The following is a 72,089-nucleotide window of genomic DNA, read 5'->3' on the forward strand; positions in this document are numbered from 1 at the left end:
AATTTTCTTTTTAACATTCGTGTACCTAGATTATATTTAGATTTTTTTCGATTCACGTAAAATTAGAATTTGTGTATTTTATGTGAGAGAGCATACTGAGTTGGTGTATATCCTCGAAAACAGTAGAATAAGGCATTGTATATTTTTTCCGACAGATTATATTCAGATCAATTTTGCTTTTAACATTCCGGTACATAGATAATATTTAGATTTTTTTTGATTCACGTAAGATTAGAATTTCGGTATTTTACATGGGAGAGCATATTGAGTTGGTATATATACTCCAAAACAGAGTAGAAAAGGGCATTGTATATTTTATTGACAGATTCTAATCAGAGCAATTTTGCTTTCAACATTCGGGTGCCTTGATAATATTTAGATTTTTTTCGATTAACGTAAAATTAGAATTTCGGTATTTTACATGAGAGAGCATACTGATTTTGTTTATATACTCCAAAACAGAGTAGAATAAGGCATTGTATAATTTTTTTTAACAGACTATATTCAGCGCCATTTTCTTTTAACTTTGGGGCGCCTTGATATTATTTAGGTTTTTTTCGATTTGCGTAAAATTATAATTTCTGTATTTTACATGAGAGAGCATAATGAATTCGTGTATATACTTTAAAACAGAGTAGAATCGGACATTGTATATTTTGTCTGACAGAGAGCAATTTTTTTTTAACATTGGGTTGCCTAGAAAATATTTAGATTTTCTTCGATTCACGTAAAATGAGAATTTCGGTATTTTACATGAGAGAGCATACTGAGTTGGTGTATATACTCCAAAACAAAGTAGAATAGGGCATTGTATATTTTTTCTCAAAGATAATATTCAAAGCAATTTTGTTTTTAATATTCGGGCGCCTAGATAATATTTAGATTTTTCGACTCGGCTAAAATTAGAATTTTTGTATTTTACATGAGAGAGCATATTGATTTGGTGTATATACTCCAAAACAGAGTAGAAAATGGCATTGTAAATTTTTTCTGACAGATTATATTTAGAGTAATTTTGCTTTTAACATTGTGGTACCTAGATAATATTTAGATTTTTTTCGATTTACTTAAATATAGAATTTCTGTATTTTACCTGAGAAAGCATATGGAGTTGGTGTATATACTTTAAAACAGAGTAGAATAGGGCATTGTATATTTTTTATGACAGATTACATTCATAGCAATTATGTTTTTAACATTGGGGTCCCTAGATTATATTTGGATTATATTCGATTCACGTAAAATAAGAATTTCAGTATTTTACATGAGAGAGCATACTGAGTTGGTGTATATATTCCAAAACAGGGTAGAATAAGGCATTGTATATTTTTTCTGACAGACTATATTCAGAGCTATTTTGTTTTAACTTTGGGGCGCCTACATATTATTTAGATTCTATTCGATTTGGGTAAAATTAGAATTTCGGTATAATACATGAGAGAGCTTATTGAGTTGGTGTATATACTCCAAAAAAGAGTTGAAAAGGGCAGTGTATATTTTTTCTGACAGATTATATTCAGCGCAATTTTGCTTTTTTCATTCGGGTGCCTAGATAATATTTAGAATTTTTCAATTCATGTAAAATTTGAGTTTCGGTATTCTACATGATAGAGTATTCTTAGTTGGTGTATATACTCCAAAACAAAGTAGAATAAGGCATTGTATATTTTTATTAACACACTACATTCAGAGCCATTTTTTTTAACTTTGGGGTGCCTAGATATTACTTAGATTTTTCTCGATTAGTGTAAAATTAGAATTTCACATTTATACATGAGAGAGCATATTGAGTTGGTGTATATACTATAGTACAGAGTAGAAAAGAGCATTGTATTTTTTTTCTGACAGATTATATTCAGAGCAATTTTGTTTTTATCACTGGGGTGCCTAGATAATATTTAGATTTATTTCGATTCTCGTAAAATTAGAATTTCGGTATTTTACATGAGAGAGCATACTGAGTTGCTGTATATGCTCCAAAACAGTGTAGACTAACGCATTGTATATCTTTTCTGACAGATTATATTCAGAGAAATTTTTCTTTTAACATTCGGGTGCTTAGATAATATTTAGATTTTTTTTGATTCTTGTAAAATTAGAATTTCAGTATTTTACGTGAGAGAGCATGTTTAGTTGGTGTCTATACACAAAAACAGAGTACAAAAGAACATTGTGTATTTTTTCTGACACAGTTTATTCAGAGCAATTTTGCTTTTAATATTCGGGTGCCTAGATAATATTTAGATTTTCTTTGATTCACGTAAAATTAGAATTTCTGTATTTTATATGAGAGAGCATACTGAGTTGGTGTATATACTCCAAAACAGAGTAGAATAATGCATTGTATATTTTTTCTAACACACTATATTCAGCGCCATTTTCTTATAACTTTCGGGCGCTTAGATATTATTTAGATTTTTTTCGATTCGCGTAAAAGTAGAATTTCGGTATTTTACATGAGAGAACATATGGAGTTGGTGTATATACTCCAAAACAGAGTAGAAGAGGGCATTGTATATTTTTTCTGATAGATTATGTTCAGAGCAATTTTGTTTTTAACATTGGGGTACCTAGATAATATTTAGATTTTTTCGATTTGGGTAGAATTAGAATTTCTGTATTTTACAAGAGAGAGCATATTGAGTTGGTGTATATAGTACAAACCAGAAAAGTAAAGGGCATTGTATATATTATCTGACAGACTATATTAAGAGCAATTTTGCTTTTCACATTGGGGTGCCTAGATAATATCTAGAAATTTCTCGATTTGTAGAAATACAAAATTTCGGTATTTAACATGAGAGAGCATACTGAGTTGGTGTATATACTCCAAGAAAGAGTAGAATAAGGCATTGAAAATTTTATCTAACAGACTACATTCAGAGCCATTATCTTTTATCTTTGGGGCATCTAGATATTATTTAGATTTGTTTCGATTTGCGTAAAATTAGAATTTTGGTTTTTTACATAAGAGAGCGTATTGAGTTGGTGTATATACTACAAAACAGAGTAGAAAAGGGCATTGTATATTTTTTCTGACAGAATACTATCAGAGCAATTTTTATTTTAACATTGGGGTGCCTAGATAATATTTAGATTTTTTTCGATTCGCTTAAATATAGAATTTCTTTATTTTACATGAGAGCATATGGAGTTGGTGTATATGCTCCAAAACAGAGTAGAATAGGGCATTGTATATTTTTTCTGACAGATTATATTCAGAGCGATTTTGTTTATAACTTTGGGGTGCCTAGATAATATTCAGATTTTTTCGATTCCAGTAAAATTAGAATTTCTGTATTTTACATGAGAGTGCAACAGGAGATGGTGTCTATACTCCGAAAAAGAGTAGAATAAGGCATTGTATATTTTTTCTAACAGACTATATTCAGAGCCATTTTCTTTTAACTTTGGGGCGCCTAGATATTTTGTAGATTTTTTTCGATTCACGTAAAATTAGAATTTCTGTATTTTACATGAGAGAGCATATTGAGTTGGTGTATATACTATAAAACTGTGTAGAAATGGGCATTGTATATTTTTTCTGACAGATTATATTCAGAGCAATTTTGCTGTGGAAATTGGGGTGCCTAGATAATATTTAGATTTTTTTCAATTCGCTTAAATATAGAATTTCTGTATTTTACAAAAGAGAGCATATGGTGTTGGGGTATAAACTTTAAAATAGATTAGAATAGGGCATTGTATATTTTTTCTGACAGATTATATTCAGAGCAATTTGGTATTTAACATTGATGTGCGTAGATAATATTTAGATTTTATTTGGTTCACGTAATATTAGAATTGCTGTATTTTACATAAGAGAGCATACTGAGTTGGTGTATATAGTCCAAAACAAAGTAGAAAAGGGCATTGTATATTTCGTCTGACATATTATATTCAGAGCAAGTTTTTTTTTTAACATTGGGGAGCCTAGACAATATTTAGATTTTTTCGATTTGGGTAGAAGTAGAATTTCTGTATTTTACATGAGAGAGCATATTGAGTTGGTGTATATACTAAAAAAAAGAGTAGAAAAGGGCATTGTATATTTTTTCCTGACAGATTTTATTCAGAGCAATTTTGTGTTTAACATTGGGGTGCCTAGATAATATTTAGATTTTTTTTGATTCGCTTAAATATAGAATTTTTGTATTTTACATGGGAGAGCTTATGGAGTTGTTGTATATACTCGAAAACAGTATATTAGGGCATTGTATATTTTTTCTGACATCTTATATTCAGAGTATTTTTGCTTTTAACATTCTGGTGTCTAGATAATATTAAGATTTTTTTTGATTCGCTTATATATAGAATTTCTGTATTTTACATGAGAGAGCATATGGAGTTGCTGTATATACTCCAAACCAGAGTAGAATACGGCATTGTATATGTTTTACGACAGATTATATACAGAGCAATTTTGTTTTTAACATTGGGGTGCCTAGATATTTTTTAGATTTTTTTCGATTCGCGTAAAATTTGAATTTGGTTATTTTACATTAGAGAACATAATGAGTTGGTGTATATACTGAACAACAGAGTAGAATAGGGCATTGTATATTTTTTTTGACAGATTATATTCAGAGCAATTTTGTTTTTAACATTGGGGTGCCTAGATAATATTTAGATTTTTTCGATTCGGGTGAAATTAGAATTTCTGTATTTCACATGAGACAGCATATTTAGTTGGTGTATATACTACAAAAGTGAGTTGAAAAGGGCATTGTATATTTTTTTGACAGATTATATTCTGAGCAATTTTGCTTTTAACATTAGGGTGCCTCGATACTATTTAGATTGTTTTCAATTCGCTTAAATATAAAATTTCTGTATTTTACATGAGAGAGCATATGGATTTGGTGTATATACTCCAAAACAGAGTAGAACAGGGCACTTTATATTTTACAGACAGATTATTTTCAGAGCAATTTTGTTTTTAACATTAAGGTTCCTAGATAATATTTAGATTTTTGTTAATTGATGTAAAATTAGAATTTCTGTATTTTATATGAGACAGCATACTGAGTTGGTGTATATACTCCAAAACAGAGTAGAATACGGCATTGCATATTTTCTCTAACAGACTATATTCAGAGCCATTTTCTTTTAACTTTGCGGCGCCTAGATATTATTTAGATTTTTTCGATTCACGTAAAATTAGAATTTTTGTATTTTACATGAGAGAGCATATTGAATTGGTGTATATACTCCAAAACAGAGTAGAAAAAAACATTGTATATTTTTTATGACAGATTATATTACGAGCAATTTTGCTTTTAACATTGGGGTGCCTAGATAATATTTAGATTTTTTCAATTCACGTAAAATTAAAATTTTTGTATTTTACATGAGAGAGCATACTGAGTTGATGTATATACTGCAAAAGAGAGTACAATAAGGCATTGTATATTTTTTCTAACAGACAATATTGAGAGCCAATTTCTTTTAACTTTGGGGCGCCTAGATATTATTTAGATTTTTTTCGATTCACGTAAAATTAGAATTTCGGTATTTTACATGAGAGACCATACTGAGTTGGTGTATATACTGAACAACAACGTAGAATAGGGTATTGTATATTTTTTCTAACAGATTATATTCAGTGCAATTTTGTTTTTAACATTGAAGTGCCTAGATAATATTTAGATTTTTTTCGATTCACGTAAAATTAGACTTTCGGTATTTTACATGAGAGAGCATATGGAGTTGATGTATATACTCCAAAACAGAGTAGAATAGGGCATTGTATATTTTTTCTGACAGATTATATTCAGAGCAATTTTGTTTTTAACATTGAAGTGCCTAGATAATATTTAGATTTTTTCGATTCACGTAAAATTAGAATTTCGGTATTTTACATGAGAGAGCATACTGAGTTGGTGTATATACTTTAAAACAGAGTAGAATAAGGAATTGAATATTTTTTCTGACAGATTTTATTCAGAGCAATTTTGTTTGTAACATTGGGTTGCCTACATAGTATTTTGATTTTTTCGATGCGGGTAAAACTTGAATTTCGGTAGTTTACATGAGAGAGCATACTGAGTTGGTGTACATACTCCAAAACAGGGTAGAATAGGGCATTGTATATTTTTTCTGAAAGATTATATTCAGAGAAATTTTGTTTTTAACATTGACGTGCCTACATAATATTTAGATTATTTCGATTCAAATAAAATTAGAATTTCTCTATTTTACATATCAGAGCATATTTAGTTGGTGTATATACTACAAAACAGAGTAGAAAATGGCATTGTGTATTTATTCTGACAGATTATATTCAGAGCAATATTGTTTTTAAAATTGGGGTGCCTAGTTTATATTTAGATTATTTCAATTCCGCTAAAATTATAATTTCTGCATTTTACATGAGCCAGCATATTGAGTTGGTGTATATATTCGAAAACAGAATAGAATTGGGCATTGTATTTTTTTTCTGGCAGATTATATTCAGAGCCATGTTTTTTAACATTGGGGTGCCTAGATAATATTTAGATTATTTTCGATTCACTTAAATTTAGAATTTCTCTATTTTACATGAGAGAGCATATGGAGTTGGTGTATATACTCCAGTACAGTGTAGATAAGGGCATTGTATAATTTCTATGACAGATTATATTCAGAGCAATTTTGCTTTTAACATTGGGGTGCCTAGATAATATTTAGATATTTTTCATTTCATGTAAAATTAGAATTTCGGTATTTTACATGAGAGAGTATACTGAGTTGGTGTATATAATATATTCCAAAACAGAGGAGAATAGGGCATTGTATATTTTTTTGACAGATTATATTCAGAGCAATTTTGTTTTTATCATTGGTGTGCCTAGATTATATTTAGATTTTTTCGATTCAGGTAAAATTAGAATTTCTGTATTTTACATGAGAGCATATTGAGTTGGTGTATATACTCCAAAACAGAGTAGAATAAGGCATTGTATATTTTTGCTCACAGACTATATTCAGAGCTATTTTCTTTTAACTTTGTGGCGCCTAGATAGTATTTAGATTTTTTCGATTCACGTAAATTTAGAATTTCGGTATTTTAAAAGAGAGAGCATTCTGAGTTGGTGTATATACTCCAAAACAGAGTAGAATAAGGCATTGTATATTTTTTGTGACAGATTATATTCAGAGCATTTTGGTTTTTAACATTGGGGTGCCTAGACAATATTTAGATTTTTTCAATTCGAGTAAAATTAAAATTTCTTTATTTTACATGAGAGAGCATATGGAGTTGGTGTACACATATCAAACAATAGTAGAATAGGACATTGTATATTTTTTCTGACAGATTATATTTAGAGAAATTTTGTTTTTAACATTGGGGTGCCTAGATAATATTTAGATTTTTTCGATTCGGGTAAAATTCGAATCTCTGTATTTTAAATGAGAGAGCATATGGAGTTGGTGTATATACTCCAAAAAAAAAGTAGAATACGGCATTGTATATTTTTTCTGACAGATTATATTCAGAGCAATTTTTTTTTTAGCATTGGGGTGCCTAGATAATATTTAGAATTATTCAATTCGGGTAAAATTTGAATTTCTGTATTTTACATGGGAGAGGATACTGAGTTAGTGTATATACTCCAAAACAAAACAGAATAAGGCATTGTATATTTTTTCTAACAGACTATATTTATAGCCATTTTCTTTTACCTTTGGGGCGCCTAGATATTATTTAGATTTTTTTCGATTCACGTAAAATTAGAATTTCGGTATTTTATAAGAGAGAGCATACTGAGTTGGTGTATATACACTAAAACACAGTAGAAAAGGGCATTGTATATTTTTTCTGACAAACTATATTTACAGCAATTTTGCTTTTAACATTGGGGTACCTAGATAATATTTCGATTTCTTTCGATTCGCTTAAATATAGAATTTCTGTATTTTACATGAGAGAGCATATGGAGTTGGTTTATATACTCCAAAACTGAGTCGAATAGGGTATTGGACATTTGTTCTGACAGATTATATTCGGAGCAATTTTGCTTTTAACCGTGGGGTGCCTAGATAATATTTTGATTTTTTTCGATTCACGTAAATTTAAAATTTCTGTATTTTACATGAGAGAGCATACTGAGTTGGTGTATATACTCCAAAACAGAGTAGAATAAGGCATTGTATATTTTTTCTAACAGACTATATTCAGAGCCATTTTCTTTTAACTTTGGGGCGCCTAGATATTATTTAGATTTTTTTTATTCGTTTAAAATTAGAATTTCGTTATTTTACATGAGAGAGCATATTGAGTTGGTATATATACTACAAAAGAGAGTAGAAAAGGGCATTGTATATTTTTTATTACACATTATATTCAGAGCAATTTTTCTATTAACATTGGGGAGCCTAGATAATATTTAGATTTTTTTTGATTCGGATAAAATTAGAATTTCTGTATTTCACATGAGAGAGCATATTGAGTTGTTGTATATACTCCAAAACACAGAAGAACAGGGCATTCTATATTATTTCTGACAGATTATATTCAGAGCAATTTTTTTTTTAACTTTGGGGTGCCTAGATAATATTTAGATTTTTTTCGATTCACGGAAAATTAGAATTTCTGTATTTTACATGAGAGAGCATACTGAATTGGTGTATATACTCCAATTCAGAGTAAAATAAGGCATTGTATATTTTTTCTAACAGACTATATTCAGAGCCATTTTCTTATAACTTTGGGGCGCCTAGATATTACTTAGATTATTTTGAGTGGCGTAAAATTAGAATTTCGGTATTTTACATGAGAGAGCATATTGAGTTGCTGTATATACTAAAAAACAGAGTAGAAAAAGGCATTGTATATTATTTGTGAGAGATTATATTCAGAGCGTTTTTGTTTTTAACATTGGGGTGCTTAGAAAATATTTAGATTTTTGCATTTCGAGTAAAATTAGAATTTCTTTATTTTACATGAGAGAGCATATCGAGTTGGTGTATGTACTCTAAAACAAAGTAGAAAAGTGCGTTGTATATTTTTTATGACAGATTATATTCAGAGCAATTTTGCTTTTAACATTGGGGTGCCTAGATAATATTTAGATTTTCTTTGATTCGCTTAAATATAGAATTTCTGTGTTTGATAAGAGAGCATATGGAGTTGGTTTATATACTCCAAAACAGAGTAGAAAAGGGCAGTGTATATTTATTCTGAGAGATTATATTCAGAGGAATTTGGTTTTTAACATTGGAATGCCTAGATAATATTTAGATTTTTTTGATTCCGGTTAATTTACAATTTCTTTTTTTTACAGGAAAGAGCATACTGAGTTGGTGTATATAATCCAAAACAGAGTAGAATAAGGCATTGTATATTTTTCTAACAGACTATATTCAGAGCCGTTTTCTTTATATTTGAGGCCCCTAGATATTATTTAGATTTTCTTCGATTCACATAAAATTAGATTTTCGGTATTTTACATGAGAGAGCATATTGAGTTGGTGTATATACTCCAAAAGGGAGTAGAAAAGGGCATTGTATATTTTTTCTGACAGATTATATTCAGAGCAATTTTGCTTTTAACATTGGTTGCCTAGATAATATTTAGATTTTTTTCGATTTGATTAAATATAGAAATTCTTCATTTTACATGAGAGAGCATATGGAATTGGTGTATGTACTCCAAAACAGAGTAGAATAGGGCATTGTGTATTTGTTCTGACAGATTATATTCAGAGCAATTTTCTTTTTAACATTGGGGTACCTAGATAATATTTAGATATTTTTGATTCGTGTAAAATTAGAATTTCTGTATTTTACATGAGAGAGCATACTGAGTTGGTGTATATATTCCAAAACAGAGTAGAATAGGGCATTGTATATTATTTCAGAAAGATTATATTCAGAGCAATTTTGTTTTTAACATTAGTGTTCCTAGATAATATTTAGATTTTTTCGATTCGGGTAAAATTTGAATTTCTGTATTTTACATGACAGAGCATACTGAGTTTGTGTATGTACTACAAAACAGAGTATAAAAGGGCATCTTATATTTTTTCTGACAGATTGTATTCAGAGCAAATTTGCTTTTAACATTGGGGTGCATAGATAATATTTAGATTTTATTCGATTCGCTTAAATATAGAATTTCTGTATTTTACATGAGAGAGCGTATGGAGTTTGTGTATATAGTCCAACACAGAGTAGAAATTGGCATTGTGTATTTTCTCTGACAGATTATATTCAGAGCAATTTTGCTTTCAACATTGGGGTGCCTAGATAATATTTAGATATTTTACGATTAGCTTAAATTTAAAATTTCTGTATTTTACATGAGAGAGCATATGCAGTTGGTGTATATACTTCAAAACAGAGTAGAATAGGGTATTGTATATTTTTTCTGACACATTATATTCAGAGCAATTTTGTTTTTAACAAGGGGTGCCTAGATAATATTTAGATTTTTTTTCAATAAGCTTAAATATAGAATATCTGTATTTTATATGAGAGAGCATATTGAATTGGTGTATATACTCCAAAACAAAGTACAATGGGGCATTGTATACTTTTTCTTACTGATTATATTCAGAGCAATGCTGCTTTTAACATTGGGTTGCCTAGATAATATTTAGATTTTTTCAATTCAGGTAAAATTAGAATTTCTCTATTTTACATGAGAGAGCATCCTGAGTTGGTATATATACTCCAAAACAGAGTAGAATAAGGCATTGTATATTTTTTCTAACAGACTATATTCAGAGCCATTTTCTTTGAACTTTGAGGCGCCTAGATATTATTTAGATTTTTTTCGATTCATGTAAAATTAGAATTTTGGTATTTTACATGAGAGAGCATATGGAGTTTGTGTATATACTCTAAAACAGAGTAGAATCGGGCATTGTATATTTTTTCTGACAGATTAAATCCAGAGCAATTTTGCTTTTAACATTCGGGTGCCTAGATAATATTTCAATTTTTTTCGATTCACGTAAATTTAGAATTTCTGTATTTTACATGACAGAGCATACTGAGTTGGTGTACATACTCCAAAACCGAGTAGAATAGGGCATTGAATATTTTTTCTGCCAGATTATATTCAGAGAAATTTTGTTTTTAACATTGGGGTGCCTAGATAATATTTACATTATTTCAATTCGGGTAGAATTAGAATTTCTGTATTTTACATGAGAGAGCATATGGAGTTGGTTTATATACTTTAAAACAGAATAGAATAGGGCATTGTATATTTTTTATGACAGATTATATTCAGAGCAATATTGCTTTTAACATTATGGTGCCTAGATAATATTTAGATTTTTTTGTATCTGGTGGAATTCGAATTTCTGTATTTTACATGACAGAGCATATTGTGTTGGTGTTTATACTACAAAACAGAGTAGAAAAGAACATTGTATATTGTTACTTACAGATTGTATTCAGAGCAATTTTGCAGTTAACATTGGGGTGCCTAGATAATATTTAGAATTTTTCGATTCAGGTAAAATTAGAATTTCTGTATTTAACATGAGAGAGCATATTGGGTTGGTGTATATACTACAATACAAAGTAGAAAAGCGCATTGTACATTTCTTCCGACACATTATATTCAGAGAAATTTTGCTTTTAACATTGGGGTGCCTTCATAATATTTAAATTATTTCCGATACACGTAAAATTAGAATTTTTGTATTTTACATGACATCGCATACTATGTTGGTGTATGTACTCCAAAACAGAGTAGAACAAGGCATTTTATATTTTTTCTAACAGACTATATTCAGAGCAATTTTCTTTTAACTTTGGGGTGCCTAGATATTATTTAGATTTTTTTCAATTCGCGTAAGATTAGAATTTCGGTATTTTACATGAGAGAGCATATTGAGTTGGTGTATATACTACAAAACAGAGTAGAAAAGGGCACTGTATATTCTTTCTGACAGATTATATTCAGAGCTATTTTTCTTTTAACATTGGGGTACCTAGATAATTTTTAGATTTTTTTTATTCGCTTAAATATAGAATTTCTGTATTTTACATGAGAGAGCATATGGAGTTGGGGTATATACTACAAAAAACAGAAGTTAAGGGCACTGTATATTTTTTCTGACAGATTATATTCAGAGCAATATTTCTTTTAACATTGGGGTGCCTAGATTATATTTAAATTTTTCTCGATTCGCTTAAATATAGAATTTCTCTATTTTACGTGAGAGAGCATATGGAATTGGTGTATATACTCCAAAACAGAGTAGAATACGGCATTGTATATTTTTTCTGACAGATTATATTCAGAGCAATTTCCTTTTTAACACTGAGGTGGCTAGATAATATTTAGATTTTTTCAAATCGGGTAAAATTAGAATTTCTATATTTTACATGAGAGAGCATCCTGAGATGGTGTATATACTCCAAAATAGAGTAGAATAAGGCATTGTATATTTTTTCTAACAGACTATAGTCAGAGCCATTTTCTTTTAACTTTGGGGTGCCTAGATAATATTTAGATTCTTATCGATTCGCATAAAATTAGAATTTCAGTATTTTACATTAGAGAGCATATGGAGGTGGTGTATATACTCCAAAACAGAGTAGAAGAGGGCATTGTATATTTTTTCTGACAGATTATTTTCAGAGCGATTTTATTTTTAGCATTGGGGTGCCTAAATAATATTGAGATTATTTTCGATTCGGTTAAATATAGAATTTCTGTATTTTACATGAGAGAGCATATGGATTTGGTGTATATGCTCCAAACAGACTAGAATATTGTATATTTTTTCTGACAGATTATATTCTGATTTTTTTTGATTTTCTTAAATATAGAATTTCTGTATTTGATAACAGAGCATATGGAGTTGGTTTATATACTCCAAAACCAAGTAGAAAAGGGCAGTGTATATTTTTTCTGACAGATTATATTCAGAGGAATTTGGTTTTTAACATTGGAATGCCTAGATAATATTTAGATTTTTTTGATTCCGGTTAACTTACAATTTCTGTATTTTACATGAAAGAGCATACTGAGTTGGTGAATATACTCCAAAACAGAGTAGAATAAGTCATTGTATATTTTTCTAACAGACTATATTCAGAGCCATTTTGTTTTAACTTTGAGGTCCCTACATATTGTTTAGATATTCTTCGATTTGCATAAAATAAGAATTTCGGTATTTTACATGAGAGAGCATATTGAATTGGTGTATATACTCCGAAAAAGAGTAGAAATGGGAATTGTATATTTATCATGACAGATTATATTCAGAGCAATTTTGCTTTTAACATTGGGGTGCCTAGATAATATTTAGATTTTCTTTCTATTCAAGTAAATTTAGAATTTAGATATTTTACATGAAAGAGCATAATGAGTTGGTGTATATTTTCCAAAACAGAGTAGAATAGGGCATTGTTTATTTTTTCTGACAAATTATATTCAGAAAATTTTTGATTTTAACTTTCAGGTGCCTAGATAATATATAGCTTTTTTTCGATTTGCTTAAATATGGAATTTCTGTATTTCACATTAGAGAGCATATGGAGTTGGTGTATATACTGCAAAACAGAGTAGAATAGGGCATTGTATATTTTTTCTGACAGATTATATTCATAGCAATTTTGTTTTTAACATTGGGGTGCCTACATAACATTTAGAGTTTTTCGATTCAGGTAAAATTAGAATTTCGGTATTTTACATGATAGAGCATAAGGAGTTTTTGTATATTCTCCAAAACAGAGTAGAATCGGGCAGTGTATATATTTTCTGACAGATTATATTCAGAGCAATTTTGCTTTTAACATTGGGGTGCCTAGATAATATTTAGATTTTTTCGATTCATGTAAAATTAGAATTTCTGTATTTTACATGACAGTGCACCCTGAAATGGTGTATATACTTTGAAACAGAGTAGAATAAGGCATTGTATATTTTTTCTAGCAGACTTTATTCACAGCCATTTTCTTTTAACTTTGGGGCAAGTAGATATTTTTTAGATTTTTTTTGATTCGCGTATAATTAGAATTTCTGTATTTTACATGAGAGAGCATATTGAGTTGGTGTATATACTACAAAACCGAGTAGAAATGGGCATTGTATATTTTTTCTGACAGATTATATTCAGAGCAATTTCGCTTTTAAAATTGGGGTGCCTAGATAATATTTATATTTTCTTCGATTCGCTTAAATATGGAATTTCTGTATTTTACATGAGAGAGCATATGGAGTTGGTGTATAAACTTTAAAACAGACTAGAATAGGGCATTGTATATTTTTTCTGACAGATTATATTCAGAGCAATTTTGTTTTTAACATTGGAGTGCCTAGATAATATTTAGATTTTGTTTGATTCACGTAAAATTAGAATTGCTGTATTTTACCTAAGAGAGCATACTGAGTTGGTGTATATACTCCAAAACAGAGTAGAATAAGGCATTGTATATTTTTGCTAACAGACTATATTCAGAGCCAATTTCTTTTAAATTTGGGGCGCCTAGATATTATTTAGCTATTTTTCGATTCGTGTAAATTTAGAATTTCTGTATTTTACATGAGAGAGCATATGGAGTTGGTGTATATACTCCAAAACAGAGTACAAAAGAGCATTGTATGTTTTTTCTGACAGATTATATTCAGAGCAAGTTTGCTTTTAACATTGGGGTGCCTAGATAATATTTAGATTTTTTTCGATTCGCATAAATATTGAATTTCTGTAATTTACATGAGAGAGCATAAGGAGTTTTTGTATATACACGAAAACAAAGTAGAATAGGGCATTGTATATTTTTTCTGACAGATTATATTCAGAGCGATTTTGTTTTTAACATTGAGGTGCCTAGATAATATTTAGATTTTTTCGATTCGGGTAAAATTAGAATTTCTGTATTTTATATGAGGGAACACCCTGAGTTGCTGTATATACTCCAAAACAGAGTAGAATAAGACATTGTATATATTTTCTAACAGACTATATTAAGAGCCATTTTTTTAACTTTGGAGCGCCCAGATATTATTTAGGTCTTTTTGATTCACCTAAAATTAGGCTTTTGGTATTTTACATCAGACAGCATATTGAGTTGGTGTATATAATCCAAAACAGAGTAGAAAAGGGCATTGTATAATTTTTCTGACAGATTATATTCAGAGCAATTTTTCTTTAACATTGGGGTGCCTAGATAATATTTACATTATTTTCGATTCATTTAAAATTAGAATTTCAGTATTTTACATGAGAGAGCATAATGAGTTGGTGTATATACTCCAAAAGAGAGAAGAACAGAACATTGTATATATTTTTACAGATTATATTCAGAGCAATTTTGTTTTTACCATGGGGGTTCCTAGATAATATTTAGATTATTTTTGATTCACGTAAAATTAGAATTTCTGTATTTTACATGAGAGAGCACACTGAGGTGGTGTATGTACTTCAAAAAAATAGTAGATTAAGGTGATGTATTTATTTTTCTTACAGACTATATTCAGAGCCATTTTCTTATATCTTTGGGGCGTCTAGATTTTATTTAGATTTTTCTCGATTTGCGTAAAATTAGAATTTCTATATTTTACATGAGAGAGCATACTGAGTTGGTGTATATACTCCAAAACAGAGTAGAATAGGGCATTGTATTTTTTTTCTGAAAGATTATATTCAGAGCAATTTTTTTAATACTGAGGTGCCTAGATAATATTTAGATTTTTTCGATTCACGTAAAATTATAATTTCCGTGGTTTACATGACAGTGCACTCTGTGATGGTTTATATACTCCGAAACAAAGTAGAATAAGGCATTGTATATTTTTTCTAACAACCTATATTCACAGACATTTTCTTTTAACTTTGGAGCACCTAGATATTTTTTAGATGTTTTTTAATTTGCGTAAAATTAGAATTTTTGTATTTTACATGAGAGAGCATATTGAGTTGGTGTATATACTACAAAACCGAGTAGAAATGGGCATTGTTTTTTTTTCTGACTAATTATATTCAGAGAAATTTTGCTTTTAACATTGAGGTGCCTAGATAATATTTAGATTTTTTTCGATTGGCTTAAATGTAGAATTTCTGTATTTTACATGAGAAAGCATATGGAGTTGGTGTATATACTCAAAAACAGAGTAGAATAGGGCATTGTATAGTTTCTCTGACAGATTATATTCAGAGCAATATTGTTTTTAACATTGGGGTGCGTAGATAATATTTAGATTTTTTTTCGATTCACGTAAAATTAGAATTTCGGTATTTTACATGAGAGAGCATACTGAGTTGGTCTATATACTCCAAAACAGAGTAGAATAGGGAATTGTATATTTTTTCTGACAGATTATATTCAGAGCAATTTTGTTTTTAACATTGGGTTGACTAAATAATATTTAGATTTTTCTGATTCGGGTAGAATTAGAATTTCTGTATTTTACATGACAGAGCATATTGTGTTGGCGTATATACTACAAAAGAAAGTAGAAAAGGGCATTGTATTTTTTTTCTTACATATTATATTTAGAGCAATTTTTCTTTTAACATTGGGGTGCCTAGATAATATTTAGATTTTTCTCGATTCGTGGAAAATTAGTATTTCTGTATTTTACATGAGAGAGCATATGGAGTTGGTGTATATATTACAAAACAGAGTAGAAAAGGGCATTGTACATTTTTTCTGACAGATTTTATTCAGAGAAATTTTGTTTTTAACATTGCGGTGCCTAGATAATATTTAGAAGTTTATCGATTCACTTAAAATTAGAATTTCGGTGTTTTACATGAGAGAGCATACTGAGTTGGTGTATATACTCCAAAACCGAGTAGAATAGGGCATTTTATAATTATTGTGACAGATTATATTCAGAGCAATTTTTTTTTTTAACATTGGGTTGCCTAGATAATATTTAGATTTTTTTCGATTCACGTAAAATTAGAATTTCTGTATTTTACATGAGAGAGCACACTAAGTTGGTGTATATACTCCAAAACAGAGTAGAATAAGGCATTGTATATTTTTTCTAACAGATTATATTCAGAGTCATTTTCTTTTAACTTTGGGGCGCCTAGATATTATTTAGATTATTTTGATTCACCTAAAATTAGAATTTTTGTATTTTACATGAGTGAGTATATTGAGTTGGTGTATATACTCCAAAACAGAGTAGAAAAGGGCATTGTATATTTTTTCTGCCAGACTATATTCAGAGCAATTTTACTTTTAAGATTGGGGTGCCTAGATAATATTTAGATTTTTTTTGATTCGGGTAGAATTAGAATTTCTGTATTTTACATGACAGAGCATATTGAGTTGGTGTTTATACTAGAAAACGGAATAGAGGAGGGCATTGTATATTTTTTCTGACAGATTATATTCAGAGCAATTTTTATTTTAACATTGCAGTGCCTAGATAATATTTGCATTTGTTCGGTTCAGGTAAATTTAGAATTTCTGTATTTTACATGAGAGAGCATATTTAGTTAGTATATATACTACAAAACAGAGTAGAAAAGAGCATTGTATATTTTTTTTGACAGATAATATTCTGAGCAATTTTGCTTTAAACATTGGGGTGCCTATATTATATTTAGATCTTTTTCGATTCACGTAAAATTAGAATTTCTGTATTATACATGAGAGAGCATACTGAGTTGGTGTATATACTCCAAAACAATTGTATATATTTTCTAACAGACTATATTCAGAGCCATTTTCTTTTAACTTTGGGGCGCCTAGATATTATTTAGATTATTTTTGATTCACCTAAAATTAGAATTTCGGTATTTTACATGAGAGAGCATATTGAGTTGGTGTATATACTTCAAAACAGACTCCAAAACATAGTAGAATATGGAATTGTATATTTTTTTTAACAGACTATATTCAGAGCAAATTCCTTTTAAATTTGGGGCACGTAGACATTATTTAGATATTTTTTGACTCGTGTAAAATTAGAATTTCTGTGTTTTACATGAGACAGCCTGTGGAGTTGGTGTATATACTCCAAAACAGAGTAGAAATGGGCATTGTATATTTTCTCTGACAGATTATATTCAGAGCAAGTTTGCTTTTAACATTGGGGTGTCTACATAATATTTAGATTTTTTTCGATTCGCTTAAATATAGAATTTCTTTATTGTACATGAGAGAGCATATTGAGGTGGTGTACATACTCCAAAACAGAGTAGAATAGGGCATTGTATATTTTTTCTGACGGATTGTATTCAGAGCAATTTTTTTTAACACTGGGGTGCCTAGATAATATTTAGATTTTATCCATTTGGGTAGAATTAGAATTTCTGTATTTTACAGAGAGAGAATTTTGAGTTGGTGTATATACTACAAGACAGAGAAGTAAAGGTCATTGTATATTTTATCTGACAGATTATATTAAGAGCAATTTTATTTTTCACATTGGGGTGCCTAGATAATATCTAGAATACTTTCGATTCACTTAAATATAGAATTTCTGTATTTTACTTGAGAGAGCATATTGAGTTGGTGTATATACTTCAAAACAGAGAAGAATAATGCATTGTAATTTTTTTCTTACAGACTATATTTAGAACCATTTTCTTTTAACTTTGGGGCGCCTAGATATTATTTAGATTTTGTTCGTTTCGCCTAAATTTAGAATTTCGGTAATTTATATGAGAGAGCATATTGAGGTGGTGTATGTACTATAAAACAGAGTAGAAAAGGGCATTGTATATTTTTTATGACAGATTTCATTCAGAGCAATTTTGTTTTTACCATTGGGGTGCCTAGATAATATTTAGATTTTTTTCGATTCGCTTAAATATAGATTTTCTGTATTTTACATGAGAGTGCATATGGAGTTGTTGTATATACTCAGAAACAGAGTAGAATAGGGCAGTGTATCTTTTTTCTGACAGATTATATTTAGAGCAATTTTGTTTTTAACATTGAGATGCCTGGATAATATTTAGATTTTTTCGATTCGGGTAAAATTAGAATTTTATAATTTACATGAGAGAACACCCTGAGTTGCTGTATATACTCCAAAACAGAGTAGAATAAGGCATTGTATGTTTTTTCTAACAGACTATATTCAGAGCCATTTTCTTTTAACTTTGGGGCGCCTAGATATTATTTAGATCTTTTTTGATTTGCCTAAAAATAGACTTTCGGTATTTTACATGAGACAGCATATTGAGTTGGTGTATATACTCCAAAACAGAGTAGAAAAGGGCATTGTATATTTTTTCTGACAGATTATATTCAGAGCAATTTTGCTTTAACATTTGGGTGCCTAGATAATATTTAGATTTTTTTCGATTCGCTTAAATATCGAATTTCTGTATTTTACATGAGAGTGCATTTGAAGTTGCTGTATATACGTTAAAACAGAGTAGAATAGGGCATTGTAAATTTTATGTGACAGATTATATTCAGAGCAATTTTGTTTTTAATATTGGGGTGCCTAGATAATATTTAGATTATTTTTGATTCATGTAAAATTAGAATTTCTGTATTTTACATGAGAGAGCACACTGAGTTGGTGTATGTACTTCAAAAAAGAGTAGAATAAGGCGATGTATTTTTTTTCTGACAGACTATATTCAGAGCCATTTTTTTTCATCTTTGGGGCGTCTAGAATTTGTTTAGATTTTTTTCGATTTGTGTAAATTTGAATTTCTGTATTTTACGTGAGTGAGCATATTGAGTTGGTGTATATACTACAAAACAGAGTAGAAAAGGGCATTGTATTTTTTTTCTGACAGATTTTATTCAGAGCAATTTTGTTTTTAACATTGGGGTGCCTAAATAATATTTAGATGTTTTTCGATTCTCGTAAAATTAGAATTTCTGTATTTTACATGAGAGAGCATACTGAGTTGGTGTATATAGTCCAAAACAGAGTAGAATAAGGCATTGTATATTTTCTATAATATACTATATTCCAAGACATTTTCTTTTAACTTTGTGGCGCCTAGATATTATTTAGAATTTTTTCAATTCACGTGAAATTAGTATTTCGGTATTTTACCTGAGAGAGCATTCTGAGTGGGTGTATATGCTCCAAAACAGAGTAGAATAAGGCATTGTATATTTTGTCTAACAGACTATATTCAGAGCCATTTTTTGTAACTTATAAGCGACTAGATATTATTTAGATTTTTTTCGATTTGCTTAAATACATAATTTCTGTATTTTACATAAGAGAGCATATGGAGTTGGTGTATGTACTCCAAAACAGAGTAGAATAAGGCATTCTATATTGTTTCTAAGAGACTGTATTCACAGCCATTTTCTTTTAACTTTTAAGCTTCTAGATATTATTTAGATTTTTTTTTTGATTCACGTACAATTAGAATTTCGGTATTTTAAATGAGAGAGCATTCAGAGTTGGTGTATATATTCCAAAACAACATAGAATACGGCATTGTATATTTTCTCTGACAGATTATATTCAGAGCAATTTTAATTTTAACATTGGGGTGCCTAGAAAATATTTAGATTTTTTTTTGATTGATGTAAATTTTGAATTTCGGTATTTAACCTGAGAGAGCATACTGAGTTTTTTATATATTTTAAGAAAGACTAGAATAAGGCATTGTATATTTTTTCTAACAGACTATATTCAGAGCCATTTTCTTTTAACTTTGAAGCGCCTAGATATTATTTATACTTTTTTCGATTCACGTAAAATTGGAATTTCACGATTTTACATGTCAGAGAATATTGAGTTGGTGTATATACACCAAAAAAATAAAATAGGGCATTGTAGTTTTTTTCTGAAAGATTACATTCAGAGAAATTTTACTTTTAACTTTGGGGTGCCTAGATAATATTTAGATTTTTTTTTATTCACGTAAATTTAAAATTTCAGTATTTTACATGAGAGAGCATACTGAGTTGGTGTATGTACTCCAAAACAGAGTAGAATAGGGCATTGTATATTTTTTCTGACAGAGTACATTCAGAGAAATTTTTCTTTATCATTGGTGTGCCTAGATAATATTTAGATTTTTTTGATTCGGGTAAAATTAGAATTTCTGTATTTTACATGTGAGAGCATACTGAGTTGGTGTATATACTCCAAAACAGAGTAGAATAAGGCATTGTATATTTTTTCTGACAGATTATATTCAGAGAATTTTTTTTTCTAACATTGGGGTGCCTAGACAATATTTAGATTTTTTCTATTCGGGTAAAATTATAATTTCTGTATTTTACATGAGAGACCATATTGAGTTGCTGTATATACTACAAAACAGAGTAGAAAAGGGCATTGTGTATTTTTTATGACAGATTATATTCAGAACAATTTTACTGTTAGTATTTGGGTGCCAAGATAATACTTAGATATTTTTCGATTCAAGTAAAACTTGAATTTCGGAATTTTACATGAGAGCATATTGAGTTGTTGTATATACTACAAAATGGAGTAGAAAAGGGCATTTTATATTTTTTCTGACAGACTATATTACGAGAAATTTTGCTTTTAACATTGGAGTGCCTAGATAATATTTAGATTTTTTTCGATTTCCTTAAATTTTGAATTTCTGTATTTTACATAAGAGAGCATATGGAGTTGGTGTATATACTCCAAAACAGAGTAGAATTGAGAATTGTTTATTTTTTCTTACAGATTATAATTATAGCAATTTTGTTTTTAAAATTGGGGTGCCTCATAGGTGGCTGAAGAAAATGAGAACACATGGACACAGAAAGGGGAGTACTAAACACTGGGGTCTATTGGGGGGAAAAGGGGAGGGCCAGTGGGAGGGGGAGGTGGGGAAGGATAGCCTGGGGAGAAATGCCAAATGTGGGTGAATGGGAGAAGAAAAGCAAAGCACACTACCATGTGTGTACATACGCAACTGTCTTGCATGCTCTGCTCATTTACCCCAAAACCTATAATCCAATAAAAAATTTAAAAAAATTAAATAAAAATAAAATTGGGGTGCCTAGATAATATTTAGATTTTTCAGATTCGGGTAAAATTAAAATTTCTGTATTTTACGTGAGAGAGCATACTGAGCAGGTGTATATACTCCAAAAGAGAGTAGAATAAGGCATTGTATATTTTTTCTAACAGACTCTATTCAGAGCCATTTTCTTTTAACTTTGGGGCGCCTAGATATTATTTAGATTTTTTTCGATTCACGTTAAATTAGAATTTCTGTATTTTACATGAGACAGCATATAGAGTTGGTGTATATACTACAAAACAAAGTAGAAAATGGCATTGTTTATTTTTTCTGACAGATTATATTAAGAGCAATTTTGCTTTTAACATTAAGGTGCCTAAATAATATTTAGATTTTTTTCGATTCGCTTAAATATAGAATTTCTGTATATTACATGAGAGAGCTTATGGAGTTGGAATATATACTCCAAAACAGCGTAGAATGCAGCATTGTATATATTTTCTGACAGACTATATTCAGAGCAATTTTTTTTTTAACATAGGGGTGCCTATATAATATTTAGATTTTTTTCGATTCACGTAAAAGTAGTATTTCGGTATTATACATTAGAGAGCATACAGAGTTGGTGTATATACTCCAAAACATAGTACAATAAGGCATTGTATATCTTTTCTAACAGACTATATTCAGAGCCATTTTCTTTTAACTTTCAGGCGCCTAGATATTATTTAGATTTTTTTCGATTCACGTAAAATGAGAATTTCGGTATTTTACATGAGAGAACTAATTGGGTTGGTGAACATACTTTAAAACAGAGTAGAATAGGGCATTGTATATTTTTTCTGACAGATTATATTCAGAGAAATTTTGTTTTTAACATTGGGGTGCCTATATAATATTTAGATTTTTTCGATTCGCTTAAATATGGAATTTCTGTATTTTACATGAGAGAGCAAATTGAGTTGGTGTATGTACTCCAAAACAGAGTATAATAGGGCATTGTATATTTTTAATGACAGATTATATTCAGAGCAATTTTGTTTTTAACATTCGGGTGCCTATATAATGTTTAGATTTTTTTGATTCAGGAAAAATTAGAATTTCTGCATTTTACATGAGGGAGCATACTGAGTTGGTGTATATACTCCAAAACAGAGTAGAATAAGGCATTGTATATTTTTTCTAACAGACTATTTCAGAGCCATTTTCTTTTAACTTTGGGGCGTCTAGATATTATTTAGATTTTTTTCGATTTGCTTAAATATAGAATTTCTGTATTTTACATGAGAGAGCATATTGAGTTGGTGTATATACTCCAAAACAGAGTAGAATAGGGCATTGTATATTTTCTCTGACAGATTATATTCAGAGCAATTTTGTTTTTAACATTGGTGTGCCTAGATAATATTTAGATTTTTTTGATTCGGGTAAAATTAGAATTTCTGTATTTTACATGAGAGAGCATACTGAGTTGGTGTATATACTCCTAAACACAGTAGAATAAGCTATTGTATATTTTTTCTAACAGACTATATTCAGAGCCATTTTCTTTTAACTTTGGGGTTCGTAGATATTATTTAGGTTTTTTTCGATTCGCGTAAAATTAGAATTTCGGTATTTTACCTGAGAGAGCATATGCAGTTTGTGTACATACTCCAAAACAGAGTAGAATAGGGTATTGTATATGTTTTCTGACTGATTATGTTCAGAGCAATTTTATTTTTAACATTGGGGTTCCTAGATAATATTTAGATCTTTTAGATTCGAGTAAAATTAGAATTTCTGTATTTTATATGAGAGAGCATATGGAGTTGGTTTATATACTCCATAAAAATTAGAATAGGGCATTGTATATTTTATCTGACAGATGATATTCAGAGCAGTTTTGTTTTTAACATTGGGGTGCCTACAGAATATTTAGATTTTTTCGATTCGGGTAATATTAGAATTTCTGTATTTTACATGAGAGCGCAAACTGAGTTATTGTATGTACTCCAAAACAGAGTAGAAAAGGGCGTTGTGTATTTTTTATGACAGACTAAATTCAGAGCAATTTTGTTTTTAACATTGGGTTGCCTAGATAATATTTAGATTTTTATGATTCGGGTAAAATTGGAATTTCTGTATTTTACATGAGAGAGCATACTGAGTTGGTGTATATACTCGAAAACATAGTAGAATAAAGCACAGTATATTTTTCCTAACAGACTATATTCAGAGCCATTTTCTTTTATCTTTGGGGTTCCTAGATATTATTTAGATTTTTTTCGATTCACGTAAAATTAGAATTTCGGTATTTTACCTAAGAGAGCATATTGAGTTGGTTTATATAATCCAAAACAGAGTAGAAAAGGGCATTGTATATTTTTTCTCACAGATTATATTCAGAGCAATTTTGCTTTTAACATTGGCGTGCCTAGATAATATTTAGATTTTTTTCGATTCGCTAAAATATAGAATTTCTGTGTTTTACATGAGAGAGCATATGGAGTTTGTGTATATACTCCAAAACAGAGTAGAATAGGGCATTGTATATTTTTTATGACTGATTATATTCAGAGCCATTTTGTTTTTAACATTGGGGTGCCTAGATAATATTTACATTTTTTCGATTCGAGTAAAATTAGAATTTCTGTATTTTACATGAGAGAGCATATGGTGTTGGTGTATATACTCCAAAATAGAGTACAATAGGGCATTGTATATTTTTTCTGACAGATTATATTCAGAGCAGTTTTGTTTTTGACATTGAGGTGCCTAAAGAATATTTAGATTTTTTTGATTAGGGTAAAATTAGTGTTTCTCCATTTTATTTGAGAGCGCAAACTGAGTTGGTGTATATACCACAAAACAAAGTAGATAAGGGCATTGTATACTTTTTATGACAGATTATATTCAGAGAAATTTTGTTTTTAACATTGGGGTGCCTATATAATATTTAGATGTTTTTCGATTTGCTTAAATATGGAATATCTGTATTTTACATGAGAGAGCATATGGAGTTGGTGTATGTACTCCAAAACAGAGTACAAAAGGGCATTGTATATATTTTATGACAGATTATATTCAGAGCAATTTTGTTTTTAACATTGGGGTGCCTAGATAATGTTTAGATTTTTTTGATTTGGGAAAATTTAGAATGTCTGTATTTTACATAAGAGAGCATACTGAGTTGGTGTATATACTCCAAAACAGAGTAGAATAAGGCATTGTATATTTTTTCTAACAGACTATTTTCAGAGACATTTTCTTTTAACTTTGGGGAGTCTAGATATTATTTAGATTTTTTTTGATTCGCTTAAATATAATATTTCTGTATTTTACATGAGAGAGCATACTGAGTTAGTATATATACTCCACAACAGAGTAGAATAGGGCATTGTATATTTTTTCTGACAGATTATATTCAGAGCAATTTTGTTTTTAAAATTGGGGTGCCTAGATAATATTAAATTTTTTTCGATTCACGTAAAATTAGAATTTCGGTATTTTACATGCTGGATAATACTGAGTTGGTGTATATTCTCCAAAACAGAGTAGATCAAGGCATTGTATATTTTTTCAAACAGACTATATTGAGAGAAATTTCCTTATAACTTTGGGGCACCTAGATAGTATTTAGATTTATTTCAATTTGCGTAAAATTAGAATTTCGGTACTTTACGTGAGAGAGCATATTGAGTTGGTGTATATACTCCAAAACAAAGTGGAAAAGGGCATTGTATATTATTTCTGACAGATTATATTCAGATCAATTTTTCTTTTAACATTGGGGTGCCTAGATAATATTTAGAATATTTTCGGATTCGTTAAATATAGAATTTCTGTATTTTACATGAGAGTGCATATGGAGTTGGTGTATATACTCCAAAAAAGGGTAGAATAGGGCATTGTATATTTTTTCTGAGAAATTATATTCAGAGCAATTTTGTTTTTAACATTTGGGTGTCTATATAGTATTTAGATTTTTCGATTTATTTAAAATTGGAATTTCGTTATTTCACATGAGAGAGCATACTGAGTTTGTTTATATAATTTAAGAGAGAGTAGAATAAGGCATCGTATATTTTTTTCTAACACACTATATTCACAGCCATTTTCTGTTAACTTTAGGGTGCCTAGATATTATTTAGATTTTTTTCAATTCACGTAAAATTAGAATTTCGATATTTTACATGACAGAGCATATTGAGTTGGTGTATATACTCCAATACAATATAAAAAAGGGCATTGTATATTTTTTCTGAAAGATTATATTCAGAGAAATTTTTCTTTTTACATTGGGGTGCCTAGATAATATTTAGATTTTTTCTATTCGCTTAAATATAGAATTCCTGTATTTTACATGAGAGAGCATATGGTGTTGTTGTATATACTACAAAACAGAGTAGAAAAAAGCATTGTATATTTTCTCTGACAGATTATACACAGAGAAATATTGTTTTTAACACTGTGTTGCCTGGATAATATTTAGATTTTTTTCGATTCGCTAAATATAGGATTTCTGTATTTTACAGGAGAGAGCATATGAAGTTGGTGAATATACTCCAAAACAGAGTAGAATAGGGCATTGCATATTTTTTCACACAGATTATATTCAGAGCAGTTTTGCTTTAACATTGGAGTGCCTAGATAATATTTAGATTTTTTTCGATTCGCTTAAATATAGAATTTCTGTATTTAAATGAGAGAGCATATGGAGTTGGTGTATATACTCCAAAACAGAGTAGAAAAGGGCATTGTATATTATTTATGACAGAGAATATTCAGAGCAATTTTGTTTTTAACATTGGGGTGCCTAGATAATGTTTAGATTTTTTTGATTCGGGAAAAATTAGAATTTCTCTATTTTACACGAGAGAGCATATGGAGTTGGTGTGTATTCTCCAAAACAGAGTAGAATAGGGCATTGTGTATTTTTTCTAACAGACTATATTCAGAGCCATTTTCTTTTAACTTTGGGGTGCCTTGATATTATTTAGATTTTTTTTGACTCGGGTAAAATTAGAATTTCTGTATTTTATGGGAGAGAGCATACTGAATTGGTTTATATACTCCAAAACAGAGTAGAATCAGGCATTGTGTATATTTTTTAAGAGACTATACTCAGAGCCATTTTCTTTTACCTTTGGTGCGCCTATATATTATTTAGATTATTTTCGACTCATGTAAAATTTGAATTTTGGTATTTTACATGAGAGAGCATACTGACTTGGTGTATATACACCAAAACAGAGTGGAAAAGGGCATTGTATATTTTTTCTGACAGATGATATTCAGAGAAATTTTGCTTTTTACATTGGGGTGCCTAGATAATATTTACATTTTTTTCAGTTTGCTTAAATATTGAATTTATGTATTTTAAATTAGATAGCATATGGAGTTGGTGTATATACTCGAAAAAAGAGTAGAAGAGGGCATTGTGTATTTTTTCTAACAGATTATATTCAGAGCAATTTTGCTTTTAACATTGGGGTGCGTAGATAATATTTAGATTTTTTTCGATTCCGGTAGAATTAAAATTTCTGTATTTTACATGAGAGAGCATATTGAGTTGGTGTTTATACTACAAAACAGAATAGAAGAGGGCATTGTATATTTTTTCTGACAGATTATATTCAGAAAAATTTTGCTTTTAACATTGTGGTGCCTAGATAATATTTAGATTTTTTTTCGATTTGCATAAATATAGAATTTCTGTAATTTACATGAGAGAGCATACTGAGTTGGTGTATATACATCAAAACCGAGTAGAATAGGGTATTGTATAATTATTGTGACAGATTATATTCAGCACAATTTTGTTTTTGCCATTGGGTTGCCTAGATCATATTTAGATTTTTTTGCATCGGGTAAAATTAGAATTTCTCTATTTTACATGAGAGAGCATCCTGAGTTGATGTATAAACTCCAAAACAGAGTAGAATAAGGCATTGTATATTTTTTCTCACAGACTATATTCAGAGCCATTTTCTTTTAACTTTGGGGCGCCTAGATGTTATTTACATTTCTTTCCATTCGCGTAAATTAGAATTTCGGTATTTTAAATGAGAGAGCATATTGAGTTGGTGTATATACTACAAAACAGAGTAGAAAAGGGCATTGTATATTTTTTCTGAGAGTTTATATTCAGAGCAATTTGGTTTTTAACATTGGGGTGCCTTGATTATATTTAGATTTTTTCGATTTGGGTAAAATCAGAATTTCTTTATTTTACACGAGAGAGCATACTGAGTTGGTGTATATACTCCAAAACAGAGTATAAGAAGGTATTGTAAATTTTTTCTAACATACTATATTCAGAGCCATTTTCTTTTAACTTTGAGGAGCCTAGATATTATTTAGATTTTTTTCAATTCACTTAAATATAGAATTTCTGTATTTTACATGAGAGAGCATATGGAATTGCTGTATATAATCCAAAACAGAGTAGAAAAAAGCATTGTATATTTTTTCTGACAAATTATATTCAGAGCAATTTTGCTTTTAACATAGGGGTGTCTAGATAATATTTAGATTTTATTCAATTTGCGTAAAATTAGAATTTCGGTATTTTATATGAGAGCATATTGATTTGGTGTATATACTAAAAAACAGAGTAGAAAATGGCATTGTGTATTTTTTTCTGACAGTTTATATTCAGAGCAATTTTGATTTTAACATTGGGGTGCCTAGATAATATTTAGATTTTTTTTGATTCGCTTAAATATAGAATTTGTCTATTTTATATGAGAGAGCATATGGAGTTGGTGTATATACTCTAAAACAAAGTAGACTAGGGCATTGGATATTTTTTTGACAGATTATACTCAGAGCAATTTTTTTTTAACATTGGGTGCCTAGATAATATTTAGATTTTTTTCGATTCGCTTAAATATAGAATTTCTGTATTTTACATGAGAGAGCAAATTGAGTTGGTGTATATACTCCAAAATAAAGTAGAATAAGGCATTGTATATTTTTTCTGACAGATTATATTCAGCGCAGTTTTTATTTTAACATTGGGGTGCCTCGATAATATTTAGATTTTTTTCGATTCGCTTAAATACAGAATTTCTGTATATTACATGAGCGAGCATATGGAGTTGGTGTATATTCTCCAAAACAGAGGAGAAAGGGGCCTTGTATATTTTTTCTTACATATTATATTCAGAGGAATTTTGTTTTTAACATTGGGTTGCCTAGATAATATTTAGATATTTTCGATTCGCTTAAAGATAGAATATCTGTATTTTACATGAGAGAGCATATGGAGTTGTTGTGTATACTCCAAAACAGAGTAGAATAGGGCATTGTATATTTTTTCTGACAGATTATATTCAGAGGAATTTTGTTTTTAACATTGGGATGCCTAGATAATATTTAGATTTTTTCAATTCAGTTGAGTTAGAATTTCGTTATTTTACATGAGTGAGCATACTGAGTTTGTTTATATACTACAAAATGAAGTAGAATAAAGCATTCTATAATTTTTCTAACTGACAATATTCAGAGCCATTTTCTTTTAACTTTGGGGTGCCTAGATATTATTTAGATTTATTTTGATTCGCGTAAAATTAGAATTTCGGTGTTTTACATGAGAGAGCATATTGAGTTGGTGTATATATTCGAAAACAGAGTAGAAAAGGGCATTGTATATTTTTTCTGACACATTGTATTCAGAACAATTTTGCTTTTAACATTGGGTTGCCTAGATAATATGTAGATTATTTTCGATTCGCTTAAATAAAGAATGTCTGTATTTTACATGAGAGAACATATGAAGTTGGTGTATGTACTCCAAAACAGAGTAGAATAGGGCATTGTATATTTTTTCTGACAGATCATATTCAGAGCAATTTTGTTTTTAACAATTGGGGTGCCTAGATAATATTTAGATTTTTTAGATTCGGGTAAAATTAGAATTTCTGTATTTTACATGAGAGAGCATATTGAGTTGGTGTATATACTTCAAAACAGAGTCGAAAAAGGCATTGTATATTTTTTCTGACAGATTACATTCAGAGCAATTTTGCTTTTAACATTGGGGTGCCTAGATAATTTTTAGATATTTTTCCATTCGCTTAAATGCAGAATTTTTGTGTTTTACATGAGAGAGCATATAAAGTTGGTGTATATACTCCAAAACAGAGTAGAATCGGGCATTGTATATTTTTTCCGACAGTTTATATTCAGAGCAATTTTCTTTTTAACATTGGGGTGCCTAGATAATATTTAGATTTCTTTCAATTTGCTTAAATATAAAATTTCGGTATTTTACATGAGAGAGCATATGGAGTTGGTGTATATACTTCAAAACAGAGTAGAATAGGGCATTCTATATTTTTTCCGACAGATAATATTCAACGCAATTTTCTTTTTCACATAGGGGTGCCTAGATTATATTTAGATTTTTTCGATTTGGGTAAAATTAGAATTTCTCTATTTTATATGAGAGAGCATATGGTGTTGGTGTATATACTCTAAAGCAAAGTAGAATAGGGCATTGAATATTTTTTTGACAGACTATACTCAGAGAAATTTTGCTTTTAACACTGGGGTGCCTAGATAATATTTAGATTTTTTTAGATTCGCTTAAATATAGAATTTCTGTATTTCACATGAGAGAGCATATGAATTTGGTGTATACACTCCAAAACAGAGTAGAAAAGAGCATTGTATATTTTTTCTTACAGATTATATTCAGCGCAATTTTGCTTTTAACATTGGAGTGCCTAGATAATATTTAGATTTTTTTCGATTTGCTTAAATTGAGAATTTCTGTATTTTATATGAGAGAGCATACTGAGTTGGTGTAGATACTCCAAAACGAAGTAGAATAGGACATTGCATATTTTTTCTGACTGATTATATTCAGAGCATTTCTCTTTTTAACATTGGATTGCCTAGATAATATTTAGACTTTTTGGTTTTGGGAAAATTTAGAATTTCAGTATTTTACATGAGGAAGCACACTGAGTTAATCTATATACTCCAAAAGAGAGTAGAATAGGGCATTGTATATTTTCTCTAACAGAATATATTCAGAGCCATTTTCTTTTAACTTTGGGGAGCCTAGATAATATTTAGATTTTTTTCGATTAACGTAAAATTAGAATTTCAGTATTTTACATGAGAGAACATACGGAGTTGTTTTATATATCCGAAAACAGAGTATAATAGGGCATTGTATATTTTTTCTGACACATTATATTCAGAGTAATTTTGTTTTTAACATTGGGGTGCCTAGATATTATTTAGATTTCTTTCGATTCGCATAAAATATGAATTTCGGTATTTTACATGAGAGAGCATATTGAGTTGGTGTATACACTCCAAAGCAAAGTAGACAAGGACATTGTTTATTTTCTCAGACAGATTATATTCAGAGCAATTTTGGTTGAAACATTGCAATGCCTAGATAATATTTAGATTTTTTTCGATTAACGTAAAATTTGGATTTCGGTGTTTTACATGAGAGAGCATACTGAGTTGGTGTATATACTCCAAAAAAGAGTAGAAAAGGGCATTGTATATTTTCTTTGACCGATTATATTCAGAGTAATTTTGTTTTTAACATTGGGGTGCCTAGATAATATTAAGATTTTTTCGATTCGCTTAAATATAGAATTTCTGTATTTTACATGAGAGAGCCTGTAGAGTTCGTGTACATACTCAAAAACAGAGTAGAATAGGGCATTGTGTATTTTTTCTGATAGATTATATTCAGAGCAATTTTGTTTTAACATTGGGGTGCCTAGATAATATTTAGATATTTTCGATTCACTTAAATATAGAATTTCTGTATTTTACATGAGAGAGCATATTAAGTTGGTTTATATTCTTTAAAACAGAGTAGAAATGGGCATTGTAGATTTTTTCTGACAGATTATATTCAGAGCAATTTTGCTTTTAACATTCGGGTGCCTAGATAATATTTAGATTTTTTTCGATTCACGTAAAATTAGAATTTCTCTATTTTACATGAGAGAGCATACTGAGTTGGTGTATATACTCCAAAACAGAGTAGAATAAGGCATTGTATATTTTCTCTAACACACTATATTCAGAGCCATTTTGTTTTTACTTTGGGGCGCCTAGATATTATTTAGATTTTTTTTTGCTTCGTGTAAAATCAGAATTTCGGTATTTTACATGAGAGAGCATATTTACTTGGTGTATATACTACAAAACAGAGTCAAAAAAGGCATTGTATATTTTTTCTGACAGATTATATTCAGAGCAATTTTGCTTTTAACATTGGGGTGCCTAGATAATATTTAGATTTCTTTCGATTTGCTTAAATTTAGAATTTCTGTATTTTACATGAGAGGGCATATGGAGTTGGTTTATATACTCTAAAACAGAATAGAATAGGGCATTCTATATTTTCTCTGACAGATTATATTCAACGCAATTTTGTCTTTCACATGGGGTGCCTAAATTATATTTAGATTTTTTCGATTCGTGTAAAATTATAATTTCTGTATTTTACATGAGAGAGCATATTGAGTTGATGTATATACTACAAAACAGAGTAGAAAATGGCATTGTATATTTTTTCTGACAGACTATATTCAGAGCAATTGTACTTTTAAAATTCGGGTGCCTAGATAATATTTAGATTTTTTTTGATTTGCTTAAATATAGAAATTTTGTATTTTACATGAGAGAGCATACTGAACTGGTGTATATACTCCAAAACAGAGTAGAATAAGGCGTTGTATATTTTTTCCAACATACTATATTCAGACCCATTTTCTTTTAACTTTGGGGCGCCTTGATATTATTCAGATTTTTTTCGATTCGGGTAGAATTAGAATTTCGGTATTTTACATGAGAGAACATATTGAGTTGGTGAATATACTCCAAATCAGAATAGAAAACGGCATTGTATATTTTTTCTGACAGATTTATTCAGCGCAATTTTGCTTTTATCATAGGGATGCCTAGATAATCTTTAGAATTTTTTCGATACGCTTAAATATAGAATTTATGTATTTTTTATTGGAGAGCATATGAAGTTGGTGTATATACTCCAAAACCGAGTAGAATAGGGCATTGTATATTTTTTCTGACAGACTATATTCAGAGCAATTTTGTTTCTAACATTGGGGTGCCTAGATAATATTTAGATTTTTTCGATTCGGGTAAAATTTGAATTTCTTTATTTTACATGATAGAGCATACTGAGTTGGTGTATATTCCCCAAAACAAATTATAATAAGGCATTGTATATTTTTTCTAACAGACTATATTCAGAGCCATTTTATTTTAACTTTGGGGCGCCTAGATATTATTTAGATTTATTTCGATTAGCTTAAATATAGAATTTCTGTATTTTACATGAGAGAGAATATGGAGTTGGTGTATACTCAAAAACGGAGAAGAATCGTGCATTTTATATTTTTTCTGAAAGATTATATTCAGAGCAGTTTTTTTTTTAACATTGGGGTGCCTAGATAATATTTAAATTTTTTCGATTCGGGTAAAATTAGAATTTCTGTATTTTATATGAGAGAGCATACTGTGTTGGTGTATACACTCCAAAACAGAGTAGAATAAGGCATTGTATATTTTTTCTTACAGACTATATTCAGAGACATTTTCTTTTAACTTTGAGGTGCCTAGATATTATTTAGAATTTTTGATTCACGTAAAATTATAATTACGATATTTTACGTGAGAGTGCATATTGAGTTGGTGTATATACTCCAAAACAGAGTAGAAAAGGGCATTCTTTATTTTTTCTAACAAATTATATTCAGAGCAATTTTGCTTTTAACATTGTGGTGCCTGGGTAATATTTAGAATTTTTTTGATTCACGTAAACTTAGAAATTCGATATTTAACATGAGAGAGCATACTGAGTTGGTGTATATAGTCCAAATGAAAGTAGAATAGAGCATTGTATATTTTCTCTAACAGACTATATTCAGAGCCATTTTCTTTTAACTTTGGGGCGCCTAGCTATTATTTAGATTTTTTTCGATTCGCTAAAATATAGAATTTCGGTGCTTTACAAGAGAGAGCATACTGATTTGGTGTATATACTCCAAAACAGAGTAGAAAAGGGCATTGTATATTTTTCCTGACAGATTGTATTCAGAGAAATTTTGCTTTTAACACTGGGGTGCCTAGATAATACTTAGATTTTTTTTGATTCGATTAAATATATAATTTCGTTATTTTACATGAGAGAGCAGGTAGAGTTTGTGTATATATTCCAAAACAGAGTAGAATAAGGCGTTCTATAATTTTTCTGACAGATTATATTCAGAGCAATTTTGTTTTTAACATTGTGGTGCCTAGATAATGTTTAGATTTTTTCAATTCGTGTAAAATTAGAATATTTTTATTTTATAAAGAGAGCATACTGAGTTCGTGTATATACTCCAAAACATAGTAGAATAAGGCATTGTCTATTTGTTCTAACAGACTATATTCAGAGCCATTTTCTTTTAACTTTAAGGCGCCTAGATATTATTTAGATTTTTTTCGATTCACGTAAAATTAGAATTTGGGTATTTTACATGATAGAGCATATTGAGTTGGTGTATATACTCCAATACAGAGTAGAAAAGGGTATTGTATAAATTTTATGACAGATTATATTCAGAGCAATTTTGCTTTTAACATTGGGGTTCCTAGATTATATTTAGATTTTTTCGATTCGGGTAAAATTAGAATTTCTGTATTTTACATGAGAGAGCATATTGAGTTGGTGTATGTACTCGAAAACAGAGTAGAAGAGGGCATTGTATATTTTTTCTGACAGATTATATTCAGAAAAAAATATTTTTTGCATTGGGGTGCCTAGATAATATTTAGATTTTTTCGATTAGTGTAGAATTAGAATTTCTGTATTTTACATGATAGAGCATACTGAGTTGGTGTATATACTCCAAAACAAAGTAGAATAAGACATTGTGTATTTTCTCTAACAGACTATATTCAGAGCCATTTTCTTTTACCTTTCGGGCGCCTAGATATTATTCAGATTTTTTTCGATTCACGTAAAATTTGAATTTCGGTATTTTACATGAGAGAGCATACTGAGTTGGTGTATATATTCCAAAACAGAGTAGAATAAGGCATTGTATATTTTTTCTAATACACTATATTCAGAGCCATTTTCTTTTAACTTTGGGGCGCCTAGATATCAATTAGGTTTTTCTCCATTTGCGTAACATTAGGATTTCTGTATTTTACATGATAGAGCATATGGAGTTGGTGTATATAATCCAAAACAGAGTAGAATAGGTTATTGAATATTTTTTTTACAGATTATATTCAGAGCAATTTTGTTTTTAACATTGGGGTGCCTAGATAATATTTAGATATTTCTCGATTCAAGTAAAATTAGAATTTCTGTATTTTACATGAGAGAGCATACTGTGTTGGTGTATATACTTCAAAATAGAGTAGCATAAGGCATTGTAGATATTTTTCGATTCGCTTAAATATAGAATTTCTGTATCTTACATGATAGAGCATATGCAGTTGGTGTATATACTCAAAAACAGAGTAGAATAGGGCATTGTATATTTTGTCTGACAGATTATAGTCAGAGCAATCTTCCTTATAACATTGGTGTGCCGATATAATATTTAGATTTTTTCGATTCACGTAAAATTAGGATTTTAATATTTTATATGAGAGAGCATACTGAGTTGGTGTATATACTCCAAAACAGAGTAGAATAAGGCATTGTATATTTTTTCTAACAGACTAGTTTTAGAGCCATATTTCTTTAACTTTGGGGCGCCTATATATTATTTAGATTATTTTCGATTCACGTAAAATTAAAATTTCAGTATTTTACATGAGAAAGCATATTGAGTTGGTATATATACTCCAAAACAGAGTAGAAAAGGTCATTTTATATTTTATCTGACAGATTATATTCAGAGGAATTTTGCTTTTAACATTGGGGTTCCTAAATAATATGTAGATTTTTTTCGATTCGCTTAAATATTGAATGGCTGTATTTTACATTAGAGAGTATATTTAGTTGGTTTATAAACTCCAAAACAGGGTAGAAATGTCATTTTATATTTTTTCTGACAGATTATATTTAGAGGAATTTTGCTTTTAACATTTTGGTTCCTAGATCATATTTATATTCTTTTCGATTCGCTTAAATATAGAATTTCTGTATTTTACATGAGAGAGCATATGGAGTTGGTTTACATACTCCAAAACAGAGTAGAATACGGCACTGTATATTTTTTCTGACAGAATATATTCAGAGCAATTTTGTTTTTAACATTGGGGTGTCTAGGTAATATTTAGTTTTTTTGGATTTGCTTAAATATAGAATTTCTTTATTTTACATGAAAGCTTATGGAGTTGGTGTATATACTCCAAAACAGAGTAGAATAGGGCATTGTATATTTTTTCTGACAGATTATATTCAGAGAAATTTTGATTTTAACAGTGGGGTGCTTAGATAATATTTAGATTTTTTCGATTCACTTAAAATTAGAATTTCGGTATTTTACATGAGAGAGCATACTGAGTTGGGGTATATACTCTAAAACACAGTAGAATAAGGCATTGTATATTTTTACTAACAGAGAATATTCAGAGCAATTTTCTTTTAACTTAGGGGCACCTAGATATCATTTAGATTTTTTTTGATGCGCGTAAAATTAGAATTTCGGTATTTTACATGAGAGAGCATATTGAGTTGTTGTATATACTCCAAAACAGAGTAGAAAAGGGCATTGTGTATTTTCTCTGAACGATTATATTCAGAGCAATTTTGCTTTTAACATTCGGGTGCCTAGATAATATTTAGAGTTTTTTCGATTCACAAAAAATTAGAATTTCGGTATTTTACATGAGAGAGCATACTCAGTTGGTGTATATACTCGAAAACAGAGTAGAAAAAGGCATTGTATATTTTTTCTAACAGACTATATTCAGAGCGATTTTGTTTTAACTTCTGGGCGCCTAGATATTATTTAGATTTATTTCGATTCACGTAAAATTAGCATTTCGATATTTTACATGGAAGAGCATATGGAGTTGGTGTATATACTCCAAAACAGAGTAGAAAAAAGCATTGTATATTTTTTCTGACAGATTATATTTAGAGCAATTTTGGTTTTAACATTGGGGTGCCTAGATGATATTTAGATTATTTTGGATTCGCTTAAATATAGATTTTCTGTATTTTACAGAAGACAGCATATGGAGTTGGTTTATATACTCCAAAAAAAAGTAGAAAAAGGCATTGTATATTTTTTCTAACAGACTATATTCAGAGTCATTTTCTTTTTACTTCAGTGCGTCTAGATATTATTTAGATTTTTACCGATTCGCGTAAAATCAGAATTTCCATATTTTACATGGGAGAGCATACTGAGTTGGTGTATATACTCCAGAACAGAGTAAAATAGGGCATTGTATATTTTTTCTGACAGATGATATTCAGAGCAAATTTGTTTTTAACATTAGGGTAACTAGATTATATTTAGATTATTTTCAAATCACGTAAAATTAGAATTTCGGTATTTTACATGAGAGAGCATACTGAGTTGGTGTATATATTCCACAACAGAGTAGAATAAGGCATTGTATATTTTTTCTGACATATTATATTCAGAGAAATTTTGCTTTTAACATTGGGTTGCCTAGATAACATTTAGATTTTTTTCGATTCGCTTAAATATAGAATTTCTGTATTTTACATGAGAGAGCATATTGATTTGGTGTAGATACTCCAAAACAGAGTAGAACAGGGCATTGTATATTTTTTCTGACAGATTATATTCAGAGCAATTCTGTTTTTAACATTGGGGTGCCTAGATAATATTTATATTTTTTTCGATTCATGTAAAATTAAAATTTCGGTATTTTACATGAGAGAACATATTGATTTGGTTTATATACTCAAAAACATAGTAGAAAAGTATATTGAATATTTTTATTGATACATTATATTCAGTGTAATTTTGCTTCTAACATTGGGGTGCCTAGATAATATTTAGTTCTTTTTCAATTCGCTTAAATATAGAATTTCTGTATTTTTAATAAGAGAGCATATGGAGTTGGTGTATATACTTCAAAACAGAGTAGAAAATGGCATTGTATATTTTTTATGACAAATTATATTAAGAGCAATTTTGTTTTTAACATTGGGGTTCCTAGATAATATTTAGTTTTTTTCGATTCGCTTAAATATAGAATTTCTGTATTTTACATGAGAGAGCATATGCAGTTGGTGTATATACTCCAAAATAGATTAGAATAAAGCTTTCTATATTTTTTCTAACTGACTATATTCAGAACCATTTTCGTTTAACTCTGGGGTGCCTAGATATTATTCAGATTTATTTAGATTCTCGTAAAATTAGAATTTCTGTATTTTCCATTAGAGACCGTATGTAGTTGGTATATATACTCCAAAAAAGAGTAGAATAGGGCATTGTATATTTGTTCTGACAGATTATATTCAGAGCAATTTTGTTTTTAACATTGGGGTGCCTAGATAATATTTAGTTTTTTTCGATTCACTTAAATATAGAAGTTCTGTATTTTACATGATAGAGCATATGCAGTTGGTGTATATACTCCAAAATAGAGTAGAATGAAGCATTCTGTATTTTTTCTTACTGACTATATTCAGAGCCATTTTTGTTTAACTTTGGGGTGCCTAGATATTATTCAGATTTATTTCGATTCTCATAAAATTAGAATTTCTGTATTTTCCATTAGAGACCGTATGTAGTTGGTATATATACTCCAAAACAGAGTAGAATAGGGCATTGTATATTTGTTCTGACAGATTATATTCAGAGCAATTTTATTTTTAACATTGGGGTGTCTAGATAATATATAGATTTTTATCGATTCGGGAAAAATTAGAATTTTAATATATTACATGAGGGAGCATACTTAGTTGGTGTAGATACTCCAAAATAGAGTAGAATAAAGCATTGTATATTTTCTCTAAAAGATTATATTCAGAGCCATTTTCTTTTAACTTTGGGGCACTTAGATATTATTTCAATTTTTTTCGATTCATGTAATATTAGAATTTCGGTATTTTGCATGAGACATCATATTGAGTTGGTGTATATACGCCAAAATAGAGTAGAAAAGGGCATTGTATATTTTTTCTGACAAAGTATATTCGGAGCAATTTTGTTTTTAACATTGGGGTGCCTAGATTATATTTAGATTTTTTCCGATTCGATTAAATATAGAATTTCTGTATTTTACATTAGAGAGCTGATTGAGTTGGTGTATATACTCCAAAACACAGTAGAAAAGGGCATTTTATATTTTTTATGACAGATTATATTCAGAGCAATTTTATTCTTAACATTGGGGTGCCTAGATAATATTTAGATTTTTTCGATTTGGGTAAAATTAAATTTCTGTATTTTACATGAGAGAGAAAACGGAGTTGGTGTATTTACTCCAAAACAAAGTAGAATAAGGCATTGTATATTTTTTCTAACAGACTATATTCATACCCATTTTCGTTTAACTTTGGGGCGCCTGGATATTATTTAGATTTTTTTCGATTCACGTAAAATTAGAATTTCGGTATTTTACGTGAGAGAGCATATTGATTTAATGTATATACTCCAAAGCAGAGTAGAAAAAGGCATTGTATATTTTTTTCTGAGAGATTATATTCAGAGCAATTTTGCTTTTAACTTTGGAGTGCCTAGTTTATATTTAGATTTTTTTCGATTTGCATAAATATAGAACTTCTATATTTTACATGAGAGTGCATCTGGAGTTGGTGTATATATTCCAAAACAGAGTAAAATAGGGCATTGTGTATTTTTTCTGACAGATTGTATTAAGAGCAATTTTGTTTTTAACATTGAAGTGCATTGATAATATTTAGATTATTTTCGATTCGCTTAAATATAGAATTTCTGTATTTTACATGAGAGAGCTTATGGAGTTGGTGTATATACCCCAAAACAGAGTAGAAAAGGGCATTGTATATTTTTCCTGACAAATTATTTTCAGAGAAAATTTGTTTTTAACACTGGGGTGCCTAGATAATATTTAGATTTTTTCGATTCACTTAAATATAGAATTTCTGTATTTTACATGAGAGAGCGTATGGAGTCGGTGTATATACTCCAAAAGAGAGTACAATAGGGCATTGTATATTTTTTCTGACAGGTTATATTCAAAGCAATTTTGTTTTTAACATTGGGGTCCCTAGATAATATTTAGATTTTTTTGATTCTGGAGAAATTAGAATTTCTGTATTTTACATGAGAGAGTATACGGCGTTGGTGTATTTACTCCAAAACTTAGTAGAAAAGGGCATTGAATATTTTTTCTGACAGATTATATTCAGAGCAATTTTGCTTTTATCATTGGGGTGCCTAGATAATATTTAGATTTTCTTTTGATTTGCTGAAATATTGAATTTCTGTATTTTACATGAGAGAGCATATGGATTTGGTGTATATACTCCAAAACGTAGTAGAAAAGGGCATTGTATATTTTTTCTGACAGATTCTATTCAGAGCAATTTTGCTTTTACATTGGGGTGCCTAGATAATATTTAGATATTTTTCGATTCACGTAAAATTAGAATTTTGGTATTTTACAAGAGAGCGCATATTGAGTTGGTGTATATACTCCAAAACATAGTAGAATAAGGCATTGTATATTTTTTCTAACAGAATATATTCAGAGCCATTTTCTTTTAACTGTGGGGTGCCTAGATATTATTTAGATTATTTTCGATTCGTGTAAAATTAGAATTTCGGTATTTTACATTAGAGAACATGTAGAGTTGGTGTATATACTCAAAAACAAAGTAGAATAGGGCATTGTATAATTTTTCTGACAGTTTATAATCAGAGCAATTTTGTTTGTAACATTGGGGTGCCTAGATAATATTTACATTATTTCCATTCTGGTAAAATTTTAATTTCTGTATTTTACACGAGAGAGCATACTGAGTTGGTGTATATACTCCAAAACATAGTAGAATAAGGCATTCTATATTTTTTCTAACTGACTATATTCAGAGCCATTTTTGTTTAGCTTTGGGGTGCCTAGATATTATTCAGATTTATTTCGATTTTCGTAAAATTAAAATTTCTGTATTTTACATTAGGGACCGTATGTAGTTGGTGTATATACTCCAAAACAGAGTAAAATAGGGCATTGTATATTTTTTCTGACAGATTATATTCACCACAATTTTGTTTTTAACTGTGGGGTGCAAGATAATATTTAGATTTTATTCAATTTGCTTAAATATAGAATTTCTGTATTTTACATGAGATCTTATGGAGTTGATGTATATACTTTAAAACAGAGTAGAAAAGGGCATTTTATATTTTTTTCTGACAAATTATATTCAGAGAAATTTTGTTTTTAACATTGGGGTGCCTAGATAATATTTAGATTTTTTCGATTCGCTTAAATATAGAATTTCTGTATTTTACATGAGAGAGCATATGCAGTTGGTGTATATACTCCAAAATAGAGAAGAATAAAGCATTCTATATTTTTTCTAACTGACTATATTCAGAGCCATTTTCGTTTAACTTTGGTGTGCCTAGATATTATTCATATTTATTTCAATTCTCGTAAAATTAGAATTTCTGTATTTTCCATTAGAGACCGTATGTAGTTGGTATATATACTCCCAAACAGAGTAGAATAGGGCATTGTATATTTGTTCTGACAGATTATATTCAGAGCTATTTTGTTTTTAACATTGGGGTGCCTAGATAATATTTAGATTTATTCGATTCTGGTAAAATTAAATTTCTGTATTTTACATGTGAGAGCATACGGAGTTGGTGTATTTACTCCAAAACAGAGTAGAAGAAGGCCTTGTATATTTTTTCTAACAGACTATATTCATAGGCATTTGCTTTTAAATTTGGTGTGGCTAGATATTATTTAGATTTTTTTCTATTCGCGTAAAATTAGAATTTCGGTGTTTTACATGAGAGATCATATTGAGTTTGTGAATATACTCCAAAACAGTGTAGAATAGGGCATTATATATTTTCTCTGACCGATTATATTAAGAGCAATTTTGCTTTTATTATTGGGGTGCCCTGATAATATTTAGTTATTTTTCGATTCACGTAAAATTTCGGTGTTTTACGTGAGAGAGCATACTGAGTTGGTGTATGTACTCAAAAACAGAGTAGAAAAGGGCATTGTATATTTTTTGTGACATGTTATATTTAGAGCAATTTTGCTTTTAACATTGGGGTGCCTAGATAATATTTAGATTTTTTTCGATTCACGTAAATTTAGAATTTCGGTATTTTACACAAGAGAGCATATCGAGTTGGTGTATATACTACAAAACAAAGTAGAATAGAGAATTGTATATTTTTATTACATATTATTTTCAGAGCAATTTTACTTTCAACATTGGGGTGCGTAGATAATATTTAGATTTTTTTCAATTCCCTTAAATATAGAATTTCTCTGTTTTACATGAGAGAGCATATGGAGTTCGTGTATATACTCCAAAACAGAGTACAATCAGGCACTGCATATTTTTTCTGACAGAATATATTCAGAGCAATTTTGTTTTTAACATTGGAGTGCCTAGATACTATTTAGATTTTTTTCGATTCACGTAAATTTAGAATTTCGGTATTTTACATGAGAGAGCATACTGAGTTGGTTTATATACTCCAAAACAGAGTAGAATAAGGCATTGTATATTTTTTCTAACAGACTATATTCAGCGCCATTTTCTTTTAGCTTTGGAACGGATAGATATAATTTAGATTTTTTTCGATTCGCGGAGAATTAGAATTTCCGTATTTTACATGAGAGAGCATATTGAGTTGGTATATATACTCCAAAACAGGGTAGAAAAGGGCATTATATATTTTTTCTGACAGATTATATTCAGAGAAATTTTACTTTTAACATTGCGGTGCCTAGATAATATTTAGATCTTTTTCAATTCACGTAAAGTTAGAATTCCTGTATTTTACATGAGAGAGCATACTGAGTTGGTGTATGTACTCCAAAACAGAGTAGAATAAGGCATTGTTTATTTTTTCTAACAGACTATAGTCAGAGCCATTTTCTTTTAACTTTGGAGCACCTCGATACTATTTAGATTTTTTTCTTTTTGCGTAAAATAAAAATTTTGCTATTTTACATGAGAGAGCATATTTAGTTGGTGTATATAATCCAAAACAGAGTAGAAAGGGCATTGTATATTTTTTCTGACATATTATATTCAGAGCGATTTTGTTTTTAACATTGGTGTGCCTCCATAATATTTAGATTTCTTTCAATTCACGTAAAATTAGAATTACGGTATTTTACATGAGAGAGCATAGTGAGTTGGTGTATATACTCTAAAACAGAGTAGAAAAGGGCACTGTATATTTTTTATGGCAGATTATATTCAGAGCAATTTTGCTTTTAACATTGGGGTGCCTAGATAATATTTAGTTTTTTTTTTGATTTACCTAAATATAGAATTTCTGTATTTTACATGAGAGAGCATATGGAGTTAGTGTATATAAAAAGAGTAGAATACGGCATTGTATATTTTTTGTGACAGATTATATTCAGAGCAATTTTGTATTTAGCATTGGGGTGCCTACAGAATATTTAGATTTTATCAATTTGGGTAAAATTTGAATTTCTGTATTTTATATGAGAGAGCAAACTGTGTGGGTGTATATACTCCAAAACAGAGTAGAATAGGGCATTGTATATTTTTTCTGACAGATTATATTCGGAGCAATTTTTTTTTTAACATTGGGGTGTCCAGATAATATTTAGATATTTTCGATTCAGGTAAAATTTGAATTTCTGTATATTACATGAGAGAGGATACTGAGTTAGTTTATATACTCCAAAAAAAACAGAATAAGGCATTGTTTATTTTTTCTAACAGACTATATTTAGAGCCAATTTATTTTACCTTTGGGGTGCATAGATATTATTTAGATTTTCTTTGATTCGCGTAAATTTAGAATTTCGATATCTTACATGAGACAGCATATTGAGTTGGTGTATATACTCCAAAACAGAGTAGAATACGGCATTGTATATTTTCTCTTACAGAATATATTTAGAGCAATCTTGTTTTTAACATTGGGAAGCCTAGATAATATTTAGATTTTTTCGATTCGGGTAAAATTAGAATTTCTGTATTTTACATGAGAGAGCATATTGAGTTGAGTTGGTGTATATACTACAAAACAGAGAATAGGGCATTGTATATTTTCTTTGACAGATTATATTCAGAGCAATTTTGTTTTTAACATTCGGGTGCCGAGATAATATTTAGATTTTTTGATTCGGGTAAAAGTAGAATTTCTCTATCTACATGAGAGATCATTCTGAGTTGGTGTATTTACCCAATAACAGAGTAGAATAAGGCATTGTATATTATTTCTAGCAGATTATATTCAGAGCCCTGTTCTTGTAGCTTTGGGGCACCTAGATATTATTTAGATTTTTTTTGTTTCGCGGAAATTTAGAATTTCGTTATTTTACATGAGAGAGCATATTGAGTTGGTGTATAAACTCCAAAACAGAGTAGAAAAGAACATTGTATATTTTTTCTGACAGATTATATTCAGAGAAATTTTGCTTTTAACATTGGGGTGCCTAGATAATATTTAGATTTTTTTCAATTTGCTTAAATATAGAATTTCTATATTTTACATGAGAGAACATATTTTGTTGGTGTATATACTCCAAAACAGAGTAGAATAAGGCATTGTATATTTTCTCTAACAGACTATATTCAGAGCCATTTTCTTTTAACTTTGGGGCGCCTAGATATTATTTAGATTATTTTCGATTCGTGTAAAATTACAATTTTTGTATTTTACATGAGAGAGCATATTGATTTGGTGTACATACTCCAAAACAGAGTTGAAAAGGGCTTTCTATATTTTTTTTGACTGATTATATTCAGAGCAATTTTGCTTTTAACATTGGGGTGCCTAGATAATATTTAGATTTTTTTCGATTTGCTTAAATATAGAATTTCTATATTTTACATGAGAGAGCAGGTAGAGTTGGTGTATATACTCAAAAACAGAGTAGAATAGGGCATTTTATTTTTTTTCTGACACTTTATATTCAGAGAAATTTTGTTATTAACATTGGGGTGCTGAAATAATATTTAGATTTTTTCGATTCGGGTAAAATTAGAATTTCTTTATTTAACACGAGAGCGCATATTGATTTGGTGTATATACTGCAAAACAGAGTAGAAAAGGGCATTGTATATTTTTTCTGACAGGTTATATTCAGAGCAATATTGTTTCTAACATTGGGTGCCTAGATAAAATTTAGATTTTTTTTATTCGGGCAAAATTGGAATTTTTGTATTTTACATGTGAGAGCATTATGAGTTTTTGTATATACTCCAAAAAAAAGTAGAATAAGGCATTGTTTATTATTTCTAACACTCTATATTCATAGCCATTTTCTTTTAACTTTGCGGCACCTAGATATTATTTAGATTTTTTTAGATTCGCATAAAATTAGAATTTCTGTATTTTACATGAGAGAGCATATTGAGTTGGTGTATATACTCCAAAACAGAGTAGAAAAGGGCATTGTATATTTTTTCTGACAGATTATATTCAGAACAATTTTGCTTTTACCATTGGGGTGCCTAGATAATATTTAGATTCTTTTCGATTCGCTTAAATATGGAATTTCCGGATTTTACATGAGAGAATATATGGAGTTGGTGTATATACTCCAAAACAGAGAAGAATAGGGCTTTGTACATTTTTTTTGACAGATTATATTCAGAGCAATTTTCTTTTTAACATTGGAGTGCCTAGATAATATTTAGATTTTTTTTGATTCACGTAAAATTAGAATTTGGGTATTTTACATAAGAGAGCATACTGAGTTGGTGTATATACTCCAAAACAGTAGAATAAGGAATTGTATATTTTTTCTGACAGATTATATTCAGAGCAATTTTGCTTTTAACATTCGGGTGCATAGATAATATTTAGATTTTTTTTGATTCACGTAAGATTAGAATTTCGGTATTTTACGTGAGACAGCAAATTGAGTTGGTGTATATACTACAAAACAGAGTAGAAAAGGGCATTGTATATTTTTTTGACAGATTCTAATCAGAGAAATTTTACTTTTAACATTCGGGTGCCTAGATAATATTTAGATTTTTTTTGATTCACGTAAAATTAGAATTTCGTTGTTTTATATGAAAGAGCATACTGAGTTGGTGTATATACTCCAAAACAAAGTAGAATAGGGCATTGTATATTTTTTCTGATAGATGATATTCAAAGCAAAGTTGTTTTTAACATTCGGGTGCCTAGATAATATTTAGATTTTTTGACTTGACTAAAATTAGAATTTCTGTATTTTACAAGAGAGAGCATATTGAGTTGGTGTATATACTTTAAAACAGAGTAGAAAATGGCATTGTATATTTTTTCTGACATTATATACAGGGTAATTTTGCTTTTAACATTGTGGTCCCTAGATAATATTTAGATTTTTTTCGATTCACTTAAATATAGAATTTCTGTATTTTACATGAGAGAGCATATGGAGTTGGTGTATATACTTTAAAATACAGTACAATAGGGCATTGTATATATTTTATGACAGATTACATTAAGAGCAATTATGTTTTTAACGTTGGGGTGCCTACATAATATTTGGATTTTTTTCGATTCCCGTAAAATTAGAATTTCGGTATTTTACATGAGAGAGCATACTGAGTTGGTGTATATACTCCAAAACAGGGTAGAATAAGGCACTGTATGTTTTTTCTGACAGACTATATTCCGAGCCATTTTCTTTTAACTTTGGGGCGCCTACATATTATTTAGATTTTTTTAGATTCGGGTAAAATTAGAATTTCGGTATTTGACATGAGAGAGCATATTGAGTTGGTGTATATACTCCAAAAAAGAGTAGCAAAGGACAGTGTATATTTTTTCTCACAGAATATATTCAGCACAATTTTCCTTTTGCCATTCGGGTGCGTAAATAATATTTAGAATTCTTCAATTCATGTAAAATTTGAATTTTGTTATTGTACATATGAGAGTATAATTAGTTGGTGTATATACTCCAAAACAAAGTAGAATAAGGCATTGTATATTTTTTCTAACACACTACATTGAGAGCCATTTTCTTTTAATTTTGGGGTGCCTAATTATTATTTAGATTTTTTTCGATTAGCGTAAAATTAGAATTTCGCTTTTTTACATGAGAGAGCATATAAAGTTGGTGTGTATACTCAAAAACAGAGTAGAAAAGAGCATTGTATATTTTTTCTGACAGATTATATTCAGAGAAATTTTGCGTTTAACATTGGGGTGCCTAGATAATATTTAGATTTTTTAAAATTCGCTTAAATATAGAATTTCTGTATTTTACATGAGAGGGCATATGGAGTTGGTGTATATACTGCAAAACAGAGTAGAATAGGGCATTGTATATTTTCTCTGACAGAGTATATTCAGAGCAATTTTGTTTTTAACATTGTGGTGCCTAAATACTATTTAGATTTTTTTGATTCAGGTAAAATTAGAATCTCTGTATTTTACATGGGAGAGCATATTGAGTTGGTGTATATACTACAAAACAGGGTAGAAAAGGGCATTATATATTTTTTCTGACAGATTATATTCAGAGCAATTTTGCTTTAACATTGGCGTGCCTGGATAATATTTAGATTTTTTTCGATTCGCTTAAATATAGAATTTCTGTATTTTATATGAGAGAGCATATGGAGTTGGAGTATATACTCCAAAACAGAGTAGAAAAGGGCATTGTATATTTTTTCTGACACTTTATATTGGGACCAATTTTGCTTTTAACATTGGGGTGCCTAGATAATATTTAGATTTTTTTTGATTCGCCTAAATATAGAATTTCTGTATTTTACATGTGAGAGCATACTGAGTTTGTGTATATACTCCAAAACAGAGTAGAATAAGGCATTGTATCTTTTTTCTAACAGACTATATTCAGAGCCATTTTCTTTTAACTTCGGGGCACCTAGATATAATTTAGATTTTTTTCGATTCATGTAATATTAGAATTTCTGTATTTTACATGAGAGAGCATATTGAGTTGCTGTATATACTCGAAAATAGAGTACAATAGGGCATTGTATATTTTTTCTGACAGATTATATTCAGAGCAATTTGTTTTTATCATTGAAGTGCCTAGATAATATTTATATTTTTTTCGATTCACGTAAAATTAGAATTTCGGTATTTAACATGAGAGAGCATCCTGAGTTGGTGTACAAACTCCAAAACAGAGTAGAATAGGGCATTGTATATTTTCTCTAACAGATTATATTCAGAGAATTTTTGTTTTTAACATTGGGGTGACTACATAATATTTAGATTTTTTTGGTTCGGGTAAAATTAGAATGTCTGTATTTTACATGAGAGAGAATATTGAGTTGGTGTATATACTACAAAACAGAGTAGAAAAGGGCATTTATATTTTTTATGACAGTTTATATTCAGAGTAATTTTATTTTTAATATTGGGGTGCCTATAAAATATTTAGATTTTTTTCGATTCCCTTAAATATAGAATTTCTATATTTTACAGGAGCGAGCATATGGAGTTGGTGTATATACTCCAAAACAGAGTAAAAAAGGGTAATGTATATTTTTTCTGTCAGATCATATTCAGAGCAATTTTGTTTTTAACATTCAGGTGCCTAGACAATATGTATATTTTTTCGATTAGGGTAGAATTAGAATTACTGTATTTTACATGAGAGAGCATATGGAGTTGTGTATATACTCCAAAACAAAGTAGAATAAGGCATTGTATATTTTTTCTAACAGACTATATTGAGAGCCATTTTTGTTGATCGTTGGGGCGCCTACATATTATTTAGATTTTTTTCGATTCACGTAAAATTAGAATTTCCGTATTTTACATGAGTGAGCATATAGAGTTGCTGTATATACTCCAAAACAAAGTAGAATAGGGCATTGTATTTTTTTTCTGAAAAATTATATTCAGAGCAATTTTTTTTTAACATTGGGGTGCCTAAATAATATTTAGATATTTTTCGATTCGCTTAAATATAGAATTTCTGTATTTTAGATGAGAGAGCATATGGAGTTGGTGTATATACTCCAAAACAAAGTAGAATAGGGCATTGTATATTCTTTCTGACAGATTATATTCAGAGCAATTTTGTTTTTAAAATTAAGGTGCCTAGATAATATTTAAATTGTTCACGATTCGCTTAAATATAGAATTTCTGTATTTTACATGATAGAGCATATGGAGTTGGTGTATATACTCCAAAACAGAGTAGAATAGTGCATTGTATATTTTCTCTGAGATATAATATTCAGAGCAATTTTTTTTAACACTGAGGTGCCTAGATAATATTTAGATTTTTTCAATTCGGGTAAAATTAGAATTTCGGTATTTTACATGAGAGAGCATACTGAGTTGGTGTATATACTCCAAAACAGAGTAGAATAGGGCATTGCATATTTTTTCTGAAAAATTATATTCAGAGCAATTTTGTTTTTAACATTGACGTGCCTAAATAATATTTAGATTATTTCGATTCGGATAAAATTTGAATTTCTGTATTTTACATATCAGAGCATATTGAGTTGGTGTACATACTACAAAGCACAGTAGAAAGTGGCATTGTGTTTTTTTTCTGACAGATTATATTCAGAGCAATTTTGCTTTTAACATTGGGGTGCCTAGGTAATATTTAGATATTTTACGATGCACTTAAATATAGAATTTCTGTATTTTAGATGAGAGAGCATATGGAGCCGGTGTATATACTCCAAAACAGAGTAGAATAGGGCATTCTATATTTTTTCTGACAGACTATATTTAGAGCAATTTTGTTTTTAACATTGAATTGACTAAATAATATTTAGATTTCTTCGATTCGGGTAAAAGTAGAATTTCTGTATTTTACATAAGAGAGCATACTGAGTTGGTGTATATACTCCAAAACAGAGTAGAAAAAGGCATTGTATATTTTTTCTAACAGATTATATTCAGAGCAAGTTTGCTTTTAACATTGGGGTACCTAGATTATATTTAGATTTTTTTCGATTCCCATAAATAATTTCTGTATTTTACATGAGAGAGCATACTGAGTTGGTGTATATACTCCAAAACAGAGTAGAAGAAAGCATTGTGTATTTTTTCTGACAGATTATATTTAGAGCGATTTTGTTTTTAACATTGCGGTACCTAGATAATATTTAGTTTTTTTCGATTCGCTTAAACATAGAATTTCTGTATTTTACATGAGAGAGCATAGGGAGTTGGTGTATATACTCCAAAACAGAGTAGAATAGGGCATTGTATATTTTTTCTGACGGATAATATTCAGAGAAATTTTTTATTAACACTGGGTTGCCTAGATAATATTTAGATTTTTTCGATTTTTGTAGAATTAGAATTTTTGTATTTTACGTGAGAGAGCATATTGAGTTTGTGTATATACTACAAAGCAGAGAAGTAAAGGGCATTGTATATTTTATCTGACAGATTATATTAGGAGCAATTATGCTTTTTACATTGGGGTGCCTAGATACTATCTAGAATTTTTTCAATTCGCTTAAATATAGAATTTCTGTATTTTACTTGAGAGACCATATGAAGTTGGTGTATATACTCGAAAACAGAGGAGAATAAAACATTGTATATTTTTTCTCACAGACTATATTTAGAGCCATTTTCTTTTTACTTTGGGGCACCTAGATATTATTTAGATTTATTTCGATTTGCGTAAAATTGGAATTTCGGTATTTTATATGAGAGAGCATATGCAGTTGCTGTATATACTCCAAAACAGAGTAGAAGAGGGCATTGTATATTTTTTCTGAAAGCTTATATTCACAGCAATTTTGTTTTTAACTTTGAAGTGCCTAGATAATATTTAGATTTTTTTCGATACACGTATAATTAGAATTTCGGTATTTTACATGAGAGAGCATAGTGAGTTGGTGTATATACTCCAAAACAGAGTAGAATAGGGAATTGAATATTTTTTCTGACAGATTATATTCAGAGCAATTTTGTTTGTAACATTGCGTTGCCTACATAATATTTTGATTTTTTCGATTCGGGTAAAATTAGAATTTCGGTATTTTACATGAGAGAGAATGCTGAGTTGGTATATATACTCCAAAACAAAGTAGAATAGGGCATTGTATATTTTTTCTGAAAGATTATATTCAGAGCAATTTTGTTTTTAACATTGACGTGCCTACATAATATTTAGACTATTTCGCTTCATATAAAATTTGAATTTCTGTATTTTACATATTAGAGCATATTGAGTTGGTGTATATACTACAAAACACAGTAGAAAATGGCATTGTGTATTTTTTCTGACAGATTATATTCAGAGCAATTTTGCTTTTATCATTGGGGTGCCTAGGTAATATTTAGATATTTTTCGATTCACTTAAATATAGAATTTTTGTGTTTTACATTATAGAGCATATGGAGTTGGTGTATATACTTTAAAACAGAGTAGAATAGTGCATTGTATATTTTTTCTGACTGATTATATTCAGAGAAATTTTGTTTTTATCATTGGGGTGCCTAGATAATATTTATATTATTTTCGATTCACGTAAAATTAGAATTTCGGTATTTTACATGAGAGAGCATACTGAGTTGGTGTATATACTCCAAAACAGAGTAGAATAAGGCATTGTATATTTTTTCTAACAGACTATATTAAGAGACATTTTCTTTTAACTTCGAGGCGCCTAGATATTATTTGGATTCTTTTGATTCTTGTAAAATTAGAATTTCTGTATTTTACATGAGAGAGCCTATGGAGTTGGTGTATATACTCCAAAACAGAGTAGAATAGGACACTGTATATTTTTCTGACAGATTATATTCAGAGCAATTTTGCTTTTAACATTGGGGTGCCTAGATAATATTTAGAGTTTTTTCGAATCACGTATAATTTGAATTACGGTATTTTACATGAGAGAGCATACTGAGTTGGTGTACATACTCAAAAATAGAGTAGAATAGGGCATTGTATATTTTTTCTGACAAATTATATTCAGAGCAATTTTGATTTTAACATTGGGGTGCCGAGATAATATTTAGATTTTTTTGATTGGGGTAAAATTTGAGTTTCTGTATTTTACATGAGAGAGCATATTGAGTTGGTGTATATACTACAAAACAAAGTAGAAAAGGGCATTGTATATTTTTTCTGACATATTATATTCAGAGCAATTTTGCTTTTAACATTGGGGTGCCTAGATAATATTTAGATTTTTTTCGATTCCCTTAAATATAGAATTTCTGTATTTTACATGAGAGAGCATATGGAGTTGGTGTATATACTTTAACACAGAGTAGAATAGGGCATTGTATATTTTTTCGGATAGATTATATTCAGAGCAATTTTGTTTTTAACATTGGGGTGCATAGAGAGTATTTATATTTATTCGATTCTGATAGAGTTAGCATTTCTCTATTTTACATGAGAGAGCATATGGGGTTGGTGTGTATACTCCAAAACAAAGTCGACTAAGGCATTGTATATTTTTTCTAACAGACTATATTCAGAGCCAATTTGTTGAACGTTGGGGCGCCTATATATTATTTAGATTTTTTTCGATTTGCGTAAAATTACAATTTCTGTATATTACATGAGAGAGCATATAGAGTTGCTGTATATACTCCAAAACAGAGTAGAATAGGGCATTGTATATTTTTTCTGACAGATTATATTCAGAGCAATTTTGTTTTTATCATTGAAGTGCCTAGATAATATTTAGATTTTTTTCGATTTATGTAAAATTAGAATTTCGGTATTTAACATGAGATGGCATACTGAGTTGGTGTATATACTCCAAAACAGAGTAGAATAGGGCATTGTATATTTTTTCTCCCAGATTATATTCAGAGCAATTTTGTTTTTAACATTGGGGTGCTTAGATAATATTTAAATCGTTTTCGATTCGCTTAAATATAGAATTTCTATATTTTACATGATGGAGCATATGGAGTTGGTGTATATACTCCAAAACAGAGTAGAATAGTGCATTGTATATTTTTCTCTGACAGATTATATTCAGAGATGTTTTGTTTTTAACATTGGGTTGCCTAAATAATATTTAGATTTTTTTCGATTGGGGTAAAATAAGAATTTTTGTATTTTACATGAGAGACCATACTGTGTTGGTGTATATAAAACAAAAGAAAGTACAAAAGGGCGTTGTATATTTTTTCTGACAGATTATATTCAGAGCAATTTTGCTTTTAACATTGGGGTGCCAGGATAATATTTAGATTTTTTTCGATTCCCTTAAATATAGAATTTGTGTATTTTATATTTGAGAGCATATGGAGTTGGATTATATACTCCAAAACAGAGTAGAATAGGGCATTGTATATTTTTTCTGACAGATTATATTCAGAGCAATTTTGTTTTTAACATTGTGGTGCCTAGACAATATTTATATTTTGTCGATTCGGGTAGAATTAGAATTTTTGTATTTTACAGGATAGAGCATATGGAGTTAGTTTATATATTCCAAAACAAAGTAGAATAACGCATTGTATATTTTTTCTAACAGACTATATTCAGAGCTATTTTTTTGGAACGTTGTGGCGCCTAGATATTATTTAGATTTTTTTCGGTTCATGTAAAATTAGAATTTCGGTATTTTACATTAGAGAGCATATGGAGTTTCTGTATATACACCAAAAAAGAGTAGAATAGGGCATTGTATATTTTTTCTGACAGATTATATTCAGAGCAATTTTGTTTTTAACACTGGGGTGCCTACATAATATTTAGATTTTTTTGATTCGGCTAAAATTAGAACTTTTGTATTTTACATGAGAGAGCATATTGAGTTGGTGTATATACTAAAAACAGAGTAGAAAACGGCATTGTATATTTTTTATGACAGATTATATTCATAGGAATTTTGCTTTTAACATACGGGTGCCTAGATAATATTTAGATTTGATTCGATTCGCTTAAATATACAATTTCTGTATTTTACATGAAAGAGCATACTGAGTTGGTGTATATATTCCAAAACAGAGTAGAATAAGGCATTGTATATTTTCTCTAACAGACTATATTCAGAGCCATTTTCTTTAAACTTTGAGGCGCCTAGATATTATTTAGATTTTTTTCGATTCGCGTAAAATTAGAATTTCGGAATTTTACATGACAGAGCATATTGAGTTTGTGTATATACTAAAAAACAAAGTAGAAAATGCAATTGTGTATTTTTTCTGACACTTTATATTCAGATAAATTTTGCTACTTACATTGGGGTGCCTAGAAAATATTTAGATATTTTTTGTTTTCCTTAAATATAAAATTTCTGTATTTTACATGAGAGAGTTTATGGAGTTGGTGTATATACTCTGAAACATAGTAGAATACGGCATTGTATACTTTTTCTGACAGATTATATTCAGAGAAATTTTGCTTTTAACATTCAGGTGCCTAGATAATATCTAGATTATTTTCGATTCGCTTAAATGTAGAATTTCTGTATTTTACATGAGAGACCATATGGAGGTGGTGTATATACTCAAAAACAGAGTAGAATAGGGCATTGTATAGTTTGTCTGACGGATTATATTCAGAGCAATATTGTTTTTAACATTGAAGTTCCTAGATAATATTTAGATTTTTTTCGATTCGCGTAAATTTCGAATTTCGGTATTTTACATGAGAGAGCATACTTAGTTGTTGTATATACTCCAAAACAGAGTAGAATTGTACATTTTTTCTGACAGATTTTATTCAGGGCAATTTTGTTTTTAACATTGGCGTGCCTACATAATATTTAGATTTTTTCGATTTGGATAAAGTTTTAGTATCATTATTTTACATGAAAGAGCATATTGAGTTGGTTTATATAATACAAAACAAAGTAGAAAATGGCATTGTGTATTTTCTCTGAAAGATATTATTCAGAGCAATTTTGCTTTTAACATTGGAGTGCCTAGATAATATTTAGATATTTTTCAATTCGCTGAAATATAGAATTTCTGTATTTTACATGAGAGACCATATGAAGTTGGTGTATATACTCCAAAAAGAGTAGAATAGGGTATTGTATATTTTCTCTGACAGATTATATTCAGAGCAATTTTGTTTTTAACATGGGGTGCATAGATAATATTAAGATTTTTTTCAATTCGCTTAAATATAGAATATCTGTATTTTACTTGAGAGAGCATATTGAGTTGTTGTATATACTCCAAAAAAGAGTAAAATGGGGCATTGTATATTTTTTCTGACAGATTATATTCAGCGCAATTTTGTTTTTAACATTGTGTTGCATAGATAATATTTAGATTTTTTCGAATCGGGTAAAATTAGAATTTCTCTATTTTACATGAGAGAGCATCCTGAGTTGGTGTATATACAACAAAACAGAGTAAAATAAGACATTGTATATTTTTTCTAACAGACTATATTCAGAGCCAAGTTCTTTTAACTTTGGGGCGCCTAGATATTATTTAGATTTTTTTCGATTTCCGTAAAATTAGAATTTTGGTATTTTATATGAGAGAGCATATTGAGTTGGTGTATATACTCCAAAACAGAGTAGAATAGGGCATTGTGTATTATTTCTGACAGATAATATTCCGAGAAATTTTGCTTTTAACATCGGGATGCCAAATTAATATTTAGATTTTTTTCAATTCGAGTGAATTTAGAGTTTCTGTATTTTACGTGAGAGAGCATATTGAGTTAGTGTATATACTCCAAAACAAAGTAGAAAAGGGCATTGTATATTTTTTCTGACATTTTATATTCAGAGCAGTTTTGCTATTAACATTGGGGTGCCTAGATAATATTTAAATTTCCTTTGATTAACGTAAATTTATGATTTTGGTATTTTATATGAGAGAGCATTCTGAGTTTGTATATGTACTCCAAAACAGAGTAGAAATGGCATTGTATATTTTTTCTGACAGATTATATTCAGAGCCATTTTTTATCAACATTTGGGTGCCTAGATAATATTTAGAATTTTTCGATCGAGTATATATAGAATTTCAGTGTTTTACATGAGAGACCATATTTGGTTGGTGTATATACTCCAAAACAGGGTAGAAAAAGGCATTGTATATTTTTTTCTGAAAAATCATATTCATAGCTATTTTGCTTTTAATATTGGGGTGCGTAGATAATATTTAGATTTTTTTCGATTCGTGTAAGTTCAGAATTTCGGTATTTTACATGAGAGAGCATATTGAGTTTGTGTATATACCCCAAAACAGAGTATAAAAGGGCATTGCATATTTCTTCTAACAGATGATATTCAGAGAAATTTTGCTTTTAATATTGGGGTTCCTAGATAATATGTAGATTTTTTTCGGTTCGTGTAAATTAGAATATCGGTATTTTACATGGAAGACCATATTGAGTTGGTGTATATACTCCAAAACAGACTAGAAAAGGCCATTTTTTAGAAAAGGTCATTGTATATTTTCTCTGACAAATTATATTCAGAGCAATTTTACTTTTAACATTGGGGTGCCAAGATAAAATTAAATGTTTTCGGTTCATGTAAAATTAGAATTTCGATATTTTACATGAGAGAGCATGTTGAGCTGGTGTATATACTCCCAAACAGACTAGAAAAGGCCATTTTGTATTTTTTCTGATAGATTATATTCAGAGCAATTTTACCTTTAACATTGGGGTCCCTAGACAATATTAGACTTTTGTCGATTCTCGTAAAATTAGTATTTCAGTATTTTACATGAGAGAGCATATTTAGTTGGTGTATATACACCAACACCGTGCAGAAAAGGGCATTGTGTATCTTCTCTGACAGACTATATTAAGAGCAATTTTGCTTTTAACATTGGGGTGCCTAGATAATATTTAGATATTTTTCGACTCGAGTCAAATTATAATTTCGGTATTTTACATGAGAGAGCATATTGAGATGGTGTATATACGCCAAAATAGAGTAGAATAGGGCATTGTATATTTTTTCTGACAGATTGTACTTAGAGCAATTTTGCTTTTAACATTGGGGTGCCTAAAAAATATTTAGATTTTTTTCGATTTGCTTAAATTTAGAATTTCGGTATTTCACATAAGAGAGCATATTGAGTTGGTTTATATACTCCAAAATAGAGTAGAAAAGGGCACTGTAGATTTTTTCTGAGAGATTATATTTAGAGCAATTTTGCTTTTACATTGGTTTGCCTAGATAATATTTAGATTTCTTTTGATTCGCGTAAAATTAGAATTTCCGTATTTTACATGAGAGAGCATATTGAGTTGTTGTATATACTCCAAAACAGAATAGAAGAGGGCATTGTGTATTTTTTCTAACGGATTATATTCAGAGCAATTTTTCTTTGAACCTTCGCGTGCCTAGATAATATTGAGATTTTTTTCAATTCGCGTAAATTTAGAATTTTGGTATTTTACATGAGAGAGCATATTGAGATGGTGTATATAATCCAAAACTGAGTAGAAAAATCATTGCATATATTTTATGACAGATTATATTCAGAGCAATTTTGCTACTACCATTGGGGTGCCACGATAATATTTATATTTCATTTGATTAGCATAAATTTAGAATTTCAGTATTTTACATTAGAGAGCATATTGGGTTGGTGTATATACTCCAAAACAAAGTAGGAAACTGCATTGTGTATTTTTTCTGACAGATTATATACAGAGCAATTTTGTTTTTAACATTGGGGTGCCTAGATAATATTTAGATTTTTTCAATTCGGGTAAAATTAAAATTTCTGTATTTTACACGAGAGCATACTGAGTTCGTGTATATCCTTCAAAACATAGTAGAGTAAGGCATTGTATATTTCTTCTAACAGACTATATTTAGAGCCATTTTCTTTTAACTTTGAAGTGAATTGATATTATTTAGATTTTTTCGATTCTCGTAAAATTAGAATTTGGGTATTTTACATGAGAGAGCATATTGAGTTGGTGTATATACTCCAATACAGAGTAGAAAAATGCACTGTATATTTTTTATGACAGATTATATTCAGAGCAATTTTGATTTTAACATTGTGGTGCCTAGATAACATTTAGATTTTTTTCAATTCATGTAAAATTAGAATTCCGATCTTTTACATGAGAGAGAATACTGATATGGTGTATATACTCCAAAACAGAGTAGAATAGGGCATTTTATATTTTATTTTACAGATTATATTCAGAGCAATTTTGTTTTTAACATTGGGGTGCCTAGATTATATTTAGATTATTTCGATTCCGCTAAAATAATAATTTCTGTATTTTACATGAGCCAGCGTATTGAGTTGGTGTATATACTCCAAAGAAAAGTAGAATAAGACATTGTATATTTTCTTTAACAGACTATATTCAGAGCAATTTTCTTTATCTTTGGGGCACCTAGATATTATTTAGATTTTTTTCGATTCACGTAAAATTAGTATTTCGGTATTTTACATGAGAGAGCATACTGAGTTGATGTATATACTCCAAATCATAGTAGAATAAGGCATTGTATATTTGTTCTAACAGACTATATTCAAAGCTACTTTCTTTTAACTTTGGGGAGCATAGATATTTTTTAGATTTTTTTTGATTCGTGTAAAATTTGAATTTGGGTATTTTACATGAGAGAGCATATTGAGTTGGTGTATATAGTCCAATACAGAGTAAAAAATGGCATTGTATAATTTTTATGACAGATTATATTCAGAGCAATTGTGCTTTTAACATTGGGTTGCCTAGATAATATTTAGATTTTTTTTGATTCACGTAAAATTAGAATTTCGGTATTTTACATGAGAGAGTATACTGAGTTGGTGTATATATTCCAAAACAAAGTAGAATAGGGCATTGTATATTATTTTTGACAGATTATATTCAGAGCAATTTTGTTTATAACATTGGGGTGCCTAGATTATATTTAAATTTTTTTGATTCGGGTAAAATTAGAATTTCTCTATTTTACATGAGAGAGCAAATTGAGTTGGTGTATATACTACAAAACAGAGTAGAAACGGGCATTGTATATTTTTTCTGACCGAATATATTCACCGCAATTTTGCTTTTAATGTTGGGGTACGTAGATAATATTTAGATTTTGTTCGATTCGCTTAAATATAGAATTTCTGTTTTTTACATGAGAGAGCATGTGGAGTTGGTGTATATACTCGAAAACAAAGTAGAATAGGGCATTGTATATTTTTTCTGACAGATTATATACAGAGCAATTTTGTTTTAAACATTGGGGTGCCTAGGTAATATTTAGATTTTAACTATTCTGGTAAAATTAGAATTTCTGTATTTTACATGAGAGAGTACACGAAGTTGGTGTATATACTCATAAACAGAGTAGAATAAAACATTGTATATTTTTTCTAACAGACTATATTCAGAGCCATTTTCTTTTAACTTTGGGGCCCCTAGATATTATTTAGATTACTTTCGATTCACATAAAATTAGAATTTCTTTATTTTAAATGAGAGAGAATACTGAGTTGTTGTATATACTCGAAAACACAGTAGAATAAGGCATTGTATATTTTTTCTACCAGTCTATATTCAGAGCCATTTTCTTTTAACTTTGGGGCCCCTAGATATTATTTAGATTACTTTCGATTCACATAAAATTAGAATTTCTTTATTTTAAATGAGAGAGAATACTGAGTTGGTGTATATACTCGAAAACACAGTAGAATATGGCATTGTATATTTTTTCTGACAGATTGTATTCAGAGAAATATTGTTTTTAACATTTGGGTGCCTAGATAATATTTAGATTTTTTTCGATTCGCTTAAATATAGAATTTCTGTTTTTTACATGAGAGAGCATGTGGAGTTGGTGTATATACTCGAAAACAAAGTAGAATAGGGCATTGTATATTTTTTCTGACAGATTATATACAGAGCAATTTTGTTTTAAACATTGGGGTGCCTAGGTAATATTTAGATTTTAACTATTCTGGTAAAATTAGAATTTCTGTATTTTACATGAGAGAGTACACGAAGTTGGTGTATATACTCATAAACAGAGTAGAATAAAACATTGTATATTTTTTCTAACAGACTATATTCAGAGCCATTTTCTTTTAACTTTGGGGCCCCTAGATATTATTTAGATTACTTTCGATTCACATAAAATTAGAATTTCTTTATTTTAAATGAGAGAGAATACTGAGTTGTTGTATATACTCGAAAACACAGTAGAATAAGGCATTGTATATTTTTTCTACCAGTCTATATTCAGAGCCATTTTCTTTTAACTTTGGGGCCCCTAGATATTATTTAGATTACTTTCGATTCACATAAAATTAGAATTTCTTTATTTTAAATGAGAGAGAATACTGAGTTGGTGTATATACTCGAAAACACAGTAGAATATGGCATTGTATATTTTTTCTGACAGATTGTATTCAGAGAAATATTGTTTTTAACATTTGGGTGCCTAGATAATATTTAGATTTTTTTCGATTCGCTTAAATATTGAATTTCTGTATTTTACATGACAGAGCTTATGGAGTTTGTGTATATACTCCAAAACAGAGTAGATAAGGGCATTGTATATTTTTTCTGACAGATTATATTCAGAGCAATTTTGTTTTTAACATTGGGGTGCCTAGATACTATTTAGATTTTTTCGATTCGCTTAAATATAGAATTCCTGTATTTTACAAAAGAGAGCATAGTGAGTTGGGCGCCTAGATATTATTTAGATTTTTTTTGATTCACCTAAAATTAGAATTTCCGTATTTTACATGAGAGAGCATGTTGAGTTGCTGTATATACTCCAAAACAGAGTAGAAAAAGGCATTGTATATTTTTTCTGACAGATTATGTTCAGAGCAGTTTTGCTTTTAACATTGGGGTGCCTAGATAATATTTACATATTTTCGATTCGGGTAGAATTAGAATTTCTGTATTTTACATGACAGAGCATATTGAATTGGTGTTTATACTACAAAACAGAATCGAAGAGGGCATTGTATATTTTTCTGACAGATTATATTCAGAGCAATATTTCTTTTAACATTGGGGTGCCTAGATAATATGTAGATTTTTTTCGGTTCGGGTAAAATTAGAATTTCTGTATTTTACATGAGAGCATATTGAGTTAAGGTATACACTACAAAACAGAGTAGAAAAGGGCATTGTATATTTTTTCTGACACATTATATTCAGAGCCATTTTGCTTTTAACATTAGGGTGCCTAGAGAATATTTAGATTCTTTTCGATTTGCTTAAATATAGAATTTCTTTATTTATATGAGAGAGCATACTGAGTTGATGTATATATTTCAAAACCGAGTAGAATAGGGCATTGTAAAATTATTGTGACAGATTATATTCAGAGCAATTGTTTTTAATATTGGGTGTCCTACATAATATTTAGATTTTTTTCGATTCACGTAAAATTAGAAATTCTGTATTTTACATGAGAGAGCATACTGAGTTGGTGTATATACTCCAAAACAGAGTAGAATAAGGAATTGTATATTTTTTCTAACAGATTATATTCAGAGCCGTTTTCTTTTAACTTTCGGGTGCCTAGATATTATTTAGATTTATTTCGATTCGTGTAAAATTAGAATTTCGGTATTTTACATGAGAGAGCATATGGAGTTGGTGTATATTCTCCAAAACTGAGTAGAATAGGGCATTGTTTAATTATTGTGACAGATTTTATTCAGAGCAATTTCGTTTTTAACATTGGGGTGCCTAGATAATATTTAGATTTCTTTTGATACACGTAAAATTCGAATTTCTTTATTTTACATGAGAGAGCATACTGAGTTGGTTTATATACTCCAAAACAGATTAGAATAAGGCATTGTATATTTTTTCTAACAGACTATATTCAAAGCCGTTTTATTTTAACTTTGGGGCACCTAGATATTATTTTGAGTTTTTTTGATTCGCCTAAAATTAGAATTTTGTTATTTTACATGAGAGAACATATTGAGTTGGTGTATATACTCCAAAACAGAGTAGAAAACAGCATTGTATATTTTCATTAACAGATTACATTCAGAGCAATTTTGCTTTTAACATTGGGATGCCTAGATAATATTTAGATTTTTTCGATTCGGGTAGAATTAGAATTTCTCTATTTTAGATGACAGAGCGTATTGAGGTGGTGTATATAACAAAACCGAGTAGAAAAGGGCATTTTATATTTTTTCTGACAGATTATATTCAGAGAAATTTTGCTTTTAACATAGGCGTGCCTAGATAATATTTAGATTTTTTTCGATTCACTTAAATATAAAATTTCTGAATTTTACATGAGAGAGCATATGGAGTCGGTGTATATACTTTAAAACAGATTAGAATAGGGCATTGTATATTTTTTCTGACATATTATATTCAGAGAAATTTTGTTTTTAACATTGGGTTGACTAAATAATATTTAGATTTTTTCAATTCGGGTAAAATTACAATTTCTGTATTTTACATGAGAGAGCATACTGAGTTGGTGTACATACTCCAAAACAGAGTAGAATAGGGCATTGTTTATTTTTTCTGACAAATTATATTCAGAGGAATTTTGATTTTAACTTTCGGGTGCCTACATAATATATAGATGTTTTTCGATTTTCTTAAATATGGAATTTCTGTATTTTACATGAGAGAGCATATGGAGTTGGTGTATATACTCCAAAACAGAGTAGAATAGGGCATTGTATATTTTTTCTGACAGATTATATTCAGAGCAATTTTGTTTTTAACATAGGGGTGCCTACATAATATTTAGATTTTTTTCGATTCACGTAAATTTAGAATTTCTATAATTTACATGACAGAGCATACTGAGTTGGTGTATATACTCCAAAAATGAGTAGCATAGGGCATTGTATATTTTTTCTGACAGATTATATTCAGAGCAATTGTGTTTTTAACATTGGGGTGCCTACATAATATTTTGATTTTTTCGATTCGGGTAAAATTAGAATTTCGGTATTTTACAAGATAGAGCATATGGAGTTGGTGTATATACTCTAAAACAGAGTAGAATAAGGCATTGTATATTTTGTCTAACAGAGTATATTCAGAGCCATTTTCTTTTAGCTTTGGGGCTCCTAGATCTTATTTAGATTTTTTTCGATTCGTGTAAAATTAGAATTTCGGCATTTTACATGAGAGAGCATATTGAGTTGGTGTATATACTCCAAAACAGAGTTGAAAAGGGCATTGTATATTTTTTGTGACAAATTATATTCAGAGAAATTTTGCTTTTGACATTGGGTGCCTAGATAATGTTTAGATTTTTTTCGATTCGCTTAAATATAGAATTTCTGTGTTTTACATGAGAGAGCATATGGAGTTGGTGTATATACCCCATAACAGAGTAGAATAGGGCATTTTATATTTTTTCTGACTGATTATATTTAGAGTAATTTTCCTTTTAACATTGAAGTGCCTAGATAATATTTAGATTTTTTCAATTCAGGTAAAATTAGAATTTATGTATTTTACATCAGAGAGCATACTGAGTTGGTGTGTATACTCTAAAACAGAGTAGAATAAGGCATTGCATATATTTTCTAACAGACTATATTCAGAGCCATTTTCTTTTAACTTTGTGGCACCTAGATATTATTTAGATTCTTTTTGATTCACGTAAGATTAGAATTTCGGTATTTTACCTGAGAGAGCACACTGAGTTGGTGTATATACTCCAAAACAGAGTAGAATAAGACATTTTATATTTTTTCTGACAGATTATATTAAGAGCAATTTTGCTTTTAACATTGGGGTTCCTAGATAATATTTAGATTTTTTCGATTCGCTTAAATATAGAATTTCTGTATTTTACATGGTAGGGCACACTGAGGTGGTGTATATACTCCAAAACAGAGTAGGATAGGCCGTTGTATATGTTTTCTCACAGATTATATTCAGAGCCATTTTGTTTTTAACTTTTGGGTGCCTACATAATATTTAGATTTTTTCGACTTGGGTAAAATTAGAATTTCTGTATGTTAGATGAGAGAGCATACTGAGTTGCTGTATATACTCCAAAACAGAGTAGAATAAGGCATTGTATATTTTTATTAACAAACTCTATTCAGAGCCATTTTCTTCGAACTTTGCAGTGCCTAGATGTTATTTGGATTTTTTTCGATTCGCCTAAAATTAGAATTTCGGTATTTTACAGAAGAGAGCATATTGAGTTGCTGTATATACTCCAAAACAGAGTAGAAAAGGGCATTGTATATTTTTTTGACAGATTATAGTCAGAGCAATCTTGCTTATAACATTGGGGTGCCTATATAATATTTAGATTTTTTCGATTCATGTAAAATTAGAATTTTGGTATTTTATATGAGAGAGCATATTGAGTTGGTATATATACTCCAAAACAGAGTAGAAAAGGTCATTTTATATTTTTTCTGACAGATTATATTCGGAGGAATTTTGCTTTTAACATTGTGGTTCCTAGATAATATTTAGACTTTTTTCAATTCGCTTAAATATAGAATTTCTGTATTTTACATGAGAGAGCATATTTAGTTGGTGTATATACTCTAAAACAGAGTAGAAAGGTCATTTTATATTTTTTCTGCCAGATCATATTCATAAGAATTTTGCTTTTAACATTGGAGTCCTTGGAAAATATTTAGATTTTTTTCGATTCGCTTAAATATAGAATTTCTGTATTTTTCATGAGAGAGCATATGGAGTTGGTTTATATACTGCAAAACAGAGTAGAATAAGGCACTGTATATTTTTTCTCACAGAATATATTCAGAGAAATTTTGTTTTTAACATTGGGATGTCTAGGGAATATTTAGCTTCTTTTGGATTCGCTAAAATATAGAATTTCTTTATTTCACATAAGAGAGCATATGGGGTTGGTGTATACACTCCAAAACAGAGTAGAATAGGGCATTGTATATTTTTTCTGACAGATTATATTCAGAGTAATTTTGTTTTTAACACTGGGGTGCCTAGATAATATTTAGATTTTTTCGATTCACTTAAAATTAGAATTTTGGTATTTTATATTAGAGAGCATACTGAGTTAAGGTATATACTCTAAAACACAGTAGAATAAGGTATGGTATATTTTTCCTAACAGAGTATATTCAGAGCCATTTTCTTTTAACTTTGGGGCGCCTAGATATCATTTAGATTTTTTTCGATTCGCATGAAATTAGAATTTCAGTATTTTACATAGCAGAGCATATGGAATTGCTGTATATAATCCAAAACAGAGTAGAATAGGGCATTGTATATTTTTTCTGACAGATTATATTCAGAGCAGTTTTGCTTTTAACATTGGGGTGCCTAGATAATATTTAGGTTGTTTTCGATTCGCTTAAATACAATATTTTTGTATTTTATATGATAGAGCATATGGAGTTGGTGTATATACTCCAAAACAGAGTAGAATAGGGCATTGTATATTTTTTCTGACAGATTATATTCAGAGCAATTTTGTTTTTAACATCGATGTGCCTAGATAATATTTAGATTTTTTTCTATTCACGTAAAATTAGAATTTCTGTATTTTACATGAGAGAGCGTACTGAGTTGTTGTATATACACCAAAAGAGAGAAGAAAAAAGCATTGTATATTTTTTCTAACAGACTATATTTAGAGCCATTTTCTTTTAAATGTTGAGCACCTAGATATTTTTTATATTTTTTTCAATTCGCTTAAATATATAATTTCTGTACTTTACATGAAATAGCTTATGAAGTTGGTGTATATACTCCAAAACAGGGTAGAAAAGGGCATTGTATATTTTTTATGACAGATTATATTCAGAGCAATTTTGCTTTTAACATTGGGGTCCATAGATAATATTTAGATTTTTTTCGATTCGCTCAAATATAGAATTTCTGTATTTGACAAGAGAGAGCATATTGAGTTGGTGTATATACTCCAAAACAGAGTAGAATAGGGAATTGTATATTTTTTCTGACAGATTATATTCAGATAAATTTTGTTTTTAACTTTGGGGTACCTAGATAATATTTAGATTTTTTCCGATTTGATTAAATGTACAATTTCTGTATTTTACATGAGAGAATATGGAGTTGGTGTATATACTCCAAAAAAGAGTAGAATAGGGCATTGTATATTTTTTCTGACAGATTATATTCAGAGCAATTTTGTTTTTAACATTGGTGTGCTTAGGTAATATTTAGATTTTTTTGATTCGGGTAAAATTAGAATTTCTGTATATTACATGAGAGAGCATACTGAGTTTGTGTATATACTCCAAAACAGAGTAGAATAAGGCATTGTCTGTTTTTTCTAAAAGACTATATTCAGAGCCATTTTCTTTTAACTTTGGAGCGCCTAGATATTTTTTAGATTTTTTTCGATTCGCTTAAATATAGAATATCTGTACTTTACATGAAAGAGCATATGGAGTTGGTGTATATACTCCAAAACAGAGTAGAACAGGGTATTGTATATTTTGCTCTGACAGATTATATTCAGAGCAATTTTGTTTTTAACATTGGGGTGCCTAGATAATATTTAGATTTTTTTGAATAGGGTAAAATTAGAATTTCTGTATTTTACATGAGAGAGCATACTGAGTTGGTGTATATACTCTAAAACAGAGTAGAAAAAGGCACTGTATATTTTTTCTAATAGACTATATTCAGAGTCATTTTCTTTTCACTTCGGTGCGCCTAGATATGATTTAGATTTTTTTCGATTCGCGTAAAATTAGAATTTCGGTATTCTACATGGGAGAGCATACTGAGTTGGTGTATACACACCAAAACAGAATGAAATAGGGCATTGTACATTTTTTTCTGACAGATTATTTTCAGAGAAATTTTGTTGATAACATTGGGGTACCTAGGCAATATTTAGATTTTTTCGATTCAGGTAAAATTAGAATTTTGGTATTTTACATGAGACAGCATATTGAGTTGGTGTATATACTACAAAACAGAGTAGAAAAGGTAATTGAATATTTTTTCTGACAGATTATATTCAGGGCAATTTTGCTTATAATATTGTGGTGCCTATATAATATTTAGATTTTTTTCGATTCGCTTAAATATCGAATTTCTGTATTTTACATGAGAGAGCATATCGAGTTGATGTATATACTCCAAATCAAAGTAGAATAGGGCATTGTATATTTTTTCTAACAGACTATATTAAGAGCAATTTTGTTTTTTACATTGGGGTGCCTAGATAATATTTAGATTTTATTTGATTCACCTAGAATTAGAATTTCGGTATTTTACATGAGAGAGCATACTGAGTTGGTGTATGTACTCCGAAACAGAGTAAAATAAAGCATTCCATATTTTTTTCTGACAGATTATATTCAGAGAAATTTTGTTTTAACATTGGGGTGCCTAGGTAATATTTAGACTTTTTCGATTCAGGTAAAATTTGAATTTCTGTATTTTACATGATATTGAATATTGAGTTGGTTTATATATGACAAAACAGAGTAGAATAGGGAATTGTATATTTTTTCTGACAGATTATATTCAGAGCAATTTTTCTTCTAACATTGGGGTGCCTATATAATTTTTGGATTTTTCTCGATTCTCTTAAATATAGAATTTCTGTATTTTACATGTGGGAGCGTATGGAGTTGGTGTATATACTCCAACACACAGTACAATAATGCATTGTATATGCTTTCTAACAGACTATATTCAGAGCCATATTCTTTTAAATTTGGGGTTCCTAGATATTATTAAATATTTTTCGATTTGCGTAAAATTATAATTTCGGTATTTTACCTGAGAGAGCATATGGAGTTGGTGTATATTCTACAAAAGAGAGTAGAATAGGGCATTGTATATTTTTTCTGACAGATTATATTCAGAGCAGTTTTGCTTTTAACATTGGGGTGCTTAGATAATAATTAGATTCCTTTCAATTCGCTTAAATATAGAATTTCTGTATTTTACAAGAGAGCAACTGGTGTTGGTCTATATACTTCAAAACAGAGTAATATAGGGCATTGTATATTTTTTAACAGATTATATTCAGAGCAATATTGTTTTTAACATTTGGGTGCCTAGATAATATTTAGATTTTTTTGATTCAAGTAAAATTAGAATTTCTGTATTTTACATGAGAGAGCATACTGAGTTGGTTTATATACTTCAAAACAGAGTAGAATAAGGCATTGTATATTTTATCTAACAGACTATATTCAGAGCAGTTTTCCTTAATTTTGGGGCGCCTGGATATTATTTAGTTTTTTTTCGATTCGCGTAAAATTAGAATTTCATTATTTTACAAGAGACATATTGAGTTGGTGTATATACTCCAAAACAGAGTAGAAAAGGTCATTGTATATTTTTTCTGACAGATTATATTCAGAGCAATTTTGCTTTTAACATTGGGTTACCTAGATAATATTTAGATATTTTCGATTCAGGTAAAATTGGAATTTCTGTATTTTACATGAGAGAGCACACTGAGTTGGTGCATATACTCCATAAAGTTTAGAATAAGGCGTTGTTTATTTTTTCTAACAGACTATATTCAGAGGAGTTTTGTATTTAACATTGTGATGCCTGGAAAATATTTAGATTTTATTTTGATTCACGTAATATTAGTATTTCGGTATTTTACATGAGAGATCATATTGAGTTGATGTATATACTCCAAATCAGAGTAGAAGAGGGCATTGTATATTTTCTCTGACAGATTATATTCAGAAGAATTTTTCTTTTAACATTGTGGTGCCTGGAAAATATTTAGATTTCTTTTGATTCACGTAAAATTAGAAGTTCTGTATTTTACATGAGAGTGCATATTGAGTTGTTGTATATACGCCAAAAGAGAGTTGAAAAGGGCATTGTATATTTTGTCTGAGAGATTATATTCAGAGCAATTTTGCTTTTAACATAGTGGTGCCTAGATTATATTTATTTTTTTTTCAATTCGCTTAAATATAGAAATTTGGTATTTTACATGAGAGAGCATTTGGAGTTGGTGTATATACTGCAAAACAGAGGAGAATAGGGCATTGTATATTTTTTCTGACAGATTATATTCAGAGTAATTTTGTTTTTAACGTTGGGGTGCCTAGTAAGTATTTAGATTTATTCAAATTGGGTAAAATTAGAGTTTCTGTATTTTACGTGAGAGAGCATACTGAGTTGGTGTATATACTCCAAAACAAAGTAGAATAAGGCATTGTATATTTTTTCTAACAGACTATATTCAGAGGCATTTTCTTTTAACTTTGGTTCGCCTAGATATTATTTAGATTTTTTTTGATTCGCGTAAAATTAGAATTTTGGTATTTTACATGAGAGAGCATATGGGGTTGGTGTATATACTCCAAAACAGAGTAGAATAGGGCATTGTATATTTTCTCTGACAGATTATATACAGAGTAATTTTGTTTTTAACATTTGGTTGACTAGGTAATATTTAGATTTTTTCCATTCACGTAAAATTAGAATTGCTGTATCTTACATGAGAGAGCATAATGAGTTGGTGTATATACTCCAAAACAGAGTAGAATAAGCCATTGTATATATTTTCTGACAGACTATATTCAGAGCAATTTTGCTTTTAACATTGGGGTGCCTAGATAATATTAAGATTTTTTTCAATTCGGTTAAATATAGAATTTTTGTATTTTACATAAGAGAGCATATGGATTTGCTGTATGTACTCCGAAACAGAGTAGAATAAGGCATTGTGTATTCTTTCTGACAGATTATATTCAGTGCAATTTTGTTTTTAACATTGGGGTGTTGAGATAATATTTAGATTTTTTCGATTCGAGTAAAATTAGAATTTGGTATTTTACATGAGAGAGCATATCTAGTTGGTGTATATACTCCAAAACAGAGTAGAATAAGGCATTGTATATTTTTTCTGACAGACTATATTTAGAGCCATTTTCTTTTAACTTTGTGGTGCCTAGATATTTAGATTTTTTTCGATTCACATAAAATTAGAATTTCGGTATTTTATATGAGAGAGCATATTGAGTTAGTGTATATAGTCCAAAACAGAGTATAAAAGGGCATTGTATATTTTTTCTGACAGATTATATTCAGAGCAATTCTGCTTTTAACATTCGGGTGCCTACATAATATTTAGATTTTTATCGATTCACGTAAAATTAGAATTTCTGTATTTTACATGAGAGCATACTGAGTTGGTGTATACACTCTAAAACAGAGTAGAATAAGGCATTGTATATTTTGTCTAACAGACTATATTGAGGGCCATTTTCTTTTAACTTTGGGGCGCCTAGATATTATTTAGATTTTCTTTGATTCACGTAAATTTAGAATTTCAATATTTTACATGAGAGAGCATACTGAGTTCGTGTATATACTGCAAAACAGTGTAGAAAAATGCATCGTATATTTTTTCTAACAGACTATATTCAGAGCCATTTTCTTTTACCTTTGGGCCTCCTGGGTATTATTTAGATTTTCTTAGATTCGCGTAAAATTAGAATTTTTTTATTTTACATGGGATAGCATACTGAGTTGGTGTATATACACCGAAACGAAGTAGAATAAGGCATTGTATATTTTTTCTGACAGGCTATATTTACAGCCATTTTCTTTTAACTGTGGGGAGCCTAGATATTATTTAGATTTTTTTTGATTTGCGTAAAATTAGAATTTTGATATTTTACATTAGAGAGCATACTGACTTGGTGTATATAATCCAAAACAGAGTAGAATAAGGCATTGTATATTTTCTATAACAGTCTATATTTAGAGCCATTTTCGTTTCACTTTGGGGCACATAGATATTATTTATATATTTTTCGATTTGTGTAAATTTAGGATTTCGGTATTTCACATGAGAGAGCATATTGAGTTGGTTTATATACTACAAAACATAGTGGAAAAGGGCATTGTATATTTTTTCTGACAGATTATTTTCAGAGCAATTTTGCTTTTAACATTGGGGTGCCTAGATAATATTTAGATTTTTTTCGATTCGCTTAAATATAGAATTTCTGTATTTTACATTAGAGAGCATATGGAGGTGGTGTATATATTCCAAAACAAAGTAGAATGGGGCATTGTATATTTTTTTTGAGAGATTATATTCAGAGCAATTTTGATTTTAACATTGGGGTGCCAGGATAATATTTAGATTTTTTTCGATTAACGTAAAATTAGAATTTCGGTATTTTACATGAGGGATCATACTGAGTTGGTCTATACTCCAAAACAGGGTAGAAGAAGGCATTGTATATTTTTTCTTACCGACTATATTCAGAGCCATTTTCTTTAACTTTGGGGCTCCAGATATCATTTAGATTTTTTTCAATTAACGTAAAATTAGAATTTCTGTATTTTACATGAGAGTATATTGAGTTGGTGTATATATTAAAAATCAAAGTACAAAAGGGCATTGTATATTTATTCTGACAGATTATATTCAGAGCAATTTTTCTTTTAACATTGGGGTGCCTAGATAATATTTAGATTTTTTTCGATTCACGTAAAGTTAGAATTTCCTTATTTTATATGAGAGAGCATATTGAGCTGGTGTATATACTTTATAACAGGTTAGGAAAGGGCATTGTATATTATTTTTGTCAGATTATATTCAGAACAATTTTGCTTTTAACATTGGAATGCCTAGATAATATTTAGACTTTTTGCTGTTCATTTAAATTTTGAATTTTGGTATTTTACATGAGAGAGCATATTGAGTTGGTGTATATACTCCAAAACAGAGTAGAAAAAAGCGTTTTATATTTTTTCTGACAGATTATATTCAGAGCCATTCTCCTTTAACATTGGGGTGCCTAGATAATATGTAGATTTTTCTCGATTCCCGTAAAATTCGAATTTCGGTATTTTACATGAGAGAACATATTGAATTTGTGTATATACATCAAAACAGAGTAGAATAGGGCATTGTATATTATTTCTGACAGATTATATTTAGAGAAATTTTGGTTTTAACATTGTGGTACCTCAATAATATTTAGATTTCTTTCGAGTCGCATAAATTTACAATTTCGGTATTTTACATGAGAGAGCATATTGAGTTGGTGTATATACTCCAAAACAAAGTAGAAAAGGGGATTGTATATTTTTTCTGATTGATTATCTTCAGAGCTATTTTATTTTATCATTTGGGTGCCTAGATAATATTTAGATTTTTTTCGATTCGCGTAAATTTAGAATTTCGATATTTTACATGAGAGAGCATATTGGGTTAGTGTATATGCGCCAAAAGAGAGTACAAAAAAGCATTGTATATTTCTTCTGACAGATTATATTCAGAGCAATATTGCTTTTAACATTGGTATGCCTAGATAATATTTAGATTTTTTTCTATTCGTTTA

This window comes from Callithrix jacchus, chromosome 20 (assembly GCF_049354715.1).
Source record: "Callithrix jacchus isolate 240 chromosome 20, calJac240_pri, whole genome shotgun sequence".
In the NCBI taxonomy this organism is placed as follows: domain Eukaryota; kingdom Metazoa; phylum Chordata; class Mammalia; order Primates; family Cebidae; genus Callithrix; species Callithrix jacchus.